We start from the raw sequence: 72,089 nt of genomic DNA, 5'->3' as shown, positions 1-72,089 counted from the left end.
CATCATAAAAAAAATAATAAGAAAAGAATAAAGAATAAATTGCATATTAAAATGTAAGTGAAAATGAGAATTTAAAAATTTATTTAACAAATCTGGTTAATTTAAAATTTGTATTCCTAGACCTACCAAAATAGGTTCTCTCCCAGATGGAAAAATATTTTATTAGTTCATCGTGTCATGCAAATAATAGGTAAGCCTACCTAATCCTATTTCATGGGTTAGCAAGAAACTATGCCTTTTCACCAAGTAAAGGATGGGGAAAATAAATTTTCCTTAGAAAATCTGCAATCACAAGCCCAACTTAATGTGCATACTAACATAAATTTAAATGTGGATGATTAAAGAAGCATCCAGTTATATATTTATTTAACTGAAATTTGTTTTGAAACGGAAATGTTCCCTCTTGCATTTGAAGCAATTGCAAAACTTTTTTGGAGGAATTCATCTTATGTTTGTTCTTAATGAATTAGAAAAAAATAATTTATAACCAAATTAAGTAGCTCAATGAAGAAAAATTTGGAAAAAAAATAATTTATAACCAAATTAAGTAGCTCAGCAAGTAAGAAAACATAGCACCATGAGCAATAACCAAGCAAAAATTTAAACATCAAAACTCATAAACAATTTAAATACTGTAATTATCAGACACAAAAGAGAAATGAACTCTTCTTATTGCTGGATAACCTGGGAAAGATCTACAGGAAGTATGAAACTAAAAAATTAACCACCTATTCTAAATTTTAAATAAAATCCTTTAATCATGAATGGTTATTGGATTTTATTAATTTTTTCCCTGCATATATTAAGGGGGTCATATGGTTTTCTCCTTTTTATTATATTCACTATCAAAGTTAAACCAAACTTGCATCAGTGGAATTAACCAAACTTGAGTTTGGTTTTCTTCTCTCTCCCTAAGAGCTATGGCTTCTTAGGCAGTTCCTTACGCTCAGTTGACTGAGGAAGAGAAAACTCAGCCTGATTTACAGATGGTTCTGCATGATATGCAGGTAACACCTGAAAGTGGATAGCTGCAGCTCTACAACCCCATTCAGGGATGTCCTTAAAGGATGGTGGTGAGAGAAAATCCCCCCAGTTGGCAGAACTTTGAGCAATTTACCTGTTTGTTCATTTTACTTGGAAGGAGAACTGGCCAGAGGTGTGTTTGTATACTGACTCATGGGCTGTTGCTAATGGTTAGGCTGGATCGTCAGGGATTTGGAAGGAGCATGAGTAGAAAATTGGTGACAAAGAGGTCTGGGGAAGAGGATAGACCTTTCTGAGTGGGCAAAAAACTAGAAGATGTTTGTGTCACATGTGAATGTTCACCAGAGGGTGACTTCAACAGAGGAAGGTATTTATAATCTAGCAGATAAGATGATCTGCCCTGGCCTTTTTGGTAGAGCCACGTGAAAGCCAGCAGCCATGTTCACTGTGTGCCCTTCCAGCTGAGAGAGAAACGTTTCATTGGTCTTCTTGAACCAAGGTTGGATTGTATGATGTGCAAATAAAACTGCTTAAAATGAAGAGAAATACAAGTGCTGGAGAAAATGTGGGGAAAGACATGCACCGATTCACTGTAGATAATGCTGCAGTGAGCAGGGTTGTACTCCCCAAAGGATCACCCTTTTAAAATATTTTTATTGAGAAATCTGATGGACTTCTGGAGAAGATGGCGGCTTAGTAAGACGCGCGGGTCTTAGTTCTTCCTCCAGAAAAGCAACTAAAGAAACAGAAACAATACGAAACAGCTCCCGGAGTCATGACAGAGACCAAAAAGACAGCGTACCCCATTCTGGAACGGCTGAACGGGCAGGGAGAATCCGCTGCGGTGAGATACCCGAGGGGCACACGTTTTCCCGGCCAGGGCGGCTGGCGACTGGGGTCCCCTCCACACACGTGGCTCCCCGGTCTGACTGGGAACATTGGTTAGCGGGGCCCTCCCGTCACGCTTGGCGTCTCGGGCCAGCTGGGCAATTTGGACCAGCACTCCCCCAAGCCATGGCCAGCGACCCCCGCCTCCATGCACGGTTTCCCGGCCCGACTGCCCCGCAGACAAACGACCGCCACAAGCGCCACCTACTGGGCAGGAAAAGAAAAACAGAGCCCAGAGATTCCACAGAAAAACCTTTCAACTAGCTGGGTTCCACACCCAGGGAAATCTGATCAAATGCCCAGACACCAGCAGAAAATAATGGATGATGCTCGGAAAATTGAAGATATGGCCCAGTCAAAGGAACAAACCAATAGTTCAAATGAGATACAGGAGCTGAGACAACTAATGCTGAATATACGAACAGAAATGGAAAAACTCTTCAAAAACCAAATCAGTAAATTGAGGGAGGACATGAAGAAAACATGGGCTGAACAAAAAGAAGAAATAGAAAATCTGAAAAAACAAATCACAGAACTTGTGGGAGTGAAGGACAAAGAAGAAAAAATGGAAAAAACAATGGATACCTACAATGGTAGATCTAAAGAGACAGAAGCTACAATTAGTGAACTGGAGGATGGAACATCTGAATTCCAAAAAGAAACAGAAACTATAGGGAAAAGAATGGAAAAACTTGAGCAGGGAATCAGGGAACTGAATGACAATATGAAGCGCACAAATATACGTGTTGTGGGTGTCCCAGAAGGAGAAGAGAAGGGAAAAGGAGGAGAAAAACTAATGGAAGAAATTATCACTGAAAATTTCCCAACTCTTATGAAAGACCTAAAATTACAGATCCAAGAAGTGCAGCACACCCCAAAGAGATTAGACCCAAATAGGCATTCTCCAAGAAAATTACTAGTTAGAATGTCAGAGGTCAAAGAGAAAGAGAGGATCTTGAAAGCAGCGAGAGAAAAACAATCTGTCACATACAAGGGAAACCCAATAAGACTATGTGTAGATTTCTCAGCAGAAACCATGGAACCTAGAAGACAGTGGGATGATATATTTAAATTACTAAAAGAGAAAAACTGCCAACCAAGACTCCTATATCCAGCAAAATTGTCCTTCAAAAATGAAAGAGAAATTAAAACATTTATAGACAAAAAGTCACTGAGAGAATTTGTGACCAAGAGACCAGCTCTGCAAGAAATACTAAAGGGAGCACTAGAGTCAGATACGAAAAGACAGAAGAGAGAGGTATGGAGTAAAGTGTAGAAAGAAGGAAAATCAGATATGGTATATATAATACAAAAGCCAAAATGGTAGAGGAAAATATTATCCAAAAAGTAATAACAATAAAAGTTAATAGACTGAATTTCCCAATCAAAAGACATAGAATGGCATAATGGATTACGACCCAGCAATACCACTGCTAGGTATCTACTCAAAGGACTTAAGGGCAAAGACACAGACGGACATTTGCACACCAGTGTTTATAGCAGCATTATCTACAATTGCAAAGAGATGGAAACAGCCAAAATGTCCATCAACAGACGAGTGGCTAAACAAACTGTGGCGTATACCTACAATGGAATATTATGCAGCTTTAAGACAGACTAAACTTATGAAGCATGTAATAGCATGGATGAACCTAGAGAACATTATGCTTAGTGAGTCTAGCCCAAAGCTAAAGGACAAATACTGTATGGTCCCACTGATGTGAACCGACATTCGAGAATCAGCTTGGAATATATCATTGGTAACAGAGACCAGCAGGAGTTAGAAACAGGGTAAGATAATGGGTAATTGGAGCTGAAGGGATACAGACTGTGCAACAGGACTAGATACAAAAACTCAAAAATGGACAGCACAATAATACCTAAGTGTAATATAACTAGGTTGGAACACTGAATGAAGCTGCACCTAAAATAAAAAAATAAAAAAAAAAAAAAGATGATCTGCCCTGTAGATACAAGTCATCCTCTTTCTCAGCCATTCCTGCCATGGCCCAATGGGCTCATGAACAAAGTGTGCATAGTGGTAGGGATGGAGGCTATTCGTGGGCTCAGCAGCATGACTTTCTACTCACCGAGGCTGACCTAACAATGACTACTGCTGAGTGTCCAATCTTCCAGCAGCAGAGACCCAAACTCAGTCTCTGATATGACACCATTCTCCAAGGTGATAAGCCAACTACATGGTGACAGGTTGATTGTATTGGATCACTTCCATCATGGAAGGAGCAGCAATTTGTTCAAACTATAACAGACACGTACTACAGATATGGGTTTGCATTCCCTGCATGCAATGCTTCTGCAAAAAACTACCATACAAGTACTTACAGAATGTGTTATCCACCATCATGGTATTCCACAGAGCATTGCCTCTTGCAAAGGAACCCATGTCACAGCCAATGCAGTACACGGATGGGTACATGCTCATGGAATTCTCTGGTTTTACCATGTTCCCCATTATACAGAGGAATGAGTTGGTTTGATAGAATGGTGGACTGGCCTTTTGAAGACCCAATTACAGTACCAACTAGGTGGCAGTACTTTTCAGGACTCGGGAAATGTTCTGCAGAAGGCTGTGTATGCTCTGAATCAGCATCCACTCCATGGTGCTGTTTCTCCCATAACCAGGATTCACAGGTCCAGCAATCAAGGAGTGGAAATGGGAGTGGCACCACTCACTATCACCCCTAGTGGTTCAATAGGAAAAGTGTTGCCTCCTGTCTCTGAAACCTTAAACTCTGTTGATTCAAATCAGGCCTTAGTTCCAAAAGGCCTCCTTCCAGGAAACACAACAATGATTCCATTGAACTGGAAATTAAAACTGCCACCTGGCCACTTTGGGCTTCTCATGCTGCTGAATCAACAGGCACAAAAGGGGATTACTCTTCTGTCTGGAGTGATTGATCCTGACTATCAAGGGGAAAAAGGACTTCAAGTACACAATGGTGGTAAAGAAGAGTTTTCCTGGAATACAGGAGCGAGCTCTTTTAGGGCTTCTCTTAATCTTATCATGACCTGTGATTAAAGTCAATGGAAAAATACAACAAACCAATCCAAACAAGACTACCAATAGCCCAAAAACTTCAGGAAGGAAGGTCTGGGTCACCCCACCTGGCAAAGAACCAGGGCCAGCTGAAATTCTTGCTGAGGGTAAAGGGAACATGGAATGGACAGCAGAAGAGGGCAGTGATAAATATGAACTATGACCACATCCATTACAGAAATGAGGACTGTGATTGTATGAATATTTCCTCCTTGTTGTGTTATGAGTATGTTTGCACTTGTACATAAGCAAATATCTCATTTTCCTCTTATCATATAACATAAGTTGTATTGTTCTTATTGTAGTAATTATGTTATAGAACATGAAGTTTAAAAGTGAATTTACCTAAGAACTTGCACCCTATTCTGGAGAGATAAAGTGTGTTTCCAGTTATACGCAGGACAGTTAAGTATTGTTAGGTAAAACACATGTCTATTATGTGTCTTAATTAAGCATGTTTCAAGGTGATGTGTATAGCTGCAAGTTTGACAAGGGGTGGACCGTGAAGGTTAGGTTCAGGTGTCGACTTGGTGAAATAACAATGCCCAGTTGTCTGGTCAGGCAAGCACTCACCTGACCATTGCTGTAAGGATATTTCACGGCTAATTGATAAACTGAAAGGCTGGTGTATTAATCTTCAGTCAGTTGATTGCATCTGTGGCTGATTACATCTGTGATCAGCTAAGGTGTGTCTCCCAATCAGTTGGCTTGTAAGGAAGAAGAGAGACACCTTTGCTGCTTCTTCAGCCAATGAGCTTCTTCTGGAGAATTCATCCATATCCTTCATTGCAGCTTCCAGCTTGACAGTCTACCCTACAGATTTTGGCCTCTTCCATTCCCACAGATATATGAGACCCCTTTATAAATCTCACATTTACAGATCTCTCCTGTTTGTTCTGCTTCTCTAGCAAACCCTGACTAACACAATGTATTATTCGTATTAATTATAATTTGATTTGAAAGTATTTTATTTAGGATTTCTGTCCATCTATAAAAATTTGGTTCTCTATACAATTCTAGGCTGATATATAAGCTTTTTGTGATGAGATTATTTTACTGTCTTCTGGAACATATTGTTATTGTTGAGAACTCTGCTTTCAGCAATAATTTATATTCATATTCTTAGTTTCTCTGATTATAATAAATTATCTAGACTTTCTATTAGATTTGCAATTACCATGTGAATATTTTTAATTTCTAGAAATTCTGTCTTTATTGCTATTGTTGTTCATCTTATATTTGCATGTATTTATATAGCTTCAGATTACAGGCTGATTTGCTTGATTGATCATTTTATTTTATCACTATTTCAAACATGTTTATTGTATATTCTGTTTCTGATTATTCTAATATCTGAACTAGCTGACAAATTATAATTACTAGCTTTTTTTTCTACAGACTCTTAGTCAACTGGACTTTGAAAAATATGCTTAATAACTTTTCTTTGAGTTAACATTGACTGAGCTTATCTGACAATCCTAGGCAGCCTGTTTGGATGCTTAGCAGCTCCAAAATGTTTACATGTAATTACAAGGTGATTGGTCATAATAAACCTTAAGAGACTTTAAATTTCTATGTCATGTTCATTATACATATTTGAATATTTTCATTGAATGAGAACAGGTTTATGGTAATAAATACTCAGGAAAAATTGCTAAAGCAAATGTTTTCCAATATTAAAATTTTAGTCCAAACTAATTTAATTTCTGCATCTTTCATCCAAGTCAGGGTTAGATTCATGGAAGGGAGTGCATCATTTCTTTTTTCTTTATTCCTCCTGTCTTTTACACACTTCTTTCATTCAGCATATTAATACTTTCTGCAAGATTAGGTTAAGGGGAAAGAAGACTGAAGAATAAGAAGTAAAATATTATTTTATTCAATGTTCTTTAATCTACCTAAAATTCCCCGTTTTCTAAATGCTGACTAATTTAAGAACAGTGAAGTGAGATGCCCCTTGTCACACAGTATGGGATTTTGAGTATGAACAGTTTAGCAAATCTCATTTCTGGGGAGAAAGAACCTTATTTGCATTTTTTCAGTCATGCTAAATCTTTATGAGTATTTCTCTTAAAAATCCTCTTGAATATTTCACACTTGGAAGAACATTTTCAACCTTTTCTCTATGGAGAAAAGACTAGCAAAGTCAAAGCACATTTCCTATAATACTATAAATTCCCCTCAAGGATTTTCTCAGTAAAACACAAACCTCTTCTATAGGTAGATGTGGGTAAGAGGAATCCATTGTTAAAGAACATAGCATAATATTAAGAGCAGTGACTTCACAAACAGCTGATCTTGGTTCCAATCTTAGCTCGCGCTTCTTCTATGTAACTTTGGTCACATTATATAATATCTATCTTTGTCAGTAAAGAAAACATCATAGTAGTACCTAGTTTATAAAGCTGTGAGAATAAAATGATAGAAAACATGTAAAATCATTTATCTTTGTATGTGTGTATAATAATGGCCCCATGCATTTCATCTATTATCTTATTATTATTATTATGTAAATAATAATATGTATGCCTGCTTGTTCATGGCATGTTCTTTTTCAAGCACAAGCAGAGCTGTATCATACACCAGAAGAATTTGGGTGACATGCATGAAATTGTTTAAAATTAATTGAATAGTCTATTTCTTATATATAATTATGACAATGAAAATAAAGCAAAAATATCAGAGAAGGCTTTCCATATTTTGGAATTGTATAAACTCCCATTTAAATTAGAAATAATGACAAATGTAAATGTTTCCCTAAATATAACTTGATTTACATCATATTTTATGTTTTAAATGTTTAGATACAATTTACAAACAGTTTTCATGGAGATATATTCAAATATTTAAATTAGTATGATCCATAACCTAGAAAATTTATTGCTATAATAAAAATATAAAAATACTTAAAAGCAAATTTATAAGAATTTATAAATATATAAATTCATAACTACATTTGAGGTTTATAAAGCCTCTTCTTTTATGTCAAATGAAAATAAATTTTGGAAAAAATATGCAAAAATTTCTTCCTGGATTACTGCAAGCCTTCATCTAATCTTCCTACCCCTTATCATTCTGGGCAGTTGCATCTAGGCTGCATGCCATGATTGTAGGACTCCTGAAATAGAAATGCTTTAGATTTTTAACAGTTTCTATTATAGTTGAAATAAACATTCACATGATAGAAGAACTAGTATTTTAGGTCTCTTTTTCTATATATTTTCACACGGTTGCCTTTCATTTCATTTAGGTCTCAATCAAAAGTTACCTCTTCATAAAGGCTTTTTTTGGCCAAAGAAGGTGATTAGAAATTCCATTAAATGTTAACTTTTTTAGCTTTCTCAATAGCATATAATTTAAACTGTTAATTTTTGGAATCCCCTGAAAAAAAAGATAAGCTTCTTGTAGGGAGAAATGTTTGGTTTTTCACATGATTTTTGTTCTCCTTTCACCTGCATTCCCAAGATGTTGGGTGTCTTATGGTTCAATTATCATGAGTTCAATTTCCACGGCTGCCTCACTCAGATGTTATTCATTCGTGCTGTCTCAGGGGTGGAGTCAGCACTTCTTGTGGCCATAGTACTGGATCAGTATGTGGCAATCTGCAATCCTTTAAGACTTTTATCCATTCTTACAAATGCTGTGGTGGGCCAAGTTGGCATAGTGGCATTTCTATGGGGTGCTGATAATTTCACATCCCTTCCTGGTAAGGAGATGACCATATTACCAGACCAGTATGATACTCCACTCATACTGTGAGCATATGACTGTGGTGATTTGACTTATGTTAATATTTCCATTAATTGTCTTTATAGTTTGGCCATCATTATTTTGATTGTTGAAACTGATGTGACATGCATCTTTCTGTCCTATGTACAGATATTCTGTACTATGTTCAGTTTTCCTTCTAAAGAGGCTAAGTTAAAGACCCTCAGCAGTTGTGGATCCCATGTTTGTGCCATCTTCACCTTCTTCATCCTTGCTCTTTTCTCTTTCCTCACTCAACATTTTAGTAGGCATATTCTACTCCACACCCACATCCTGCTTGTCAACATGTACTTTCTTATGCTGAATCCTATCATCTATGGAGTAAGGACCAAACAGATCCTTTGAATGTGTTATACAGTTACTCATGACTAAAGTCAGTTGAAAGTTTGGGACCCTGTCTTTCTAGTCCTCACCCTCTTAGAATGCTACAAAATAAATTTCTTAGATTTTTATGGTGAGCCAGACCTGGACTTAGTATCTCAATACTTCCAGTTATCAACACTGTCAGAGGTTGTTGTATACATTTTATTTACCCTATCTGAATATCTGTAAAATTGATATATAATGCATACATCACAGTTAATAATTGCAAGATGATTGTTCTAGTTTGCTAGCTGTCAGAATGCAATATGGCAGAAATGAATGGCTTTTAAAAAGAAGAATTTAATAAATTGCAAGTTTACAGTTTTTAGGCCATGGAAATGTCCCTATTAAAGTAAGTCTATAGAAATATCCGATCTAAGGCATCCAGGGAAAGATATCATGGTTTAAGTGGGCCAATGAGGTTCAAACTTTCTCTCTCGGCTAGAAGGGCACATGGTGAACATGCCAACAGACTGCTGGCTTTCTCTCCAGGTTTCCTGCTTCATGAAGCTCCCCAGGAAGTGTTTTCCTTCTTCATCTCCAAAAGTCACTGGCTAGTAGATTCTCTGCTTTGTGGTTCTGTGATGTTCTGAAGCTTTCTCCAAAATGCGTCTTCTTTTATTGGATTCCAGTAAAGTAATCAAGGCTCACAAAGAATGGGAGGAGACACATCTCCATCTAATCAAGTTTAATACCCACAATTTATTGAGTCACATCTCTGTGGAGATAACCTAATCAGGCTTCCAAACTATAGTACTGACTAAGGATTAGAAGAAACTGTTGCTCCCACAAGATTGATTAGGATTGAAACATGGCATTTTAGGGTATACACATCTTTTCAAACCAGCACAGTGGTTAACACTATTTCTAGCAATTTTAAGCATTTAAGATTAGATTATTTCAGTTTCATTTTATTCCCTGTGCTTATGGTTGTTAGTGTCTTTAGAAAACAGTTATTTTGTCTTCTAAAATAAACCAAATAAAAACATCTTTCTGAGAGTGGCTGTTTTAGTCAGAGATTTGGAAGTACCTATTCTTGATATTAATTGGAGTAATTCTATGATTGAGCTGTACCATCACCATAACCAGAAGGAAAATACTGATGAGAAGTAGAAGTGAAAAATTCATGGTAAACGATGTGGTTTTTATTTTACAACTGATAAGGAGGATATAATTTGGGTGCTACCTAAAGAAAGAATATGGGCTCTAAACTGAATTATTTACACTGTTGGTGCAAATATTGATTATCTTTCCAATTTGTGGAAAATTCCAAAGAATCAGAAATTATTATTTTTGAATATGAGTGAGTATATGTGGTAAATGTTGACATTAATTCATGAATTTACATATTAATTCAGTAACTATTTAGTAAGAAGATATTATATGCCATGAACTTATTTGAACATAAAAAGATAAATAACAATGAGCAAAACAAACTTACTTCCCATGTTGGTATTTAAACCAAGTAAGGAAAGATGGTAAGTAAACAAAAGTAATGCAATTATTGATTATTGATAATGTAATGCATATTTTTGATGATATAGTATTTTATAATTGTATTGACTGGTAAAACTGCATTTTAATAAATATTTTAGCTGCATTCCATGCATTTTGATTACTGTTTTTCTCTCTACTTCTTCTAATGGGTGCTAGAAGAAGAATGTCCTGGTGCATTCCACGTTGCATTAAATATCACATCCCTCAAATAAAAATAACTTTGACGAGGAAAAAGTTGAATTTTTAGACAGCTATATTAGGGAGATTCCTAAATATATTAACCTCACACTCTTGCATGTATACAAGCATACACACAAACACACTCAGGAAAAAATATTTAATTGAACATGACTCAAAATTCCACGATTAGAATTTTGTGAATTCAAGCTACTTTTATAGACAAGATTTTAATTCTTCAACACAAGTATCATTTTCAGGTATTTTCATTTCATTTTTCTCCAGGAAAATGAAGGTGCATGAAGCCAGAAAGAGAGGCACATGTTGAAGTCACATGGCAAATGTTGCCTAAAAGTTCTTTTGACAAATAAGGATAAAGTGCTGGAATAAGGACTGGAGACATTTTCGAAAACTTCCTGCAATGTTTCAGTGATGTCTTATGAGAAATAAGACACATTTAGATTTATAACAGAAAAAAATACTAATAACTCTATTTTACATTTGAATTTGTTTCCTTACTTCAGAGAAAACCTAAAATAGTTGCAATAAACTAATTTTGACCACCTGGAATATGATCCTATCTTCAAATATAAAGACTTAGAGATTTGCTTGATATCCACAATTAAAAACTAAACGTAATTCCAGTTGGATATCTCCCACTACTGTAACAGAGTCATACATTCAGAAGAATAAACACTCAACACCAAAAGGAGAGGAAACATGAGGATTTAAGACCTGAAAACATTCTCCAAAGCTTAGTCATCCAGGATCTTCAAGGTCCTTTTCTGAAGATGATTTAAGATAAAAAATATGAAGTAGAATTAAAGTTACCTTATTTAAGTTACATTCATAGCTACTAGAACTAAAGACAGAAGACCCTACTTTGAAGCAGAGATCACATGTTCATAAATCTGCTTAGTTCTCAGAATGTAGATAATGGAGTGAGGGCAGAGAAGATGACCACATTGTGGTTCACAATAAGAATGTGGACATAATGAGGGATTCTTTGGCCAAATAGGTAATGGAGAAGATAGAGAGGGTATAGTAAACACACATGACTCTAATATGTGACCTCTATGTGCTCAGAGATTTATCACAGGCCTCTTGAGTTAGGAGGCAGAAAATAGCACTAAGGATATAGGCATAGGAGATTCCAAACAATGCTACAACCGAAATAGGAAAGGGTGCCACGAAAAGTCAATTGTTGGCACCAAAGTAAATATTGGCACAGGCCAACTTGGTGTTGCACAGTGTGCTCACAGTAGGAGTGAACAATAATTCAAGCCTTACAGAAGAGCACTCAGTGATTAGGTAGAGAATGTGCAAAATGAGCAGGACTAGGCCCACTATAATACCTAATTCCTGCCAGCACCTGGTGTGTCAGAATGTTTCTATAGTGGAGTGGTCTGCAGATGGCTGCAATGGAGTAAAAGGCCATAGCTAGCAGAACAATTGATTCCATTCTTGTGAAGGTGTATAGCTGAAACTTCTGGGTCTCACAGGCCCCAAAACAAATTTCATGTGCATCAAACCAAAAGGTCCCCAACATCTGGGGCACTGAGAATGTGAAAAAGGCCAGATTTGTGGCTGATAAGATGGTCAGGATGTAGAACAGGGGAATCTCAAAGAGTTCATTCAGCTCAGACAATCAGCATCATTGTAGCACTGCCCACCAGAGACATGAGTAAACAAAACAACAAAGCCTAGAGATCCAACCTGAGAAAACTCAAGTCCCACAGCACTTGTAAGGAAAAAGGTGTCTGGGTAGAAAGTGGTTATTTTGGCATGGAACACCTTGCCGTTGATAAGAAGTGAAATAATTGACTACTTCTGGAAGGAGAAAACCCAATATGAGAAGAGTTATCAATGCTTATCCCAAAATTTTTCCCGTAGGCCAAATATTTGTATTTCTCTTGTAGAAAAGCTAAATGTAAAACTTCAGTTCAAAGTCAGCCAGATGTAAACATACACTTTAGGTGGAAGGGACATCAAATTTATGATGGGTCTCCCCCTGAAAATGTGGAAAATAATATAAATAATATCTTATAATCTTACATTCATTTGCTGTTATCAATACAAAACCTGGAATGAAATGAAAAAAAAAACATAAAGGGGATTTATGTTTTTATTGAAATTGTCTTTGAAAACAAAATACACCTTATTTAAAAACATTAGCACATAAAAAGACAGATGCACCTGGACACAGAACATGATGATATGTGCCAAAATATAAGTGTACTTAGGATACGGAATGATAGAAACTATAGAAAAATTTCTTAAGCTGATACATAGTTGGAATATCAGAATCAAAACTAAGAGTTGTCTTTTATTAATTCATTCTATTGACATTTATTCATAACCCACAAAAAAGACTCACTGCACTGAACCTCACATATGAAAATAATTGCACAAGCATGGAAAACACTAAAACTGGAAATCATTTCTTGGAGAGAAATATCCATCTCTTTGCTTGTACTATCAAGATAGAAGTTAAAGAATATCCAACTTTCTTCTGGTTGCCAGATTCCCAGGAATAATTCAGAATATCAGTTAATTCTATCTTTCCTTCCTTTCACGGAGGGGGAAGGAAGGACAGTGAGGAGGCTTATTGAAAGGAGAATATTTGAGAGAAGTAAAGAACTGTTTCCAAAGACAATGATGGTAGTGATAATTAAGCTGAATAAATTATGTTCCAGACTTATTGCATTACATCTATGATAGTTCTATCTTTCTTTTACATATGAAAGAATAAGAAAAGAGAAGATGGGATTAAAGAAGAAAGGAGCATAGGGAAATAGGGACAGAGAAGGAGAGACTAATAAAAAGAAGAGGAAGAAAGAAATGAAAGAGTGATGGAAGGAAAAGTCAGGCAGGCACATAAGCAGGATGGAGGAAAGGGAAAAGGGGATGGAAAGACAGTATGAAGAAAGGAAGGAAGGAAATGTCTTAGCTCTAAATGAGTCCAGAGAAAGTAAACCTCCAAAACGAAACTCTCGTTACTGATTCACATATAGATTTGGCAGTGGAAATTAAACTGAATGAGTGAGTCAGTTAATCTCTAGGAGTGTATTTTTGCCTCAGTCTCTAAGTAACAAATACAGCAGAAGATATTGCCACCTTTGGAGTTAATGATGTTGGACTTACCTCTCAGTTCCATTATTTCTGGCTGTGTGTCTTTTAGCAATTTAGTAAACTTTGGTAAATGGAATGTGTCAGGAGAGAGAGTTAAAAAAGGAAGAGGATAGAACAGAGGGATGTAAAGTAAGAAGAGAGCAGCAGAGAGAGTATCGGGGATGAACTGGAAGAGAAGAAAGTGTAAAATAACCTATGAGATAGTTTGGCGAATACAGAAAAGAGTATGGTATACTTAAATGTTTACTGACGTAATTAAAGTATATTTAAATATGCTTCAAATTTACTGATGTCAGTGTTCAAAAATCATATATAGAGTCTCCATTGTGCCCTCATTGACCATATGAAATGGATAATAAAGCTTCCATTTTCACTCCCTGAACTCATTTACATACTTAGAGACAGGAGTCAATATAAATAACTCCATCTGGCACATTCATGCCTACTTAATATAAGGGATTTTCCTGGCCAAAAGCTCCATCCATCTCATATGTATTAAGTGTTTTTCATTCTTCATTTCTTATTATTTAATACTATTATCTTCACATAGTCATAAATCTGCTTGGTTCTGACTCCACGTATGAGATGGTTGAGCACTCGTGGCACTGTGACATAAATTTTGGGCAGAAGTACGTGATCGTAGCAAGGGAACTTGTTGCCAAAGTCATGGGTGAGGAAAGAAATAGGGCTGGTGTTTCAAAGGTAAGAATTTCACAAACATGTAAACCACGTGTTCTTTGATATATTTAAATTACTATTCCAAGGATTTTGTGTATTAGTTCCAATATCTAAGCTTTCTCAGGTGTATTTTCTATTGACTTTTATTATTTTTTTCGATTCATGAACCATATTTTCTTGTCTTCCTGTTTCATATTTTGTTGTTGAAAACTGGATATTATAAACTATAATATGGCAATCCTAAAATTAAGTAACCACCTCATCTGCAGTTTTGTTGTGGTTTCTGCTTGTTTATTAACTTCTAAACAAAAGTTATTTTGTTCGTTAAATAGTTTTACCCTTTAAATTAAATAGTCTCTCTTATCTCCACTGAAGTCTCTGTTCCATTAGCTTAATGGTCATATACTTATTCAACTGAGATTTCTTTAAATGCCTGGGGTCAATTAATTTTCCATTCCTTGCTGATGGATTCTGTGTGTGTGTGTGTGTGTGTGTGTGTGTGTGTGTACGCCTATGTGTATTTCATCCCTACCTTTAACATTCAACAAGACAGTTTAGATATCTACTGTAGCTTTCACTTTCTGCTTCTACAGAATCTCAAACTTAGCCATAGGTGCAAGCATAAGGCCTGCTCCATCTTTTTCCTGAGCATGTACATAGCCACAAGCATGCATAAAATCCTACTCACTCATGATCTGCATGCTTTCTCGGAATATGTTGGAGCACTTCCAGGCCCCTACGGACACCTTCTCCAATTTTTAGTTCTGAACTTTATGTGTAAATAACATTGTTTGCCCTAAGTGTTATCAACCTCCCATATAGTTTCTAAATTGACCATTTATCTGTAATTGTTTTCTATCATTCCTTCTCCAAGGAAACATAGCTTTTGAACTGCAGGAGTTCTCTGATAGTTTAATACAGACAGTCTTGCCTATAGATGATTCCTGGGAGCCATCAGAGAGAATAACTGATGGCACTTCCTGGGAATATTGCTGTACAATTGCTCCAGTCTTATTCTTCTACCTCCATGTTTGTCAAATGATTGTTTGCCAAATACAATGAAGACCATTAATTATCAAGGGTTCACTGGAGCTGGAGATTCAGAGATTTCACTAGGGCAAGCTTAAATGTCATAAAGTTCATTCATTCTTTATACTGAGATTATTCAGGCATTTTTTTCTTGAATAAATCCACCCTGGGAAGCTGCAAGGCTTTAATTAATTTTCAGAGTTTTGAAATATTGATTCTGATACTTTTACCAGGGTTTTTTTCATCAATTTTTATGGATAGAAATTTCAGAGTTCCTCATATCACCATTTCTCAGATTTGTAACAATTAATTATGTATGTTGTATTTTAAGCCCTATTTAGAAAATATATCTGCATCATCTCTACATTAATATCCTTTGCACTGTTTCATTTTTGCATTAGTCTTTGGGCTTGGAAATTTTAATGTGATAAAATTCATACTCTACTATCAGTTTGAAAAACTCAGTGAAATTTACATTAGCTTTTCAAATGTGTTCAACCAGTGGTCCCACACAAATGTCAAATTGTTTGGCATATAACCCAAAGCATCATTATCTTCTCTTTGTTTCAGTCTTGTATAGTGTCTTCATCTTATTTTATATAATCAATCCACTTGAAAAATTAGACTGAGTACTTCTTTTTTCATATACTCATCATTTTCTGATGTGCCAAATCCAGTGGCTTGGGACATAATCATCTCCTAAAGTTATTAAATATTTGAATCTTAATCTTTTTTGTTTGTTTTTGAATTGCAATTTACAGTTGTAATATTTTGCCTTCTAAACAACTTCCAAAATGAATTTTTTTCCTTGTATTTAGTCTATTTGCCTTCTAAACAACTTCCAAAATTTCTACTACAGGCTTATAGATAAATGGTATCATTCAGTTGCTCACAAACTAAGTTCATACTTGAATGTATAGGCTTTGGAGTCTAAAAATAAATGGCTTTGCAATTTGCTCCAGCAAATTATCCAGCCGTTTTGAGTCTTCTTTCCCCATGAGTATAATAGGAGTAATAACATTTCCACTGAAGATTTTCTTGAAGCTTGAATTAAGTCATTTAACATATTTATTTGACATGTTTTCAGTACACCTTTGTAAATGCTAGATAAATGACAGCTATTAGTGTGTGCTTCAAATGAGGAACATTTACTATGGAATTCAAACTCTTAATTAAACTCCTAATCAGCTGTGACTCCTATCAATTTTATTTCAATTTTCTGAACTATACCCCATAACTATGTTGTTGAAACTGCCATACCTGCTCCTGAAATATTAATTATATGTACTGTAACCCAAAAAAAAGGTTGCCTTATTTAAATATCTAATTCGTATACTGATTAGCGATAAAATATCATCCTTTCCTTGTCATATGCTTCATCTGTATTTCCACCAGTTCTCATTTACTCAAATGTTAAATGTTTCATTGTAATATTTTGAGTGCTGTCTAGTTGCCTATGGATTTGTCCTTCAGGGATCCCTTTGCTCCATGTATTTGCAGACGACTATTTATTTATAATCCTTGAATTCCCATACTTAATATTGTCCACTACTCATCTCCATTATAGGAAAAACCCATTAAAAATGGCTAAAATAATGGCTGAATGGGCATTACCCAGTCTCACTGAAGCATACATTAGAGGTGTCTATGATGAAGATTAGTCATAATTTATCAACAACTGAGTATATTTAGGTTAGTCTTTCTTCAAAGATATTCTTGAACCCAGTTCCTAATCTATTTTGCCCTCATGCCATAAATAACCAGATTTAAACAAGAAGGAACAACTACAAACAGATTATCCAAGAGGATGTAAATGTAGCAGGGGATATTTCTACCAAACTAATGAGTCATAAAGGAGAAAAATACTGATGTGTAAAACTCTGTTGACACAGACATGTGAATCACATGTGCTAGGTGCTTTGAGCCTTGCATCCCTAGAAGGGAGTTGGAAAATAGCTTAAAGGATCTTAACAAAAAAAAAGAGCAATGAGGATCAAATCAAAGATGAGGGCAGCAATGATGAATAAGCCATAGATGATATTGACCCTTATACTAGCATAGGCAAGGCAGGTAATTCTCATGTGTTCACAGTAGATATGAGGGATAATCAATGGCCACAGGGGGCAACCACTTGAGAAGAGGGCAGAAGGGCATGACAAGGAGTACTGGCCTCCTCGCTATAACAGAGACCATGATGGCTACCACTTTGCTAGTGAGGACTGTAGTATATCTCAGAGGGTAGCATATGGCAACAACACAGTCAATTGCCATGGCCAGGAGCACAACAGATTCCATGCTAGTGTAGGTGCGGATGAAGAACATTTGGACGAGGCACCCTTCAAAGGGGATCTCCCATAGTTTGAGCTAGAATAGGCCCAGCATCTTGGGGATGGTGAAAGTAAAGAGACCTAGATCAACAAAAGATAGAAGAGCCAAAAAACAGAACATGGATTGATGCAGACTCTGCTCAGTCTTGACCACAAAAAGAATAGTGACATTTCCCACTAGTACTATAAGATAAACAGTAAAGAAAAGGAAGGCAATCCAGATGTGTAGAGCTTCCAGACCCAAGACCCCAGCAGCAGAATTCAGCAGGGCACGCAGCTGTGTCATTGGCAGAGAACACCTTGCTGAGAACTCTTGGAGGATACTGGTACTGTGATGTGGAGATTCATAATGTATTTTTATCATTTTACCATGAAAGACCTTATTTCTCCAATTCACATCAACTGAAAACTCTTCCATTAATCAAAAGTTTTGCAAGCATCATTATGTTTCCTTTCTTGCTGAACTGTGCAGGGTCTTAAAATTAAATTTCCCAAAATATTGTGAAATGGGAGTGATGAATTGATATGAGATGAAACTTTGAAATGATAGTCAAGACAGTATCTGCCTATGAGTTTCACTTGTCTTTGTGAGGACATTACTGCTCCTTTTATTCTTCTTTGTAAAATTTCATTGATCTCTGTCTGCAGTGTAACTTTGATTTAATGCTTGGACTAATAAATTTTCATTAGTATTTTTCTGCCATACCACTCAGAAAGCAACATAATTCACTAATTAAATAAGGCACAATATATGGGATTACCTTAACAGAGACAGGAAAGACATTTAATTAAATTCAGCACACATTTATGATAGTTTTAAAAATCAGCAAATTTAGGAAAAAGAGAGGATTGTTCCATTTGATAAAAGACATCTCTAAAAAACCTATAGCTAACATCATTCTGAAAGATAAAATCCTAAAACTTCCCCTTACTATTAAGAATAGTACAAAGCAATGAAGTCAGGAAAAGTAAATGAACTTATGTAGAAAATTCACCATGATTTCAATCTCTCAACTTAAAAAAAAATTCAATTATATTTCCTTCATAAACATAGATAAAAATGCTTAAACTCTAATGTTTTCAGCTTAATATATACAAAAGTGTTTTGAATAGGCATACTGAAGAACAATTCCTTTTCAAAATTGCATTTGCCATAACATTAATTGATTTAAGACTATTATATATAACTATATTAGTCTAAAAATGTATTTGAAAGGCACCAACTAGGAGGAAATAGCCATAGTACTTATTTCTCACAAAGGAGCAACGAAGAACACTTACTATTAAAAAGTAGGAGAAAAAAGTCAATGATGAAAGAAAGAAATAGACCTAAATGGACACTTCATAAATGAAAATATAGAAATGTAAATATTCACATAAAAATTATCAGTCATTAGCCATCAGGAAATGTAAATGTAAAGTCAGTGAAATACATCTTCCCATTCACTAGAATGTCTAAATTTTGTAAAATGACAAAACCAAAATCTGGCGAGAATGTAGGAAAACTCTGGGAAATTTACTAGTTTATTATATATTTCATCACGCCCTACAAAAACCATTGTGCACCAAAATTCAACCCCTTAGTATTTAGCAGCAAAAACATATGCCCCTACAAAAATTTGTACAAGATTGCTCATAGAAGCATTACGTAGAATGGCTTCAAGGTGGAAACAACCTAAATCTCCATGAACAGAAGAAAAGAAAAACAAAATTTTGGAATATTTACACTATCAATTTATATTCAACAATAACGATGAATCGGCTATTATCACATGCTACAATACAGATAAATATCAACACCATTTTGCTGATCTAATGATTGATTTTAGTTACAGAAGAGGACATACTATATACTTTTTTTTATTTGAAGCAATAGAATATGTAAAAATCTATGCTGAAAAGTATCAATTCAGTGATGTCTGGGAGTGTATTGGGAGCAGGGATTGACTGCAAAGGGCATAGAAGGATTTGTTGTAGTGATAGAAAAGCTCTGCATCTTGATAGGTGTGTGGGATATTTAGATTATCTATTTGTTAAAAATACATTTATATGGTAAGCCTAGAGAGAATGGCACTTACATGGAGAGACTCAAGAGAATGGTAGAATTTTTATTATAATCATTGAATTATGGATGTATCATTAGCTTGCAGGTATGTGTGAATGTGTGTGAATATTTGATAACTCCTATTACAAAGAGATTGCTTACAAAACTAGTCAAAATAAATGCCATATCTAACATATTTTAGTGAAACACAATTTCCTCTGATTTAAAAAATATTCAATCTGGTGGAGACAGAATATTTAATCTGAACAGAATTCTAATTTATCTCACTCACTTATTACAAAAAGCCAAAAATTCTAAAATCACCTATTTCATGATCACATTCAGAGAGAATAATATGAACAGTCTTTATAAAGGTAAAATATTCTGCAATGACTTTTGCTTTAAATGAGATTTAAATTTTATTCAGGATATATTTCTTGTTATAGATATTCATTCAGTGAAACGACAACTATGGTACATTCTTTATGATCACTTTATGATCATATGTTCATAGATAACTGGCATTCTCTAAATAATGTTGAATTGAATAGTAGCCACAGACAGATGGAATGCTGATGTATTAGTCTATAATGTGTCTCATCATCTCATTAAATTTTTAAATAACTTATCATTTATTTTATAAATATTAGAGTATTATGTGCCTCTAAGAATTTTCAAATATTATTCAATATGTTCAACCAAGTTCCATACTACTGCAATGTTAGAATCCAAAACTAATTTCAGTATTCTAAAGACCCTAACTGGAACAGATTCCATGATCCATTTTCTCTCTACTTGAGATCTGAACATTTCTGCTTCATTTGACTGATATTTATCCAAAGAAAAGAGTCTATGAGAGAAAATAATTATTTGCCAAGCTATTTTGGATTGCTACAGCTACCAGAATACATCATACAAGAGATGGATTGGTTTCTACAAAGGGGATTTATGATGTTACAACTTTAAATTTCTAAGGCCATAAAAGTGTTAAACTTAAGGCATCAACAAGTGTATACTTTCACTCTAGAATGGTCAATCACTTCTAGGGTTTCTCTGTCAAATGGGAAGACACATGGGGATGACTGCTGACCCTTTGCTCCCATTGTTTTCAGCCCCTTGTTTCAGTGGCCTCCTCTCTGAGATTCTGTGTGCCTCCACTTAGCTTCTCAGGGGCAAATTCTGGACTTCACCTCTTAGCTTAGCAAGTCCAAGTGTCTGTGTCTTTGATTCAATTCTCTGCTCTCTGTTGTTTCTCCAAGCATCTCCATACATCTGCATCTGAGCTCTCTCCAAAATGTTTCCTCTTACAGGACTGCAGTAAGCTCATTGAGACCCACCTTTAATGGGCAGATATGTATCTCCATGGAAAAAATCTAATCAAAAGGTCACACCCACAATTGGGAGTATCACAACTCCATGGAATCAATCTAATTAAAAGAACAAGCTTTTCTAAGGTGCATAACAATTTCAAACCAGCACACAAGGATATGCAATAATTGCTTCATATAAATACTCTCATTCAAATATTCTAACCACCTTATGATACAGATACAATTATTATATCACTTTTATAGACAAGAGAGACAAAGTTTAGTAAGCTTGCCTAAGGTATCTCATAAATTATACATGTAAAGCTGGAATTTTAAAATGGGTCTGTCTCTCTAGTTCCAACTCTCTTATCACTTTTGCAATAGTGTTTTTTCATAATTACATATCAAAACAGGTAGTATATCTAAGGTTAAACAGTGTATAGTGTATGTTTTCATCATTGCATGGTTTTTTAAAGTCTGTAGATCCATGAAAATTTTGGAAATAACTTTTTTATAATATGAAGACTTTAGTGTGTTCCATCTGCTTTCTTCCTATCTGATTTTCTGTAGTGTTCAGCAATCAATATCTTAAAATAAAAAAAGATTTGATGACTAACACACCAAGTATAGGAACTAGGAGGGTTGACTGTGAGATTATACATTGTATAAGGTAGAATTGGTGGGGTCTTGAGGTCATCTGAGGGTCAGTAGAAGGTGAGGACTTGCGTATGATTTGGCAACAAGAAAAAGGAAAGCAGGCTGATTTGGGGGGAACACACCAATGATATGGAAGTAGATTTTAGGCAGCTGTTTTTGGCTAATAAAGACTGTCTGCAGTTAAAATGTAGACAAATACATATAATATTTTCCAACACCAATTATCAACCCCCATTTCCCATTATGCTGATGTTACATCTAAGCGATTCCCCCTTAGAAACTCACAGGCATCACCACATGCATGTAAGAGAGAATTTTCAATACTATAAAATTTGAACTAAAAGGGTGCCAGAAATATAGAAGCATTACACTTTTGAGGCCCCCTGGTTAAACTTTGAACAGGTAATAAAAATTCTCTCTAACATCATGAGGGAATTCAGTCCTCTCCTGGTTTCTGCAACTCTACCAACCTGAGGAGACTATTATCCATTCCAGTATTTTCAGGATCGTAACTCTAGCTCTAATTCAAGATTTAAAACCCATTGATATACTTAGGAATAATAACTGATGTCAATAGTATTTTATTATATTATTTTTGTAAAAACCTAGCTAGAGTCAGAATCAGAACATTCTCAAACCAGTACTGCTGACAATCACTACTCACAATATAAGATAGTCTTCAAGGTAAACCAGCATTTTTTACCCTTTCTCATAAATTTTAAGGCTATGGATTTACTTGAAGGCCCCATAATTTGCATGGTTTTGGACTGTGATTAGTAGGTAGTGTCTCTTAATAGATGGGCTTGACAAAACAATGTCCATTCAGTGTCATACTCATACATGGATTCTTGTTTCTCCTGTCTTTTTCTATCTGCCTCTAGTGTTCCTTTAGTATTTCTTGCAGAACAGGTCTCCTGTTCTCAAACTCTCTCAGTAATTATGTGTCTGAAAGTATTTTAAAATATCCCTCATTTTTGAGGGACAGTTTTTCCAGATAAAGAATTGTTGGTTGAAAGTTTTTCTCTTCCTGTACGCTAAATATATCATACCACTGCCTTCTTGCCTCCATGGTTTCTGCTGAGAAATTCACATTTGCATGTGATGGATCACTTTTCTCTTGCTGCTTTTAGAATTTTCTCTCTCTTTGACATTTGACAATCTGATAAGTTAGTGTTTTGGAGTAGGTCTATATGGATCTATTCTATTTGGAGTACACTGTGCTTCCTGGATGTGTAATTTTTCTTTTATAAGAGATGGGAAATTTTCAGCAATTATTTCCTCCATTATTCTTTCTGCCCCTTTTCCCTTCTTTCCTTCTTCTGGGACACCCATAACATGTATGCTCAAGTGCTTCACGTTCTAATTCAATTCACTGAGGCCCTGCTCATGTGTTTTCATACATTTCCCCCTCTGTTCATTTTTATGTAATATTTCTGATGTGCTATCTTCTAGATCACTAATATTTTCTTCTGCTTCTTCAAATTTGCTGTTGTAAGTCTTCATTATGCCTTTCAATTATCATATTGTAGCTTTCATTCTCATAAATTCTTGCCATTGTTTTGAGTTCTTCTTTATGTCCTCCCAATTCTTTATATCCTGCATCCCTTTTGCTGTATCTTCCTTCAATTTGTTATTGAATTTGTTATTCAAGGAATTAGATTTTTCACGTGATTTTGCATGTCTGTTTGAACATCCTTAATTAGTTATTTTAGCCCTTGTATTTCATTTGCAATGTTAGCTTGCTCCTTTAACAAAAGCTTTGTTTTGTCTTCTTTTTTCCTAGTATGACTTGTAATTTTTTGCTGGTGTTTAGGCATGTGATATCCTTGATTGTTTATACTAGACGTCATTTTCACTCTTTTTACTGAGACTGAGGGTTTTCTTGTTAGTTGTCTTTGTTCTCTGTCTATTTTTGGTTTTCAATTAAAAAAGCATAGCTTCTTTTAACTGATCAGAATTTTTCAGCTCTTGCTTTCCTAGTTCTTGCATTTCCTATATGGAAAGTTTTTTGGTGAGGGTTTCAACAGATATGATCAACCTCATTCAGATTTTCTCAGATCAGAAAGGTCTGGATCTCAGGAGGAGGGTGTAATCAGTATCAAATTTCTCAGCAGGTGAGAGCCAGCAGGTTGTCAGACTTTTTTATGAAGTCTCTAGACTCTGTGCTTTGCCTATGCCATCCAGAACAGGGTACTTGTGACTCATTATTTTGTCTCTCAGACCTATCTTAACACAGCCCTTTTCTTTGTCTCCCTGACATCTGAAAATGCCTAAGGCTTTCTCTAATGAGCTACTTAGAATATTTTTAAAAGAAAAAGAAGAAATTTAAAAATAGGAAGATAAAAAAAAGAAAAAAATTCATTTTCTGGGCCAGTCTCTAGTCCCTAAATTTCAACTGTCAAGGCCGGATTTGGTACCTGGATCTATTTACTCCTCTTTTGGAGTACATCCCCTTTCCAGGATTCTGAGCATAGTGGGCTCCAAAACCTTCTGTCTTCTTCTTATTTATTTTATTTCATTTTATTTCTTTCCATTAGCCTCCTCTCTGCCAGGATTAAAATTGCAATTGCAATTTTACTGAACTTTCTCTCCTGGCTCCCAGTAGAGATTACTTAATGATATGGTCTTTAGGGAATTATCTCCTTCATCTAACTGGCTACTTTGTCTCTCAGACATACCTTACTTCCATCCTTGCCTGAGGCAGTGCTGAAGCCTAAGAATGCCTGCAGTTCTATCTAATGGACAATTAAGGGTTAAAGAATGAAAAAGAGAGAGAGAGATAAGAACATTCTTTCCAGAGTATGGCCACCCGCCCGGTAGGTTTGCCAATGAAGAGCAAGAGCAGCACCTATAGCTCTGTGTGTGCCTTTTCTTGGGACCCAGCCCATTTCCAGTGTTTTGAACTCATCCAATTTCAAAAGATCTTGTCTTTTTTTTCCCTCGTCTTTGCTGAGGTGAAACCCCCAGTCACCTTCTTGCTTGCTACAGGTTTATCTATGAGCAGTGCTTGTATTCAGCCATCCAAATTTGTTAATTATTTCTGCAATTGGAGCTTGGTTGAGTTACCTTCCTTGCTCCTAATAAAGAATGATTCTTTTTCCCTCGAGAAACCAACTCCAAGACAGCCTGCTGTGCCAGTGGGGGAGAGGCACCAGCCTGAACGGCTGAGGAGATTTAAATTCTTGCATGGGATATTCACTGTTCCACCTGTCCCAGCCTGGTATATGATGAGTGTCAGGTCACTGAAGTCCCAAAAGCCAGTCATTCCAAACAGTTCCTCGCTATTTACTACCTTCCCTAGAAGACTAATTAAATTCCACACTTCACTACACTGCCATCTTGCCCCTACTCCACTATTTTAGTTTTGTTTCTTTCTAGAGCTCTTCTCTTGCTCATAATCCCCCAACCCTACATTATATTTCTTTTTCTACAACTTTTTCTTAACAAACAATGGACTTTATTAATCTGTTAAGATTTTACTTAGTACATGCAATTTGCACAATTTTTTGTGGATCTCTAGCCCATCTAGGGAATAAAAAATCCTAACTTCAGTTAATTTTCTTAATTTCTGGAAGCTCTAAGGTCCTTTGTGTTGGGAAGAAAATGATATAAATTATTAGGTTTTGAAGCAAGCTATAACAATGTGTATATAGTTATAACTTCAATCAAGAATAATCAGAAATTCATCCCCAAATGTATGTCCAGGGTCACACTCTATATCCCACATGATGTTCTGGTTCCTTGAACCATAGTCTTGAGACTATGGCTCCCTCTTGGGGATCTGTTCACATTGATATTTCTCAAACTTTTCTTATTTGTGTTTACTCATACCTTGATCTTCCCTCCTCAGTATCCATCATATTTCCTCAGGCATAACCCTTCTGCTGCCTCCACGCCTCCTGCAAAAACTAGCAGTTAATGCTTTCATTTATTATCATTTTTTGCTTGTATAAATAGGAATCAGTTTATTCCTGTATTATTAAATTAATAAACTTTATATTTTAGAGCAGTTTTAGGTTTAGTGAAAAATTGAGCAGAATCTACAGAGCTCTTATATACCCCCACTACCCATCTCTACATGGTTACCTCTATTGATAACACCTTGCATTAATGTGATACATATGTAACAATTGAGGAACCAATATTGATATAATATTATCAGCTAAAATCCAGATTTGACATTATGATTCACTGTACAGTTCTATGGGTTTTGACAAATGCCAGATATCCATCATTATGGTATCATATAGAATAGTTTCCCCCACTAAAATTGCCCTGTATTCTACTTCACCCTGGAATCCTTAGCTATCACTGATCTTTTTACTTCTTCTATAGCTTTATCTTTTCCAGAATATCATGCAGTGGGACTCTGCATGATGCACATTATTTTCAGAATGGCTTTGTTTACTTAGCAATCTGCACTAAGTAAGCTACTTTCATGACTTTTTCTGGATTGATAGCTCTTTTTTATCATTGAATAATGTCCCAATATATAAATGTATTGCAGTTTATCCATTCACCTATGAAAAGTATCTTAATTACTTTCAATTTTGGTAATTATGAATAAACATGCCATCATCATTCATATAAAGTGTTTGTGTAGACACACATTTTCAACAATAGGTGAAAATTGCAAGGCATATTTTTACAGTGCTCCTAAACATTCACTGTCATCCACATGTGCTACCCTCAATGATTGTCTCTGGGATTTGTTGTCCAGAATATCCAAGATTAGAAAAGTACTTTTGCTAATAGAGAAACCACTAGGGACCAAGATTCACCAAAATAAATCTGCCTGGATTTCAGCAGACACTCCATATTACTCTGCACATCAACAGATCTTCCCTATACCACAAGTGAATGAATGCTTTTCTGATTACATCCCCATTGTGACAGGACTCACAGCCATCTGCAGGTACTGCTCCAAGGTCTGGAGAAAAAGAGGGAAGCAAGAGGCTAGAAAATGTGGGGATGCAAAAAAAACCTTGAGGGAAGAAGACAATACATGCAAATTCCACAGTCACTGTCTCTTGTTGAGGCCACAGTGAGGATCTTCAATCTTTAGAATATCCAGTGACATTCCTTAAAAAGAGATAAATAATTTTCCATGTTATGCCCTAATGAGTGGTGGCTTTCTTACAGTTAATTTTGATATATTTGTTGCTGACAATTGTTCCTGATAGCTCAGACAAAACCCAACCATGTTGCTTAAATCTTCTCTAATAGCCTTATAGTGCCATCACATACATGGGAAATTTCTATCTATACTATTTCAGTTTCTACCTGGAAAACCAACTGATAATGAGCTTCAGGTTTCATAAACTATCTTTTCTATTTGGGGAGCATTTCTTTGTGATGGAATATTTTCCTATATTGAACTAAAAGATACCTTTTGTATTTTTATTTGCATCTTCTGTTCGTCTAGATTTCTACTTCTGATGACACTAAATAAACATTGTAAGAACAAAAATACATCCCTTCTTGCAGTGTGAATTTGAGAATATTCATTATCCTAGTTCTCTCTAAGAAAGAAAGAAACAGACAAAAAATGAATATTGCATTTAATGCTTTGATGTTCATGGAAAAATGTGAAAATTTGCATCTGAGAGCATGAGTCTATTAAAATAATTATTCTAGGAACGTGGTAGTAGACAGTATTGGAATTTAGTGGAATATTCATTCTCTACTTAAAACCTTGCATGGTGTGCCTTGTCCCATTTTATATGATAAGAGTACTTAAACTCAAAGTCTTAAACTAACTTGGTCATTACTTACAAATGGTAGCCCAGTGTTACCTCCAAGCTTTTGTTATCGTCACGACGCTTGCTTACCTTCCAAGAAAAGCTCACTATCATTCATCTGTGTTGTGCCTTACACTAAATGCAGATGATATATGAAATACTTAGAATAGCTCAATTCATGATAAATAAATTCTAATGCAGTATTTTAGCAGATAAGCCCCCTTTTGGTGGACAAATGATATTTATAGAATATTAATGAGCAAAAGCTTCTTTTCATATTTTGTGAAATACAATCTTGAGTTTTTCTAAGACTGGATTTAAGCACTGAAATAAACATTTGTTTTCTTAGAAGAAACTGAAAAATGGTGCATTTGCAGTAAAGATAAATTATGAACACACTAGAAGGAACATAGAATTAAATTACTATACACACAAATACAAAGGCTAATAAAAGAAATTCATCAACAACTAAAGCAATAGAACATGACACAAGGTTAATATTGCTATACTTTTATTTCTAAAACAACTTTGTGTTATATTTTTCTATCCTTTTATTCCATCCTTATATGGAAAATATTTTTGGTTTGTATGATGTTTTTTTCAACATTATATATCACTCTTTATTACAAAATCTGGAATCAAAATCTTGAGCCATATAACAATAATATTAATTGTAAATTTGGTATTATTTCTATAGTCTTATTGTTTTCATTTATTATAGGTTACTTTATATTAAATGAAACTATCTTGTGCTGTATTTTTCTATATTTTTCTAAGTAGGAACTTGCATTGCATTGATGAAGAGTACTTTTTAATCCATGACCTACCTAACCCAAGTAGCTAAGGCCATTTTTTTTAAATGCAATTTATTGATATATATTCACATGCCATAGAAATCATCTGAATTATACGCATCAAATACACAATTACATGATGATAGTGTGAGTCAGTGATTGTATTTTGAGATCTTTTTTCTGATCAGTAGTTTGCATACTAATTCTCTTCAATTTTTGCATAATATACGTCATAATTATCCCCATAAATTACTACACTGCTCAGCATTTTGTAGGTGCAAATGATGAAGTAGTTTCAAAATGTACCTTGTTTCTTTCTCCATAGGAATACGATCTTGAGAAATTCAGGTGAGGCATGTCTTCTTGCAACAACTCTATTCCTCAGCCCTTGGTATTTGTCCTGGCTGGAATTCCTGGCCTGGAATCTTCCCATGGCTGGTTCTCTGTGCCTTTTTTCTTGGTGTTTGTGATATCAGTCGTTGGCAATCTCACCATCTTATGGATCATCTGGGTGGAGAAGAGCCTTCATGAACCCATGTTTCTCTTCCTGGCCATGTTGTCAATTGATGACTTATGTCTGGTCAGTGTCACTGTGCCCCGCATGCTGGGCATCTTTTGGATGGATGCCAAGGAAATTAGCTTCAGTGCCTGTCTCATGCAGATGTTCTTCATCCCTTTCTTTTATGTCATGGAGTCTGGAATTCTCCTGTCCATGGCTTTTGACAGGTTTGTGGCTATCTGGAAACCTCTGAGATATACAACCATCCTTGCTAACAACATGCTTGTGAAGATGGCACTGACTGTCCTGGCAAGGGCAGTGGCAGTGCTGACCCCGGCACCCATCCTTGCAAAAAGCCTGGAAAGCTTCCAATCCCACACCATTGCTTACTCCTACTGTGCCTACATGGCTGTGGTACAGATAGCCTGCGGAGATATCTCTGACCACATTGTCTATGGCATCATGGTTATTGTCACATCTGTGGGATTTGATCTGTTTTTTATCGTTCTCTCATATGGACTGATACTTCATACTGTGTTTTTGATACCATCTCGGGAGGCACGGGGCAAAGCTCTTAGCACCTGTGGCTCTCATCTCTGTGTCATTAGTCTTTTTTATTCTCCTGTTGTCTTTTCTGTCTTGGCTCAGAGTTTAGGCTACCATCTGGCTCCCCATCTTCAGATCATTATTGATAACCTCTACTTCCTGGTGCCTCCTATGATCAACCCCTTGATTTATGGGATCCGGACCAAGCAAATGCGAGAGCGGGTGCTGCAGATGTTCCACTGTCTTGAAGACTGAGATTAATACCTTAAGTGGACAGAAGATCTGAGAAGGTGGAACTGAAAACCATGGTGGGTTGGAGGCATAGAGCATGTCTGCCAAGCTTGGGGCTTCATGGAGAAAGGAATAATCAAGGCAAGAGAAGAACTTTCTAAATGTTGAATGTAGCATGGACATGTTCTTTCCATCAGCATGCAATTGTTATAAAGCTCTCATACTCAGAATTTTGCTCAAATGCTTTTCTAAGTATAAAATAATGAAATACATCATTACGGATTTTATTGTGTGCATAATTGTACTGCATCACTTAACTTGGAGACACAGTTCAAGTGAGGCAAAAATGCAACTTAGGTATACATATCAAGATTCATGAGGAAAAATAATTCTTTAAAAAATGTTGCTTATTTAATATTTTCTCTCCCTTATTACATATTGTTCTGACATTTCAATGCCCAAAATTACATATCATGGAAAAAAGTTATAATACTTTCATACTTTATAATACACTAATAAAACAAGGAATCTAAGTATGTAAATCATATCCATCCTCCAATCCCTTGATGTCCATATTTAGATATTACCACATTTACATCAAACACAAATATACAGATCATATATATCCACAGACATATATATATACACACATACACACATATATATGGAAATACATACATATATATAAATATATATATACATATATATGGAAATTTTCTTTCTTATGCATATTTGCAATCATTTTATTTACCCATAAAGATCTCTGTTTTCCTTTCTTTATCCCTCCATCTCTTCCTTTCTTTCTCCCACCTGCTACTATACTTACATTTATGCACATACATACACCTCAAATGAGATATATGTACATTCACAAGAACATGCGTATGCACATATATCTAATAGACATCTACAATTACATCAATAAGTGTGCCAACCATTATCAACCTCCTTACAGTTTGCCTGCACCAGTTTTCAGTGGCACAAATTTGCGAAGTACATTTATGATCCATCCTAGAATGCTTTCCTCACATGGTCTTTTTTCAACATTTAGGACACATTTAATGCAATACTTCCTTCTGTAATCCTTACTTAAAATCATTCCTCTCCCATTCCATCAGTCTATCCCAGGTTCCTTTTCAATGGCCTCTTATGTCACTCACTCCTTCCTCAATCATAACACGTATCATACAATATTATAATTGCATGCTTATATGACCCTTTTTGACACTAAGGTAATCATTTTGCCACCTCATCTTCCTAGTATCTAGTATTCCCATGGCATATGATATGAGTGTAAGAAATGTGTGTTAACAGATAAGTCTCTTTTCAAATAGCTGCTAGGGTGAAAGCACTAGGCTATAAAACAATGCTTAATTAGTCTTATACATTAAAGTCATTCAACTAAAAAAAAATAAAAATGAAGGCAGGTAGACAGGAAGGAAGGGAGAGTGAGAGAGAGAGAAGAAGATGGGAGGAAGGGAAGGAAGGAGGGATGGGGAGAAGTAAGGAAGTCAGGTAGGAAGGAAGGAAAAAACTAAATCACTTTGTTTTCCCCAGAAAACATTCCCTCCCATCTAAGATTCTTTCATACTGTTGTCTCTTCAACTCCATTTCTTAATATAATTTAGGGTTTGTTCTTTAACCTTCATTGGACAAATGTCTTCTCTTACATATATTCTCTCTTTTCGATTATTTTGGTTATCTTTTGCTGCATAACAAACAACCCTAAAATTTAGGGATTGAAAAAAGTTTATTACCTATCACAGTTGTAGGGTTGACTGGGCTCAGCTTAGTGGTACACAATCGAGGTCCCTCATGTGGTTGCATGAAAGAGACTGGGTGCGATGGAGTCCACTGAAGGTTAAACAAGAATAAACATCCAAAGTGGCTTCTTCCCTGACAAACGTCATGCCTCGGGGCTCTTCCACATGGTCACTCTCTCCATCAGATTAACCTGAGTTTTTTACATAATGTTTCAGGTCTTCAAGTGGAAGGGAGCAGAAGCTGATAAACCAAATATAGTCCCCATCTAGTACTGATACAGGATAGCCTCTGAAGTGTTCTGTTTCTCAAACAAGGCAAAGATTTGCCCAAATTCTAGGGATTTGGAAGTCAACTTCACCTCCCATGATTAAGTTGCTAAAAAAACATGTAGTTTGGAAGATATTGTTATAGTCATGTTTGAAAAATTCAATTCACCATAATTCTTGCTCTTGATCTGAACCCTGTCTTGCCCCATGAGAATTAATCTATATTTCTCTATCCTCTCTGAACTCTGTACTCTGTTGCATCCTTCATTTCATGTAAGATGCAGCTCAAGTTTTCAGCTCACATTTTTCAGCCTAAAGAAGATCACGACTGTTTTCTTTTTGAGCTCTGTCTTTTTCTATCCAACATGGAAGTGTGGTGTTTTCAAGGACTCTTAAAATGCATAGTTGCTTTCATCCAGAGCATAATAGTTGGTAATGTGTAGAGAAATAGTAAATGACAAGCAGTTTTGTGTTCGAACAAAACACAAAATCTTTTATAGTTTCTATGAATTTAGCTTGAAAAGCAAACACTTTTTTTAACCTCATCTCTCTCTATATATAACTTATCACATGTGTTACAGGTACCTTCTGTAACAGGTAGGCCTTCCCCTCTTTCTGGTTTAGCTGTGCTCTCTGTGGAAAATCCCCAAATCCCCTCTCCTTGCAGGTAAGTGAGATAAGGCACATTTCCTGGGATAGAAACCCCCTCCCCTAGCCTTCAGGAACTGGTGAAGATGCACGTAGGCAAGAGAAGACATTCCTGGGGTGGGGGCCCCTCAAGGGTTCAGCTCTGGGCCATTCTCAACTTAAATCAGCCAATTGTTTACCTTGTCTTTAACATGTCAAAAGAGTTATAAAAGCTAAGGTTGCCTTTTGTTAGGGGCTCAGACTTTCAGAGGTTACTCACTGAGCCCTATGGCCATAGCAAATAAAACTTGCTTCCTGAAACTATGAATCCTTAGTCTTAGCCTGTTCTAACTTCGCGGAACGTTCCTGGAGGCCTGCAGCCTCGTGCATGGTTTTCACGCTACACTTCAACAAGCTTCCTTTCTTAAATTCATCAGTTCATTAAATACATTCTCTAGTTTCCACCTTAATAAATGTGATGATGTTGTCAACAATTCCAACAAAAAAGCATATTCTCTGGCACACAATTCTGAATTCTGGTGGCTATTAATACACACACACACTCACGTCCCTTATAATTCTTCCTATATTTGAAGAAAATTTACTAGGGCCTTCAAACATTTTTTCCTAATGATGTGAATTCTAAGCGCTTTATTATCTTAGTCACTTTCAATAAAGGAAACAAAAATAAATTTAGTTTGTAGATGTAGCGCAAAGTTTTCCACCCCATAGGAAATGAAGAACATCAGCATATGTTTAGCAACTTTTATAGACAAGGCTCAATCATACCTTTTAACTATGACATCACACTTGCAAATTTTGGATTACTTCCTTTTTGTCAAATGAGGAAATTTAGCATAAAGCTTAAAACAACTGCCCAAGTTTACATATAATAAGTAGTCGAGGTCTGATTGTACCCAAGAGATGCTAAACTTCAGAACCTTGACCCTTTGTCTATGCCATTTGAGAATCCTACCCACATAATATTTAGCTATAGTGAGCCTTGTACCAAATACCACTGATTTTTAATGTCCCTTGGTCAGAATAGGGCTATCAATCAAGCACAATGTTGTATTAATGTTTAAGCATCTGAGAAACTTAAAATTTTACTCTTAAACAGTTTGAAAAGAAAAAGAAGAAAAAATATCAAAAAATGTCCAACATGGCTCTTGTTAAAAATGAGATTATGTGCTAAAATTTTAAAAATGTATCATTCCTTGGGAAAACTATAAAAATTTTGCACTGCAATTTAAAAATTGCATTGTACAGTTTTACTGACAATACAGAACTAAATTACCTTTTTTTAGTTGACATTGAAGCAGCTGTTTGAGCTAGATTAAATACAGATTAAATGGATTTTCTCTTTGGTTGGTCTTACTTTGACAATGGTATATGAAACTTTGACATATCATTTCAAAGGTAAAGGCATTCATTTGAATTGTCTACAAATTTTAACTTCAGTTTTTTTTACTTTAAATTAATTTAAACTAGAAAAAATGAATAGTGTTCATTGAGCATTTGTTTTATGATTTGTTTCAAATTTATTACTTCCTTTAAATAGGCATTCCTATTTCAAAGACAGGGCAAGTATCACACATTCTGAAATAGGAGAATCAATCTTTAACACACTCCATTTATTAATGACAAATTCAACCACAAATACACAGCTAATGCTACCCTCCTCCTCCTGTAGCCATCATAACAATTACCACATTGAATTTTATATCACTTATTTTTATTCCCCTTCTCATTATTCTTGTTAACAGTTTTACTAATGATAATAACTACCCTTTAAGCATTTTGTCATATGGTGTGTTTAAAATGCATTTAAAATATCGTGTTCATCCAAGTACTTTTGGATATGTGTTATCATTACATCCATTTTAAATATGAGGAAAACTAGGTTCAGGAAATTTAAATATTTTAAGCTATCTATTATGACACACAGCTAATAGATAGTAATGTTGAAACTGAAGTCTAGATCTCTCTGAACATATTATTTATGATCTTAATCTCTTCACAATATTATTTCCCTAGATACAATTTCTTGAGCAGAATTTCTTAAATGCAGGGGTTGCATGAAAATTGTTTTCATTTTTCAAGTTTTATATAACATGATACAAAATGGATTATGATATAAAATAAAGTGAATATATAGATAATGGGATAAATGCATGAATGGATATCATTATTTTCTATTGCTCTATGTGATCAGATAGTGACAGGATTAATGAAAGTGACACTGAACAAATTCGGGTTCACCACTAGATGGGCTTAATGACTGGTTTTGAGACACTGGCATTTCAAAGAGAGAAAGGGCTTTAGTTGCTGTGCCAACATAAGGAGAACAGGAGGTTAAAAATGTCAAATCTGTCTCCCAGAACTGCAGAAATGAATCGTTTTAGTTTTATGGTATTCTAACAAAGGCAGGCAGGCTTAGGGTATTAAGCAAGGTAGTTAATTCTGGGCTGACACATGTCTGTTTAATAACTATCAGGGGGTTACATGCAGGTGTAACAGACTTCGGACCTGTAAATTTAAGATAAGAGCTAACCATAAGTTAAGATGGTTAATGAGGTTTTATGATGTCATTATCCAAACATTCAGATGTCTGGGTTACAATTATTTGCTGCTTCAAAGGTTAACAGACACTGAGACAAGATAAAAGTATGCTGAGCTTGCTGTTCCAAATCTTTAAGAAGTGTTATATTTTTTCGAGAAGCTTACATTTACAGATAAGCTTTATATACATATATATATATATATGTATTTAATAAGGTGTTATTATTGAAACATCCAGCAATCTGGGTTGCAGTCCAGTGCATTACAGTAGTTTATAGGCTCTTATAACTTCAAAAGTTATAGGCTATAGTTCAGTGAAGCTTTTTTTTTATATTTTAAGTGCGTGCTTTCTGGCTATATCAAAGATTAGCATACTTTTGGATTACAGTTCATTTAGGGTTTAACTATTATACATATGTATATATAGAAAGGATATAATATGAATACAGCTATTTTTATAAAATAATTTATTTGCTAATAAAAGATAATATGTGATTGTGAGTTTGCTGGTTTCAGAAGTACCCCTATTGTTTTTGTGTCTCAACTAGTGTATTCCATTCTTTTGTTTGAGGAGAGTTATTTTATGGTATTTGCAAACCTGTCTTATTTGGTCCATCTGTTGTGTATCTTTCTCTTAAAAGGCTCTGGATGAAATTTGAATTCCACCAACATATATAGAATAATCTTATTTCAAAAGGACTTTTAGATGAGGATAAGAATTTGACCCAATTTATCTCAGTACTTTTGGCGAAAACAAGCAGTTTCATATTAAAAACAAAAAACAAATCAAAATGAAAAGCAATCCTGCTCTCTACCTTGTGTACCTGGAAAATCAAGGACTCACCCCATGTCCCGGTAGAAAGGGCTATAACCAAAGACAGCTTTCCTTGGAGCCAAGTGAGCTATATATGGAAGGCTGGTGATTCCCCTTTTTCTTTTACACTCATGGAATTTTTATTTAGAATTCTTGCCATAAAACCATAGACTGCTTGGTACCTGGTGATAATATTATTATTTTATCACAATGCTACTTTTACAAGGAATAGATATCATTTTCCTGAAACATAGCTCACAATGTGTTCAGCAATGCACTAGACCCTATTTGTCTCTCCTTGATATCATGAAGGAACTTTGAAGAATGTGTTCCTTCTTGACTATTCAGTTTTTCGTGTTTCCCCAACAAAACATTTTCTTTTTCTTTTTAGCTGTAATTCTAAAGCTTGCTGAAGTTTGCTTATATTGTTACTGTTCATGCCTATAGCTTCCAATGTATCATTGTCATAAGGTATTCTCTGGTTTGGGGAACACACTCCTGTCTGTTGGTGGAACATGGCATGAAGTTTGGGGAAGCTGATATTCCCATGGATATGATAGAATAGTAAGGAATGGGAATTTCTAGATAAGTATTTCAGGTTTTTAACCCATTGTTGGGACAATTTAGAGGTATGTTCTTCACAGATTTTCAAGGCTTCCCAATAGGAGATAGCTCTAGTAACCCACAGTAGTAACCTTCTCACTAAAACACACTTAATTAGCTTTCTTTCCTTCACATCTTACTTGCTCATTCCCTAATAAGTTTCTTCCAGGATCAACTCCCACATACAATAAATTACCCACATACAATAAAATTCCTACTTTGCTTTGCTTCTGAGAAAAGCCTACATAAGACAGCATTATATCATTATCACCCATTTATAGATTAAGACCACCAAAAGGTAAATGTTGTTCTTTCTTTCCCATTTTAAGAAGTAGAGTGAGGCTTTAGCATGACCATCAAGAGGAGGGAATGAAACCGCTGTAGGAAGTGGAAAGACTAGTTGAGTTGAGAGTATGACGGTCATGTGTGATGTTGGTATGTAAGTTTTCAAGTCATACAGGACCTGGAGGGGAGGAAATGCCATGGAAAGGAGCCTAAGGGTATATGGCTCTAATTCAATGTCTTGGCTTTTCTTCACTGCCTTGTATGTACTATTGAGTTAGTGATGTCAAGAAGAGAAGGAGAAAAAAGGTGGCTACATGGACTTCAGGATAACACATACCTCAATTAAATGATTAGATCTCAAAACATTTTGAAGTATCTTTCAGTGTCCTTTTGGGGGAAAAATAGATACATAGTGAACTGCAACACTTCATATACAGAGAATGGACTCTTTCCAAGGTCATCATAGTGGCATCAGTCAATGGAAGCTCTGGAAATTTGAAATGTCTACTTATACAGTAAAAGAGCTATATCTGTGCAATTTAAATTAAACCATGTGTTAGAGGTTTGGGGAATTAATACACTATCTCCTGCTGCAAAATGAATTGCATTTTCATCACTGAACGCATCAGAGATAAGCTGGCTTTTTTGTGAACTAGGTGATCACAGAAGTCACGTTCTCAAACATCTGCTCAGATGGGTCCTCTGTGAGACCATGGGTGCAATGCAGAACATTCCTACTGCATCAGAGGACTCTGACCTACCGTTTTCACAAAAATGTGCATCTTGGGCAACAGGACTCTCTTGTATTCAATAGTCTCTGGCTTTGGGATTCAAGGACTTTTCTCCTTTCATGACTATACATTAAACTTTTCTTGTTATTATTGACTTGATGTAGAGAATTCAATGAAAAATTGTCTCACTGAAGAAAATAATTGACATTCTAAAGTTTAATACCACACACCTTTACACATTAATACAAGTTCTGGTCATAGTGTTTTGAAAAATTGAATTGAAATTATGGTGACTAAAATTTCAACCTCTGAAATCAAATCTCATATTTGCCATGATTTCTTCTAAGACATCTTCTGTCATTTTTATATCTATATTAATTGCTACTCATGTGAAATTGTATACCTTGTTTGTATCTTATCATTGCCTAAATAACATTAAATTACATTTGCTGGTATTTTTTGTAACATTTCTAGAATATGACCCTTTGACCTCATGAGATGTGCCTTTTTTTCACTGCTGTGTATCCAAATTATAAACTATCTCTTGATAAAGTGGATGATACAATAAAGTTGTGAACAAAGACAGAAGGAAAATATAGGAAAGATAGAAGGAAATAAGGAATAAAAAATGAAAGGAGGAAGAAAAGAAGGAATGGTTGGAAGGAAAATGGGATTTATGAGGTACGGCTATACTTTTTAACCTAAGTGTATATCATGTTCTTACTGCTTTAGCTTTGAAATTTAAATTCTAGAGGGGATATCATGTGAAAAATCCCAACAAAGTGGTCACTTGTGATCCAAATATTTTAGACAGGTAAGTATATTTTTTCCTGTGATATACTGTGTTGGATCAGTGCTGGATACCAATCTTCAGAGTTAAAATCTGAATTACCCGCTTGCGGATCTCCTTGGTCTTCACACCATAGACAATGGGGTTAAGGGCAGGAGGCACAAGCAGATAGATGGTAGACAAGAGGATGTGGGCATAGGGCAACACATGGCCAAAACGATGACTGAAGAAGGAAAAAAAGGCAAGGATATAAAATTCAAGGAAAACAAAAATATGAGCTGTACAAGTGTTGAATGCTTTGAGCCGTGCTTCCTTTTGGGGAAGATGAAAGACAGCCTGGAATATCAGGATGTAGGAGGTAATGACACATATCACGTCAAAACCTAGGATTGCAAAAGCCACAAAAAGACCATATGATTTGTTAACATGGACGTCTTCTGCAGCCAGCTTGACCACAGCCATGTGCTCACAGTAAGAATGGACAATAACCACAGAGTGGAAAAGTTGCAGGCGTTTGAGTAGAATGGGTAGAACACCAACAAGCACTGTTGCCCGTATTGCCACCACTATCACCATCCATACCAGAACAGAAGGTGTGAGGATGACTGTGTACCTTAAAGGATCACATATAGCAATATAGCGGTCAAAAGCCATGACCAACAAAATGCCAGATTCCATGCCCTGCAAGGCATGGATGAAGAAGAGCTGGACAAGGCAGACATCAAAAGCCATGGAACAAAGGCCAAACCAGAAGATGGCCAACATCTTGGGAGCAATGGCTACACAAAGACCTAGGTCAGTGGCTGCGAGCACTGCCAGGAAGATGTACATGGGTTGGTGTAGGCTATGTTCTACAGGGATTACAATTAGCAAGAAGATGTTCCCCAGCAGAGCCACCAGGCACATGCAAAAGAAGGGAAACCCAATCCAAAACTGTATATGCTCTAGTCCAGGGATTCCCATCAGGATAACTGTCCTGGGAACCGTATATGACATGTTGGTGAGCCCCATGGTGATTGATGAATTCTTTCCTCACCACAGATTCTGATACCTACTCAGAGAGAAAACACGGATGTGAAAGTAGAAGGACACCCTTCTTATCATTCATATCAGAGTACAAACAACATGGATGGAAATGTGACATGAACATGAATCTTTGGACATCATTTTAGGATTCTATCAGAATAGAGCTTTTGTATTGTATTTTTTTTTCAAAGTCAATATGTGCCTTTATGGAAAAGGAAAGTGGTTCAGTGCTTATCATTAGACTTTATAGAAATAGAAACTATGATTCTAAGAGCAATGATCTTGCCAATCTTCTCAGTATTCTCAGATGGCAATGTTAACTCTCCTGCCCACATCCATTTCCAAACTTCTGGTCGATTTTATAGTATGTGATGTTTTCCTGTGACACTTGAGACCATGGTAGAGATCCTCAGTCCTATGAGGACTTATCTTAGTTAAGTCCTTAATTATCTCAAAGCTCAAAATCTTCAGGTAGTGACAGCTTCTCCCAGTCCCATTCTTCCTGGATTCAGTCATAAAAGAGTAAAATAGGAAGCAATAGGAAACATCTGTAAATATGACATTTTATGAAAGCATCTCATGCAACTGTGGAGATGCACGAGTGCAGATTCTATAGGGAATGGTGCAAACTCGGCAACTCTGATGAATGTTTTTGATCAGTTCCACAACAGATACTGGTTAGATAAAGAGGATAGATTTTCTCTTCTGACTTCTCCTTTAAAGACTTCAACTGATTAGATTGAACATCGCTCATTGCAGAAAGCACACCTCTTAGATAACTACAAATGTAATCAGCTATAGATGTAATTTTATTAAGCAGCCATGAAATAAAAAGCGTTGTAGGATTGGTCTAAGCCAGTGCTTGCTTGACTGACAACCGGGCACCATCACCTGGCCAAGTTGACACTGAACCTCATCATAACAGGTTATAACTAACCACAGTGTAGTAAAATTTAAAATATTTTAGTTATTGATGGAGAGTGGGAGAACTTGTAATATGAGCTAAGTAACCACAAGCATTAGAAGACTATGACCAAGACAGTAGAAAAAATATAGTTTATAGAAATTAAAAATTTGTAACAAAAATTTCCTTTGATATGCATAGATAATAAGGATTGGGGAAGTGCTGAAATTTGCAGAACTGATTGCTGAAAAATGTGAATATATCTTTCTAAAACAGCACAAGTTGTCAAAACCAGAATCTAAAGTAACTGCAAATATCAGTAGATCCTAGATAATTACCTATGCTTCCTAAAAATCTAAAGATTAAAATAAATGTTATCTCCATTCTCATAATAATACATCCATGATGCATTGATCAGGTTACTTTTTTTAAAGTAGTATAGTAGATAAAATAATAGAATATAGATTTAGAAACATATGTGTATTCTAATGCTGGCTCTATCTATTTACCTCATGTGGAATTTTGCCCAAGTTTCTTAAACTCACTCAGCTGAAAAGCAGGAACAATAATATCACTTACCTCATTGGATTATTGGGAGTACTAAATAGGGTTAATTATGAAGAACTTGGCACAAGCTGTGGAGGAAACTATGTATTTAATATAAATGAAAAGCATAGAAATGATGAAGCTTTCTGAAGAGCTTATTAAAAACTCCATGAAAAGATGCATTTTCTGGAGCCGACTTCCCTCTGTCAGATCTGCAAAACTGTGCATCCATTTGAGAAGGAACAAATAGCTACCATTCACAATAGAAAAGTACTCTCCAACCATGTACAGACCTTGTTGGAATCATAAATTTTGCTGTTTGAAGTTAATTTTGTCTCTTCAACTGAGAAATAATTATGTCTGGCTTTAAGGGGTAGTGGGCAGATTGAAAAGCATGAATGGGAACACCAATTTGCTAAAAGATTTTAAGTTAAAAAAAAATCTCCAGGACAGGAAAAGCATATATTTTATGCAACATTGTTTTCTGTGATACTTGGATCAGAAAACTATCATTCCTGGTCTGCAAGTAGAAGAGAAGAAGGAACAGGAGGAGATCTTGAGTGGAGACAAGAAAGTGTGCGAAACAGAGAAAAATATGTTGTTTAATGCCTGCAACATAAAGAAGATTGGATTTCAGAGAATGGGATTGGAGCTGTGGTATCCACTGCAATGAGTCAGTTACCAAAACTATTAAAAGCAGTGACCTGCTCACTCTGCCTTCCAAGCCCTCCTGCTCACACTACACAAACACACACATACGCAAGCACACACACACACACACAGAACTTCTCAAACTGCAAAGTATCTCTTCTCATTTTTTACAAACCAGCAATATTAGAATTACATTGTTTGATAAAAATGGGAAAAAGAGCCTGAAAACTTTTTTCTCACCTTATCCTGTCACTCATTAACTGGAATGGGTACATTCAGGTTTCCTTCTCAGGTCAGGCAATTAAGTATTAGATTATCTCCTAATCTCCTTTATCACTAAATAATATGAATCTAATTCATCTTTCATTTTGTTGATAAAGAATACTTGTTAAAAAGAAAGTAGGTGTCAGGGTGAAAGGGTAGTTCAGTGGTAGAATTCTTGCCTGCCATGTGGGAAACCTGATTTTGATTCTCAGCCCATGCACTTCCCAAACAAACAAACAACAAAGGAAAAAAAAATTCAACAAATGGTGCTGCAATAATGGGATACTTACGTGGAAAAAGAATGAAATGTGACCCTGCCATACAGGATACAAAAAAGAAAGTAGGTGTCACACCAAAGAACAATTTGTCACTAAGATCTTTTGATTTTCTGTTCTTACCACTTCTACTTAAACTATACTACAATTAAAGAATCTCAACCATACACAGGTCCCAATCCATGGGGATGAAACTCACCCAATCCATGGGGATGAAACTCACCCAGATAGCAGACTGGAATGTAAGGACAATGGATGGATTTGCTCTTTTAAGTCAGTCTTTTAATACCTTTTTGGATTTTGGAAAGGTAGTAATAAGTAAGCTTCATTCAACATCTGTCTTTAGCTTTTGCTTTTCTTGGCTTTTCTTGGCATCCAAGCTTATGCCAGGGTGATGCTACAGACCTGAACTCTAGAGATGTCATTACAATATTGCGACCCAGCCCTCTTTTGGCAAGAGAAATGTAGCCACTGCAGAAGACTCTTTGAAAGCATTTAGGTACCTAATGAGAAATTGTCTCCAAGGATTAGAACCAGCAAATCTCAAGGCAAGAACCACTTTTAGAGAGTGATGGATCAGGTGTGGGGAAGGAAAATCTGAGAAATGGAAAATTCTTAAACTAGAAAAATGGAAGACAGTCATTTCATCAACTTTGTGGCAAATGGCTGGATTCACAGCTAAAATTTTAAAATGTTGTACTATTTCTCTTTATAAATAATATATCCCTGCAGTTACAATTGCTGTAGCTACAACTACTACTATTGCTACTACTAGTGCAATTCTTAGAAACCATTGTAGCACTTTAAAGTTTCACTTCATAGTTAGCTTTTGTATCTCCATAGTGGCAAGATATTGCCTGAACCAATTTGAGAATTCATCATTTTCTTCTTTGTCCCATGGCACTAATTTGCACTCCCCTCACTGACAATAAAAATGACTACTTATATGATTCTAATATCAGAATAGTTAGCCCAAGATCTCAAGGTTATTACTTTCAAAGGACTTTAAAAAATATTTCCAATGTGAGTTTAGTATTCTGACCACAAATTTAACATAATATCGTTCTTTGACATAGGACATTAGTAATTGCATCCAATTTTAAGCTGTAAAGCCTTCTCTTTTTTTTTTCTTTTTTCCTTTCACTCCTAGATGTAGGCATTATGTTTTTGGTCAAAATGTGATGTTCAATAATTTAGGACATGTTACAATTATAGAATGTTAATTTTAATAAATTAAAAATTGGGGGGCAGTTCAGTGGTGGCGCAGTGGCAGAATTCTCCCCTGTCATGCTGGGGACCTGGGTTTGATCCCCAGTGCCTACCCATGTATTAAAAAAAAAACTGTTCAAAAAAATGTTTATTAATAAAACATTTTGCATGTATTTTGTCTTTTTTTCCTACCATAACTGTGGTCAAGTAAGTTTCTAAAATGTATCACAAAAATTTTCTAGTATCAACTAGGGTAAATGAACCAAAGGAATATGTGTGTGTGTGTGTGTGTGTGTGTGTAATTCAGTGGTGTTGATTACATTCTCAATGTTGTGTTACCATCATCACCATCTACTATCAAACTTTTCTATTACCCCTATATAAATTCTATACCAAATGAACATTAATTCTCCAGTTTTTACCTGCAACCCAGCCTTAGTAACCCGTATTCTAGTTTCTAGATTCTATGAGTTTGAAGAACAGTTTTGAATACCTGAGGATCTCGAGCTATGTTTCAGTGTAGGTATGCAGCTACATAAGACAAAAATATTGTAATAACTGAGAACACAGAATTCCTGCTTAGATAAAATCCTCATAAGAACGTAGCATCATTTATAATAGTGTGTCTGTTCTTGCTAGGTGATGAAACTGACCTAGGACTTTCTGGCCATCCTCTATGTTGCCTCTGTTTGAAAACTTAACAGAAGTTGCAATTTACAAGCAGAATTTGAGCTAAACATTTATTTAGGAGGATTTCCCCACCAGGATTCTAAGTAACCTAATTCTTTACAATCTACACATAGAGTTTACTTTCAAAAAAGCTGCATTTCATAAAGAAATTTAGAAATACAATAATTTCTATAACACTTCCAGCATTGAGCATACTCACAGACTGGTCTAGCATTGTGACTGGCTTAGTGAAACAGTAGATGAATGGAATCAGGGAAAGAAAATTCTAACTTGGTGAAAATTCAAGTTCTATTGAAACAGTACAAGGAAAAGAATAATGTTAACTATGTGCCTGAAGCAACTGACTTTGTGTATAGCATCAATGAGGATTTATTATAGAGTGAGGAATATTATCTACAGTCACAGAGGAGGACACTGCTATGGGATAGACATAATTTCAGGTATGAAAGCAAAGTAACTGACTAAGCTGCTGAGCTGGGGGAAACGGTGCAGGCACTGTTCACCTATTACTTAGTGGTTATTGACATATAAGAAGCCAAGTTCAGGGGAAGAATTAGGGAAGGTTAAAATGTAACTAAATTTGTCCTGAGGGACTTACTTTCTTCTGCCTCCAGTCACTTGGTGAGTTGCTCATTCTGTCTCTTCTGGCTTCCTACTTTAATGTCCAAGTTTCCTATTCTTAGAAGCACTTTTAAGAGTCGGAAGACTTTATCAAAACCTATGTGATCCTATTTTGCCTCATCCTGATAGGATCCTAGAAGATTGTGTTTAAAATGAGTCCACACCCATGGACTGGTGGTTAGAATATGACTCTGTCTTGCAGAGGCATGGTTAATTCCCAACAAAGATCAAAGTGAGTGTTTAGTCCATGATTCCCCATATTTGTACATGGTTCAGGGGCTGGAATTGCTGTTTTGGGTCTTAACCCTCTAGAGCTTGAATTCTTGAAGAATCACCGAGGAATGTCTGGGTGCCACTGAAGGTCTGGATGCTTCTCTACAGCTGTGAGACTTCAAGGCTGACTGCAGTAATGTCATTTGCTATTTTGTGTGCTCAAAATCAGTTGTCCTGTTCTCTAGTTCACTTTTTCTTACTTCTACCTCTTCAAATCTGCTGTTGTGTGTCTCCAGTATATATTTTTTATTTATTCTATAGCATCTTTAATCTCTTTGATATCTGCTATTTTTCTGTTTATTATTTCAAATTCTTCTTTATGCTTTTCTAGTGTCTTCTTGATCTCCCTTATACCCTTAGCCAACCCACTGATTTTATTTAGTAGAATTATATGAACCCCTCTGAACAGTTATCAAAGGTTTCTATCTCCTCTGGTGTTTTAATTTGGTCATTAGGCTGAGCTATATTTGCCTGCATCCTCATATGATTTGTGATCTTTTGTTGACTTTGATGCATGTAAATATCTTGATAGGGTTACTTTGGAAGTTGCTTTCTTTCAGTAGTCTAAAATTTAGCATTTGGGGCATGGCTGTGGAATAAGACATGGGGCATTGGGCAAGGCAAGACAGAGCTATAACGGGTTGTGGCACAAGTGGAGGCTTGGGTTGGAGATGCTACACTGGTGCCGTTGAGCATGGGCTGTGGGGCACAGTATTGTGGAGGTGCAGCGCTGGAGCCATGGGACAAGGTGCAGCTCCAGCAGGCCTTGGAGTGCAGAAGCAGAGTGCAGCATGGAGGACACAGTGTTAGGGCACAGGTGGAGGCAGATGTGAGGGCTTTGTGGTTGCATGGGCCTGGTGCACAGGGAGGATATGTGTGGCCATGTGGCGTGTGGTGGTTGTTTGTATCAGCATGTGTGGCATGTGACACAGAGGTCTGAGAGCAGAGAAGGCAGAGCGCCAGTGCATCCTTGCTCATGGGAGGGAAATCGGGGGGTGGGGGTGGGGCTGGGATGTGAATGCACTTGTATGCAGGTGTGCAGGTCACAGGGGTTGCAGTGCATGGTTAAGGGTGGGTATTTCAGGCTACGTGGGGCACTGGCACAGATGTAGGGGGGTGGGCAGTGGTGCACCTGTGCACAGGGTGGAGGCTGTGTGGAATAGATGCACATTTTAGCATGTGCGAGATGGGGAAGTGGGGTGCTTGTGCTAAGCGGCTAGCAAGGATGTGCACGTGCTCAGGGTAATAAAGTGTGCTGCATGGATTCTGGGGTGTCTGTAAAGTAGGATAGAACGTGGCTAGGGGCAGGGCAGTAGTGTGCATGTGCACAGAACTCAGGGGCGGTGCTGGGGGCGGGTATTGCCCAGAGCTGGGGGTGTGGTGGGGTAGAGGTGCATGTATGTGTGGGGCCAGGGTGAGGGGTGCAAGGGTCCAGGCAGCAGGGAACTGATGCCTGGGTGCGGAGGTGGGCAGGACGTGGGTGTTTAGGTGGGCCTGTGAGGGTCAGATGCTCACATGCCCCTGCGCAGAGCTTGGTGCTGGTGTTAGGGGGAAGATGCCAGGAAGAGTTACCGACTTTTGGGCTGTGGGTGGGTGTGGCCAGGATGCACAGGTGAGTGTCTGGAGGGGGCAAGGAAGGGAAGGTGAGGGATGAGGGATGGTCACAGGTTTGGGGGTCTTGGGAGGGGCACTTAAGAATGTGCACTTGTGCCAATGAAGTGGGTGGTGCTGGGACAGTAGTGCACCAGTGCACCGGGCAGGGGTGTGTGGCGGGAATGCACAGGTTGGGGTGTGGAGGCAGGGGTGCTTGGAGCCCTGTGGGGGAGCAGGTGGCAGATTTCATGTTCTTGGGGCATGGGGGTGTTGCGGGTCGCAAGGCAGGAACGGCGTGCGTGGGTGTAGCACTCTCAAGGAAGGGGTTTGACTTACTTCGTAGTCCCAGTCTCTGCGTCAGTGCACTGCTGAGGGCTCGGGCTTCGGTTTGGAAAGGGCGCATTAGGCTGTCTGCGCTATGGATGGTCTTCGGTTCTCTACAGCTCACTTCTTTTGCTTTTGCAGCCAGGGCCTCCCTCTGTGGCGTAGACGATCCTCCCAGGTCACTCACACCCTGGAATCACTATTCCAGGCATTTTACTGTCACTTCTCTAGCTGTTTCTTGGAGCATGGGTGAACTGACTGATCCTATTCTGCCATCTTCCTGGAACTCTGTAGTTACTTTCAGTTTTGAATGTGATTTAAATACTAACTTTTTCAGGGTGAACTTTCTCTATGCTTCCTGAGTTCATTAAGAAATGTGATCTTCACCGTCTTCTTTCTCACGATAGCAAATAGCACTAGATTTTCAGTAACAATGCTCATCTATATTATTCTATTAATCTACACAAAATCTCCAAAAGAAGAGTTTTATAGAATATTTACTACAATGAATTATTCCTCTCAACAATCTGGCAATATTTAAAATGCTAGCTACTTTTCTGATCACCGTAGTCTTAGTATTTCACTCATTTGCCAGTAATTCAGTGATGGTAATATGAAGCTCCCAGAATGCCCTCTTCCAGCGGTCTCCTAGGTAACTGAGTTTTAAATCATGATGACGAGAGCACCGAGGTGATTTCCATGTGTAAATGTTTTTTCTCTGAGTGTGGATTAGCTTATCACACTCATCATCTGATCTCTTGTGAGGCCATCATTGCTGGATTTATGTCCAGCGTATTAGTGTTTTGTGTCAGTCACTGTTGTTGGGAAAATATAATTGAAAACAAAATCTCCTTTCCTAGAAGTTCCTTCACAAAGGTGGATGTGAAAGAAAAATAATATTTTTCAGTAAGAATTAAACTGGAATATAATACATTGTAGGAAATTTGCAAAGAAATGGTAAGGACGGACAAAGAACTCACCATTTCCATTTATCTGTGCCTAAGTGGTTACAGCTCATTATTGAAATATTTTTAAGATATTTCTCATCTTTATGATTGAAGTTAGGTTTGCAACTTGTATCCAGGAGCCCTCTGGATGTCAAGCTAATCTCTTTCCAGAAAACGAGGGGAAAAAGGTGATATCCTCCTTGATATCATTTCGAAAAGACAAAGAACTTAAAATGACATGTTTTCTAAAGTAAATACTATGAAATAGGAAGGGGGAAGAAATCGCTTACATTCAACAGTGAGACTTGTGTTCTTAATTGTTTAATGTGTTGTTGTTGTTGATGTTTTGCCCTTACACTGTCCAACATCAGAATCATTTTTCCAGCCTAGGACACATACCCAATCAATGTGTTTTGTTGTGAGATGAATAAAATAATTTCATATACTCTGAGTTGTCTTCATTTATTTCTTTCCTCTTCCCTTTCACTTTCCTCACAAATTGCTTATAAGGCATGACATTTCTCCCTTTTTCCCATGTCATTGTCTGGCTTTCTTTTTTTCTATGCATCCATTGCTCTCTATTGGATAAATGCAAATGGACCCATACTGCAACATAATTTAATCAAACTGCTGAATGCCAAAGATAGAAAGATATTTCTGAAAGCCACTAGAGGAAAGTAACATGCCATGTTCAAGGGAACCTCAATAAAATTAAATGCCAATCTCTCATGGAAGCAAGAAAGCAGTGCGATGACATATTTAAAGTTCTAAAGGGAAAACAGTGACAAATAATTGTGTATCCAGCAAAAAAAAAAAAACTTTGCCATAAGTGAGCAAGAAAATAAGACATTCTCAGAGAGACAAAAGCTAAAGCAGCTTGTCACCACTAAATCAGTCTACAAGAGATGCTAAAGGGAGTTCTACAGTTTGAAAGGAAAGGATATTCCTATCTACGCTACATAAAAATCTAGATCTCCAGTAAAAGTAACTCCATGAGTGAATATAAGTGCAAACACTATTGTACTTTTGGTGCATAACTTCACTTTTTGCTTTCTACCAGAGCTAAAATCATGTACATAGAAAGTAATACTAAATCAACGGTTTTGACTCATATGTATAAATATGTAATTTGCAACAAGAACTATGTAAGGGGGGGTATGGAGGGTTGTAGAAAAATCACACACATAGTTGGTGTATGCTATTGAAGTTAAGTTGGTTTTAAACCAAATGAAATGGTCATTGAATAGGATATTAAATCTATGACATGTATACTACCATAAAGAAAATACTGGAGAATGTGCAGACCTTTAGAGACAGAAAGTAGAGGAAAAGTTACCAGCTTATGGAGCAGGGGAATGGGAAATTAATGCATACAGGGTATAAGATTTCTGTCTGAATCACTTGGATTTATATTTACTCACACAGCCAAAACAATTTTGAAAAAGAAAAAATTGTGGAACAATCCATACTTCCTGATTTCAAAACTTACTACAGACTTACAATAATAAAGACTGTGTGGCACTATCAAAATGACAAATATATAGATATAGAATATAATTAAGAGTCTTTAAAAAATTTTATATCCTTGGTCAAGCAATTTTTAACAACCATGTCGCATTCACTAGAGAAGGAACAGTCTTTTCAACAACAGTGCTAGGACAAAAGGATATTCACATGACAAAGAATGAATTTAGACTCCTTCCTCATATCACCTACAAAATCAACTCAGAAAAGGCTAAAAACCTAATGTAAAAAGCTAACACTATGAAACTATGGGGGGAAACATAGAAATACATTATATTGCGTAGACTTAGGCAATAGCTTCTTAGATATGATAGCAAAAACACAAGCAACCAAGGTAAAAAAAAAATTCAATACATTGAATTATGAGAAATCCACTTAATGAATGAAAAATTTTGACTAATGTCAAAAGTGAAGTACTGCAAAGACCTTGCTCTCTCCAACAAAATGTCTGGATTTTACAGGTGATGGAGCAACTTGCATGGAAAATTTCAAATCCACATTGATTAGGTGGATTTATCTCAAATTGTAATATATTATTATAATCTCCTTAAAACTCAAATCTATTGATATTCATAAATTAATGGATTTATTCATCTGCCATATATTTTTTGAGCACCTGAAATGTTCCAGTCATCATATTAGGCGATTGTGACAGGGACCCAGACCAAATGCTGCGATGAAGGGTTAGATGCTGGGTCAGTTTGAATCTATTATGTACCCCAGAAAAGTCATGTTTTAATCCTGACCCAATCTTATGGGAGTCACCATTTCTTTTAGTCCTATTTCAATATTGTAGCAGAAATTTTGATAAAATTGTCTCCACGGAGATGAGACATGCCCAATTGTGGGTGTGATCTTTTGATTAGATGGATAATTGACTCCACCCATCCCAGGTAGGTTTGATTAGTTTACTGGAATCCTTTAAAATAGGAAACATTTTTGATAAATGACAGAGTTGATAGGAAATTCAAAGCAGAGCTGACACAGATGCCGACACTTAGAAAACAGAGACAGAGACATTTGGAGATGTCTGGAGCCCAGCAGACATCTCCATGAGATGTTAAGCAAGCCAGAACCTGGAGAGAGTCAAGGGAAGCCAAGAGATGAAAGCCAGCTCTGGAGAAGAAAAGTGAGGAACCCCACAGGAACAGAGGCTGAAGGCAATGAAGCCCAGGAGCCAGGGACCAGCAGATGCCACCACATGACTACCCAGCTGACAGAAGTGTTCCTCACCCATTGACCTTCTTTGAGTTAAGGAATCTTTTCCTGGATACCTTAGTTTGGACAGTTTCATAGGCTTAGAAGTGTAAACCTGCAGCTTATTAAATTCCTCGTCTAAAAGCCATTCAGTTCTGGTATATTGCATTCTGGCAGCTTTCAAACTAACACAGATGTCATGTTTCATAGTGTGATAATTGTGAAAAATTAACAATGTCTTTTAATGGACAAAAGGTTATCTTTGGTGATGATGAAAATGCTTTGAAATTAATGTTTGTTTGCAATTCTCTGTAAAAAAGAAAGTAAAAATAATTGAATTTTCACTTAATACTGGTGAATTTTATGGTATAAAAATTATACTTTTGGGAAATTTTTAAAGAATATTTTGATAGCCATGCTTTCCATGTTCATTCTTGAAACTAGAACAGAGAAGATACTCAAAATATGTTTGTTGAATGAGCAAATGGATCATCCTCACATATTCAGCGAACTCCTGTCTAATCTATATTAGTCATCTGTCCCACTTTTCCCTTAATTCCGGGTCAAGTTTAATATTAATGACTGAACTCTACTATTTGTTTCAAGTTGCAATTAATTTTTAAAAAATGTTCTATTTTCAGTACCCTTTATGACTGGTCTGTTAAGTTGTATACAATTTAAATTGTATCAAACTACTGAAAGGTGGCTACAGCTGCAAGTACAATCAGAAGAAATGCACAGGAGAATCATTGGCCCTGAAATTTTGTACTTTGTAAATCATCAACAATTATACAAAACACTCCCTTTTCTCCCAGTGATTCCACAGGGACCTGTTTGGACATATGTTACTCCCACTTATCCTAGGAGATTATTACGCCAAAGCTCCTACAAGTAAAAACATGTTTCAGTTACTTTTCGGCTCTGAATCAATTTCAGGCATTGATTATTAGTGTTGTTAAGAAAGTGAAGGGATGGAGAAAAAGAGGCTAACCTCACTGATCAGGGTTTAAAAGCTCTACAGATCATCTTTTTAATTTCCAAATGACCTAGATTCAAGGAGGAGATGCAACAGTTAAATACAAGGAGTAAAATTTTTTCATTCACCATGGCTAGAATAATGGAAAAGCTAGATTTTATAAGGCAAAAAAAACAAACAAACTTTTAAATGTATCTCCAAGAAGAGAGTTTTTTTTATCATATTTCAGATTTTATAAATGCATGGAAGAAGCAGTAATATGGATACCTCCTGAGCTCATGACTCATATACAGGTTGGCATTTTCAGAGTGTATATATCTGTTGCTATCAATATTTATCAATTCTGCTCTTGCAATATTCTGCATTGTATGTATGCATCCAACGTTTATTTACTTGAGTAGCTAATGTATGATAGCTACCGTCTAGACTCTGGTTTTTAAAACTCCCTGTGGGTTGTGTGATTACTGGTGTATGTGTGGGGACCCTTGTTTATCTATAGTATCTTACATCACAGGAATCTCTTTTGTCCCAGTAATACTAGATTTTCATTCATTCTTCCATTGGAATATTCTTTATGCTATTTTCCTTTCAATTTGAAGATGATAGATAGAAACACAGATATACAAATACCATGGCCCAAAGGCACATATTCTTTAGATTCCAGTCTAAGTGCCACTTAAGAAGGCTTTCTTGATACTCTAAGCTTAATTTGAACCCTGCTATCATCTCTGTGGAACTCATTCTCCAATCTTCTCTACTTTACCCCTGTTTAATATCTGTCTTAAAAGCTAAATCATGGGGAAATATCAGTCCTGCTTTTTCACTAGGAGAAAGTCATTTACCTATGTAGAAACCTATAAAATATTTCCTCATCAATTATATTTGAAGATTTTAAGTGTGTTTATATTTAGTGGCAAGCATACATATGGATAACTAAATAGAAATTCTTATGGATGCACATTATATTCATAAAGATTAGTTTGACAATAAGGAGAACAGATTCTCCTTAAGAAGTTCTATCAGCACTACTCAAGATCCTCTGCACTGTCAGATGAAAGGGGAAAGCAAAACAGTAGTAATGGAAAGTTTCTCTGCAATCAAATGCCTTCTCGTAAATAAGAGGCTTTCTCTTCTTTAGCACTCCCATCCCTTGCCTCTTCTCTTTCTTAATCCAGGCTTGTCTTCCATGAAGCCTCTACTCTCTATTGGATATGTGATAAGGTATGCAAGAAATTGCTTTAAAGAGCAATTGATATCTCTGATGTCATTAAATCAGTTTACAAAAACAGTAAATGATCTGTTTGTATATGTCAGAATGTGAGTGTCGGGATAAACTAATCAAGAAGTGCAATAAAGCATATCTGCATAGTGAAATGATCTAAATCTGAAATACTGTATATAAGAAATTGGTGTTAAAATTAAGAAATATATTATCCTGAAAAACATATCTGTTCATTCAGAAGAACAGATAGTACATGCCTCTTTAAAGCATGTATAATAGAGTTAAATAAAGAATAGGAAAAAAAAAACGTCAAAAACTTTGCTTGTTATAATATTGGCATATTCAGCTTAGCAAATTAGAGTTGGAAGGTAGAAAATACATTAATTACATTTGAAAAACCACTACCAGGACTTCAAACATCACGTTCAGAAGCAGGAACACCCACACACCTCACACTCTTATTACATTCAGACCAGTAAAAGAATTCTTTGCCCAAAGTCTTATTTGCTTTGATTTTAGTTTCTTCTTCTTAAATGAGGAGAGAGAGAACATTTATTTTATTCCCAAAGCCATTTAGAGTGTGGGCTGTGCAATCTTCTACCTAAAGCAAGGGTCCTTTCACAGGCCTCTGTCAGAGTACTTCCAGTAACTGAAAACTCACTCACTTAACATAAATACTGACTGGGTGGGCCAATGGTGGCTCAGCAGGCAAAGTTCTCGCCTGCCACCTGCCATGCCAGAGACACCCAATGGGTGCCTGCCTATTCAAAAAAATAGATACTGACGGAGATTTAAAGGGAAATTACTCCAAAAGCCTTTCTCCATCCAAAATACTGTTTGATTATCACTGGATGAGAAAAATAAAAAACGAGGGAAGTTCAAATCCATGGTTTTATGGACAAGACTCCCGTATTCTAGGGAGTCTTTTTTTTTTTTTTGGCAGTTTCCAAGTAATTTTATTCAGAATTTTGTGTTTGTTTCCTGAATCAATAAATACTATACAAAGCAACGTAAAAATGGCTACCATTTTCTCTCCCCTGCTCCCCCCACCTGGAGACAATCCACCTTATTCAGGGGTTTTCCCCTGCAGATTTGATCCAGCAAATGAGGTTGAGTGACATATAGCCCCCTAAATCACTTTCTGAAGATTTTGGCTGGGGTTGGGGGAGAACCCCTGGAGAAGGATTTTGGGCATCATTTACCTTGAGGAATCTGAAGGATATTCTACTTAAGTGTCAACTTACTAGTGGAAACATATTCATGATTTCTCTATTTACTGTGCACCTCTCATATTTAACACTGGATTGGGCACTTACTGTAAAACAGTGTGTATATTAGGAATAGATCTTTCCTATAGCTACCATTTGGGTAAGAGCAGAAAGGAAAATACTATGAAATAAATGACATTATGAAGGGCTTGCAATAAGATTTAGATAAAAAATATATATAGCAAGATTTAGGATTATTATCTACAGCAGATTTTGCATCCATGTAATTGATGCAAAATTAGGTGTTTGTGAAGAAATCCTGCTTGAAGGAAATGTAACAGGGAAGATTTAAGATATATTCTGGATATTTTTTCATATAATGGAATTTTTTCTATACAGGCAGAAAAAGAAAGTGAAGTCATAATAAAGCTGTTAAGTTGGTGAAATTGACCACATCTCCTATGCCTTTATCCCGTGCTTACTAACTTTCAGGAACACTAATCCTCTCTGTTCGTAGTTGTTATTTCTTCGTAGCAATTTTTCTTCATAGCTTTAAGGCTTTGGCCACATGTACCTCCCATGTCTGTGTCATTCTTGTTTTCTACTCCACAGCTGGTTTTTCCATTTTCACCCACCATTTTGGGAAAAATGTGCCTGCACACATTCATATTTTAATTGCAAAGAAAGTATTTCTCAGGCTCCAAACATTTTAAATGCCATCATTCAGATATCAGGTTAAATGTGATGCTCTCACCACACAATACAAAGCTCACTATTACTTATATCATGATGTCTTAATTTTTCTGGTTGAGTATAACTTCCTGAGAAGAAAATCTGATCTATCCATTTCTGTATCACAATTTCATGACATATGGTCTGTTTCACAGTAACTGCTCAATAAATATTTATTGAATTATGCACAAGAAGGACTATAGACAGACCATTTTCAGCAATGGATAGACAAGATAACTGATATAGTAAAAATAATTTGAATTATTGTTTTTTTATTTTATTAATTTTGCCTGGAAAAACTAAAAGTAATTAAGAATTTGAATTGTTTATGACAAAAGAAAGAAAAGGATCTCCTGAATAAGATCTCCATGTTTTTCAGCATCTGATTTGCGCATATTGACCTAGCAACTTTACCTTCAGAATTACCAACACAAAGAAAAGGGATAAGCATGATGCCACCTCTCAACACTTCCCGACCCTCTCCTGCCACCTTCTCTCTGATGGGCATCCCAGGTCTGGAGCACCTGCATGTCTGGATCGGGATTCCCTTCTGCTCCATGTACGTGGTGGCTGTGGTGGGGAACGTGACCATCCTGGCTGTGGTGAGGGCAGAGCGCAGCCTCCACGAGCCCATGTTCCTCTTTCTGTGCATGCTGTCAGTCACTGACCTGGTCCTCTCCACGTCTACACTGCCCCGCATGCTGTGTCTTTTCTGGCTTGGAGCCCACGACATTGCCTTTGATGCTTGCCTGGCCCAAATGTTCTTCATTCACAGCTTTACTGCCATGGAATCAGGCTTCTTCCTGGCCATGGCCATTGATCGCTATGTGGCCATATGTTATCCCCTCCGCCATGCTACCATTCTAACCCACACTTGCATCAGCATAATGGGTATAATTGTGGTGGTTCGGGGTGTGGTCTTCTTTTCTCCGCATCCCATTCTGCTCAGACAGCTTCCCTACTGTAGCACACGAATCATTGCCCATACTTACTGTGAGTTCATGGCTGTGGTAAAGCTCGCATGTAGGGACACAGGGGCCACAAAGCGTTATAGCCTCAGTATGGCTTCCATCATTGGTTCATGTGATGCTGTTCTTATTGCTGTATCCTATACTTTCATTCTCCGCTCTGTATTCCACCTGCCATCCCGAGAAGCTAGCTTTAAGGCTTTGGGCACATGTACCTCCCATGTCTGTGTCATTCTTGTTTTCTACTCCACAGCTGGTTTTTCCATTTTCACCCACCGTTTTGGGAAAAATGTGCCTGCACACATTCATATTTTTATTGCGAATATGTATCTTTTGGTGCCTCCTTTCCTTAACCCCATTGTATATGGAGTTAGGACTAAGAAAATACGAGAACATGTTCTTAGGGCTATTAAGAGTTAAGGTTGTCTGAATTTAATTAGATAAATAAAATAAATGAAAATACAAGAGATGGGTTATAAGGAAAAATATCTTCTCTCACTCCCCATTGTTGAATTTCATTACCACTTGAAAATTCAGTAATTTATCATAGATCTATATATCTGAATTATAACTTAACTCATAGCTTCAGTTTTTTCATTTAGTATATCTTCTCTTTACAAACAGAAAGTGTATAGAAAGAGATGAAGGAAAAGGCTACCAAGTAGATAAAAACTAGAATTGTTTGAAGAACAAATGTTTAATAATATAGACTAGGCTCTTTGAAGTTTGCTGGATGCACATATGTAATTGGGATTTTATTGAACAGGTGGCAAATGCTGCTCTGTTTTTTAATTGAGTCATATTTTAGCCTTACTAATTATCATGTAATATGTATCTAGATTACATAAAGATGACAAAACAAAAACATAAATTAATGTGAATGCTCCAATGTTGGTGTTAGGAGCTCTCAAGTTTTTAGAGCAATTTTAATAGATGTGGGGTTTATTTGATAAAGAAGGGCAACATTCTGGATTCTACTCACTGACACTGAGGGCATGAATTTATTTTCATAACCAGTAGTAAAAGTTATCAAATTATCAAGCTGCTCTATACTTTGAGTCTCCCCCATTGACTAAGTGACAGGGAACTCAGTATCAAGACAGATGACCCCAAATCTTTTTAAGTCAAACTAGCCTCTTTTTATGGCCTTGATATCAAAAACTAGACTCCATCTTTAATTCCTTTTCTTCATTTGTCACTAGTTAACTTAATTATCCATTTCTCATATTGGTTTTGGAATATAATCTAAGATCTGTGAGCTATTTCTTTCAGTGGAAGAAGCCATCTGCCAAATGGGTCTTTGACGATTGTGCTATGTATATTCCCTCTCCTGGCTTACTTGTCCTGGAAACTCACACCTGCAATTCAGTACACAAAGATTAGCATCTCTGCAGTTACAGCTATGAAGTCCATCATTCAACAAGATGTGTGATGTTTTCTGTTTTGGAGAACTAGAGGCATTTGCCATTAGTCTCTTGACATAAAAAACTCAGGATCAGGAGCTATCATGAGGGGTATATTAGTGAGATTTATTTTGGTATGGCAGCTTTGAGATTCATGCAGGAAAATAAAGTGTTTAAGTCCTGTGGAAATAAGGTCTCAGATAAGGTCTGTTTTAGTGTCTTCAACATATAAGTAGGTGGGCAGGGAGGGAGGATTGTCAATTATAAGTGAACTCATTCAGGGGGCAATTGCATAAGGTAAGGAAGAATAAAGGGAAACTTAAAATGCTGGAATTGTTTCTACAATTTCCCACCCAGCTTATTTAATTGGATCATTAAAAATATTTTGGAACTGGAATTGAAGCTATGGCAAAACTCAGGCACTGCTTGAAAGGTCAGAAGGTCAGAATGTTCTCTTCCTGGTCAACCACATAACCTAATCAGCTTTCTCAAAACTGAGTTAAATTCCTTTCCCACTGCAGCTGTCCACTGGATTGTGGACATATGTCCTCAACGTATAGGGAATTTTATTACAAAAATATCCCCACATACCTCTTGAGCAAAGAGTAAAGACAGAATGCAGCAGTAGTGAAAAAATAGTTTATTTATAAGCTTATAAATGTTTATCTGAATCTCTTTCTATGTATGTGCACATATATTTAGGTATATGCATATATATTTATGTATATATGTTTATATATTTACATATATTCACTTGTATGGGGTCAGGGAAGATCAACCAGAGCCAGACTGGAGAAAGCATTTCACCTTAAGAAGCCACTGTGAAAGGAATTAAATGTGTTTTTTTTTTTTTTCGGTTGTTTTGAATTTTTATTAGAGTAATATTTACACAACCTAAATTTTCCCCCGTTTAAACACATTCATATATATCATTCAGTGCTGTTAATTGCGTTCATAATGTTGTTATGAACAACAACATTGTGTTTTTTTATGTGTTTTTATAGTACTAATAATTCAGCTATAACTTCCAAAGTGCTCAGGTATACATATTTATTAAATCAGGATTTCTGAAAGCTCTGCCTCTGTGTGCTGGGTTGAATTATGTACCAAAATTTATACATTTTCTTGGTAATGATCCACATTTCTGTGGAAGTTTACACATTATAAACACATCTCTTGAAAATGTCATTTTAGTTAAGGTGTGATCTAGCAGAATGAGGTTGGGATTTAATTCAGGTTTTTGGAGTCCCATATAAGAAGAAATTCAGACATGGATGAAGAAAGCCGCAGAAGAAGTAGGAATCCTAAAGTCACTGAAACCAGAAATCAAGAGAAACCAGAAGAGGACACATCCATGTGATAGAGGCACAGATGAAGACGAAGGAACCCCAAGGATTGCCAGCGAGTCAGAACCAGAATGTGACAGAATTTGGTGGAAAACATCACCTTGCTGACACCTGGAGCTTTGACTTCTCCTAGTCTCAAAACTGTGATCCATTAAATTCCTGTTGTTGAAGTGGCTCATCTCTGTCAGTCGGATGTCAATGATTCAAGTTTTATTCCAACAGCTTTTTGGCTATTACACTGATACATGTGTGTCTGTATACATATATATGTGTGTGTGTGTGTGTGTGTGTGTGTGTGTATTTTGTTTAAGTTTAATATAGTAAAATGAAGACGTTTATGTATAGTTTGTTAAGTTTGAACAAATATGTAGCTTGAGAAACCCTCATGCTAATCATGATAGAAGACACTTAACATCACTCACAGGAAGGCTCTTTCCTTTTCTCTCTTGAAAGTATACAAATGGGACAATGCATGTTTTGTGCAATGGGAGAAGCTGGTGTCTTATTTCATGAACTTATTCACAATTTCTGCTTCTTGATTTACCCAAAGTTAAGATTAAATATTATATAGTTTTATTTATGCCAATTTTATCTTCTTCCTCCAAAAAATGTTAGATACCTGCCTAGTGAGCCATTAATTAATTAATCTTTCTCCTTCCATTTTCTTTTGTTCACCTTCTTTTTTACTTTTTATCCTGCTTTTTTTGTCTTTAAATTTTATGTTTTCACCAATAGACAGTATTATTTAACTGGAAGGGTTATACTTTGTTTCTTTTGATAAGTCATTCCTCTTCCTGATTGCCTAAACCAAAAGCATTTTGCATTTTGTAGAAATTTAGCCTCCATGACATTTTTCTTGGTAGGTCCATAGTTTATTGTCTTAGGATCTGGCCTTTTGATTAGACTATCTGTGCTCAAATTCAGTAATCTTCCCTTGGAAAAATTTATGGTTATTTGATTTCTGATGTATAAAAATGAATAATAATCATATCTACCTCATATTGTTGTCTGAGAATTAAATAAGATATTTGAAAACATCAGTGTAATGGCAGAAAGAAGACACTCAATAAACATTCATTGTTTTTATCCTTTCTTTAGAACTATGACTTCCTATGTTACCTGTCCTTTGCTTTGTTAACAATGCTTTAAGATATGTCATCATATCTTATGATGAATTTAAACTCCATGATATTTTATGATTTTGTTATTTATATACATCTCAAAACAAGCATTTTTTCTACTGATCTTCAGCTTAATAGTATGGTACATGTTGATAACAAAATTAAAGTTCTGTGGAAGATACAATTATGTCATTGTAGTGAGATCAAATAGAGATAAGAAGGCAGTCACATCCTTTCATTTCTTCTACTGATACATACATTTATTAATCCATGTAACCATTTACAATATGCATCCAATATATTCATTTTAAATTGTGTAACCCCTTAATTTTATTCTTCAATCTTCACTAGATAAATATTTTCTCTTTTTTGGAAAGAATCTGCAAGAAGAGAACTTAAATAACTCTAATCCTTTAGCACCAGATGTATGTTCCTGTAAACACTGGGCTTCAACACCTTTTTTTATTTTTACTATGCAGGGCTTCCAAATTCCCTTGCTTGATTATGTGAACTACAGAAGTTTGCTTAAGTTAGAATGCTGTGGGCCAACAGATTGTGTGTGATGTCGCTTAAATACTACCAGACATGCTAAATTTTCTATGTGAAATACTTCTTACTGCCATAGTTTGCTGTAACACTCTTTCCAATATTCTTCATTTTTATCATACAGCTCAGTATCAATGAAAAGAATACTACCCTGACTCTTGGAGATAGTTTGGTTATACTCTTGATTAATATATATTTATATGTTAATAAAAATTACTTCAACTAATATCTATCTATAATGTTTATCTGTATATGTGGATTGGCCTAGATTATCAATATGACCTGTCATGTTTTAGCATTGGGACAGAATGTGACTAAAGGGCATTTTGCTGGTGCTCTCTTTTTTTTTTTTTTTCCCTTTCCAACCTTGAAAATGAGAATATATGGTCATATTTTCAAATCCTTATTCTGAAAGGCAACTGTGTAAATCAGAATCTAACTAGGAAACTGACTTTAATATTTACTACATGGGGTCTTCAACGCAATTAATTATTTATTCAAGATATAGAATTATTGGGGAGCCAAATTTTTGACAGTGAAGCCACCCAGAGATGTGAAACAGCAGGAAACCATGCCAACTTATGACAGTAAAACAGAGAGAGTTGCAAGGAGTTTCATCAAATATCAGAGATGTGAGTCACCCAGTGGTAGCTTGGACCATGTAAGTCCACTTTGGCAGAATCTGGAGCCATGGAGAAGATGTAGCTGGAGAGAGATAGAGATAGAGAGAGAGAGTGATAGATAGATAGTTAGATAGAGAGAGAGAGAGAGAGCAAGGGGGAGAATGATTTTCTTTTTCTCTTCCTTATTCTGCTAGAGACTTCCATTAATTAAACCCAGAAGGAAGTCAAGTAATCTGTGATCCGGAAACATAGTCTGCAAAGTCCTTCCTTTCTGCAATACATAGAAGAGGAGAGTGTGGAGGTACATATCAGAAGGAAAACAAACCTAAGTTTGGCATAACATCCCAACCAAATCACAAGTTATAATGCACCTATACATGGGATTAATGACACCCCCCCCCCACCACCAATCACACAAGGACGTATCAGGGGCTTCAAGAATAGGAGCCACCTCTCTTAACATTCCTTGTAAAGAAGCAATTACTCCATTGCACTTTCAAATACTTAAGCCCAATGGATGAAATGAATCACTTATTATAAGATGCCTGGAGTACAGAGGCCATCTCATCTTGCTTTCTAAGCACAGAGCTCAGGTGGCACAGTGCCAAACAGACTGAACCCATTCAAGAGACCAAAGTGTACTGGAGAGACTGTTAGAGATTAGAATGTTTATATCCTCATGAGAGACTGTACACAGGAATTTCCTTGCAGACCTCTGGTCTCCCAGGACAAGAAGTGCGAGGGGACCTGTTGCAGTTATAGTCAACCTTCAGATGAAGCTCACGATGGGCAGTAAAGGATCATTAACAAAGGTAGGAAAACCAGCTTATAGGCAGGAGTATTGTGCTTTAGGTGGTATGGATAGAGACTCTAGTTCAAATGCTTAGTAATGAAAGCTCAATCCTTGTCATTGCCTGAAAGTTGGTTCAATCTCTTGATTGTACAAAAAGTAAATGTAGAAAGGTAGTAGCTAAATGCTCAAAATAAAATTAACATTTTGTGCATAACCATTGCCATGTAAGCAAGACCCCAAGTTAAATCTTGGCACACAATGGTCAAAACTTTATTTTTTTCAGTATACCTAGATTATTTGCACAATAAGGATGCTTCATAAGACCTAAGCTCATTATACACTGAAATTTGAACACAAAATGATTCATAATTTCAAATCTAGTTTTGTTAGGATGTCTTTCCAGATGATCTCTTCACACATTCAAAGGTACATTTTTGATCACCTGATCTTTCTAAGCCACGATTTGCATACGAATGTTTGTATGGGAAGCAAAACTCAGACTTAATATAATGTTTGTCTTTGATAAATTTATTATGCCCCTTTTGAAAGATTCTGTTTAACCATTATAGAATAGCACAAATCTCTAATAACCTGTATATTCCTGTTTTCAAAATTTAGAGACTCCATTTGATTGCATTTTGTAGAATTGGTGATTTCTTGTCATTCAGTTTAGTTGACTTCAGGTAAATAATGGCTTTTTCTTTATCTCTGTTTCACATTCCAATATGCTCCCACCTTTCTTCATGGTGTTCTTTCAGTTAATTGGCTCGGCTGTTTGTTAGTTATTTCCCAAGTTTTCACATCGTATCTATAAGTTCTATCATTGAGAAGGAGCAAGAGCGGTTAAATACACACATGGCCAACCTTATCCATGAAGATTTGCTTTTAGATCTTTTACTTGCTCAGATGGTTGAAAATTATATCTACATATTCATAAATGTGCTAACTACTTCCTGTAGAATATTCTAAAATGCATCTAAATGTATCCATTCAACTGAGGAGCAAAACTTTCTGAAAAACAAAAGGGACTTTACTTAAATATGTAAAATTTTGTTACCATTTCAGGATACTTATGTATTAACTTTTCTTATATGAAAAAAGTGCAGCCTCGTGAATTTGATGCACTGAAAGAGGGTATTAGAAAGATAATTATTCAATAGCTGATGCTATGTTATTTGGTTGTGAATACCTCTTCTGACCCATAAATAATGTGGCACCTTTGGGATTCACATATTTGTGATTTTTGAATTTGGGCAGAATTATAGAATATCTGTTATTTGCATGATGCTGGCTTCCAACTGGACTGGTCTTCAACCTGCCATCTTCCTGTTGCTTGGCATTCCAGGGTTGGAGACTTTCCACATCTGGATATCCATCCCTTTCTGCCTTGTCTACCTGATGTCACTGATGGCAAATGTTGCCCTTTTATTAATAATCAAGACAGATCCAAAACTACATGAACCTATGTACCTCTTTTTATGCATGCTGTCTGTGACTGATTTGATGCTCACTTCTTCCACACTTCCCAAGATACTCAGCCTCTTCTGGTTCAATGATAGAGAGATCTATTTTGAAACCTGCCTCACTCAAATGTACCTCATTCATTCTCTGTCTACTATGGAATCTGGATTTATATTGGCCATGGCTTTTGACCGCTATGTGGCCATCTGCCATCCCTTAAGGCATTCCACTATCCTGACACCTGCAGTGATTTTGGGCTTTGGATTGGCCACTGTTTCCAGAGGAGCTGTACTCCTCAGTCCACATCCTTTCTTACTGAGGTGGCTTTCCTACTGCAGAACTAATGTCATCTCCCATACCTACTGTGAATTCATGGCCCTGATAAAGCTGGCTTGTGCTGAGACCAAGATTCGTAGAACCTACAGCCTAATTGTGGCCTTCCTGACAGGGGACTTGGACTTCATACTGATTATCTGTTCCTATGTCCTTATCCTTCTCACCGTCTTCAGTCTCCCATCCAAGGCTGCCCGCCTTAAGACTTTAAGCACCTGTGTCTCTCATGTATGGGTCATCTTGGTGTTTTATACACCAGCCTTTTTTTCCTTTCTCACCCACAGGTTTGGCCATCACATTGCTCCACGTATCCACATTTTTGTAGCCAATATATATCTTCTTATTCCACCCATGATGAATCCAATTATATATGGCGTTAAAACTAAAAGGATCAGGGAGGGACTCTTTAAATTCTTAACAATGAAATGTGTTTAAGTTGGCAAAATTGCTGATTACCCGGGTCATCCACAAAGAGAAGAGTTTTATTAAACCAGGAGAAATTTAAAATATATCAGCATTACCTTAGAGTAGCAAACTTCTTTTAAAATCCAAGAAAGCATGACATGTTGACCACTGTGAGCCATGGCATGTTCAGAAGATGCATAGGACTTAGAAGAAAATTAGAGAAACATGAAGGTACTAGTATTCATCTTTCTCAACCTAGTATTTAGTATTGACTTTGAAATTTATTAGACCATAATAGTTATATTGAGTGTGTAATCAGAATCATTCTTTTTTGACTGTATAGAATATGACTCCCAAATTCAGGAGCTTCAGAGGTAATATGTTAATTTATATATAAATGTTTCACCAAGACTTCATCTTTAAAATGCAGCATTTGTTTTCAAGTCAAAATCACTTAATGGTCAATGAAACAAGAGTCAAAGGTATTTGGAAATTAAAATATATTTATAAATTTTAAAAAGTAAAGTAATACTTGTAAGTGGGAAACTAATGTACATATATTACAACAAATTTAAAGGTAAATTTGTATGAAATGTGTTTAAGTTTGGCAAAATTACAATACAAATTTAAAGGTAAATTTGTATTATCTCCTACTCCACCCCATGAAATCCTCAGAAGTAAGCATCATTGATACATATTTACCATCCAACTTTTACAATATCTTTGAATTTCTATAATTTATTTTATAACTTTTTATGCATTATTTTATATTTTTATTATACAGTTATGATTATACTGCATTTTTGGTTCAGTAATTTATTTTTTAAATAATGATACATCTTGAGTTTTTTCATATTGGCTTATGCAGATCATCTCATGTCATAGAATGACTACAAAGACTATATTGTATTTTATTTTTAACACACTCTATTGTTTTAAATGTAAATAGTTTCCGATTTCTGATGTCAACAATGCTATGGGAAACATTCTATTGCATGTGTCTGGTGTATATTTCTGGAATGCAGATAAAATTCCTAGAAAAGGGGTTGCTGAGGCAAGAGGTAGATTTAATTTAATTACTAATATATTTTGCAAATCTGCTTCCAAATTATTAGAGCATTTGTATTCCCTCTGAAGGCAAATGGAATACCTGTCTTCATATAACTTTGCCAACAATGTATATTATTATACTTATTAACTTTTGCTAACCTGATAAATAAAAATTATAGTAATTATTTATCATTTGCTACATTTTGCTGTTTTCTTCCCAAGTAGTTAAATTGTGTTAATTTCATATGATCTGTGTAACAAGGAAGTAATCCTATGGTTTACTGAAAGTCTGTTTTTTTCATTTTATCATATAATTTAACCTGCGTTATTATATACTTTTAGAGTCGCAAAGTTTTGCCTTCATGTATCCAATCCTTTTTCCCTTTTCTATCATCTCCATTACATTATGGGCTAACATCCCTATGAAACATTTTCAAATGCTGCATAAACATACCAAAGACATACCCAAAAGAATAATAAGAAAATAATAAAGAATGAAAGAATTACATATGAAAATGTAATTGAAAATGAGAACTCAGAAAGTTATTAACAAGCTTGGTTAATTTAAAATTAGTATTCCTAGGCCTCCCAAAATAAGGTCTCTCTCAGATGGAAAAATCTTTTATTGGATCATCATGTGACGCAGATAGGTAAACCTACCTAATACCCAGCTCAGGGCTAGAAGGAGATGTGCCTTTACACTGAATAAAGAATGGGGAAAATAAAGTTTTCCTTAAAAGTTGTTAATCACAAACCCAACTTATTGTGAATTCCAACATAGATTTACAAGTGGATGATTGAAGGTGCATCAGGTTGTAAATTTAGCAGAAATATGTTCTGGATTAAAAAAATGTTCCTACCTGTGATTAAAACAATTTCAAAGCTTCTTTGGAGGAATTCTTCTTATGTGTGTTCTTAATGAATTACCAAAAATAATTTATAACAAACTTAAGTAGTTCATAGACAAAAATAACTCAGCAAATAAGAAAACATGACACCATGAACAATAACCAGGCAAAAACTGAAACATCAATGTTCACAAGCAATTTAAACACTGTAATTATCAGACACAGAAGAGAAATACACTCTGCTTACTATTACATAAGCTTTTAAATATCTGCAGGAAGTAAGAAACTAAAAAAATAACTACCCATGCCAAGATTTTTTAAAAATCTGGTATTGGTTATTAGATTTTATTAAAACTTTGTCCTGCATACATTAAGGTGAAAATCTGGTTTTCTTGTTTCTATTGTGTTCATTATCAATGTTAAACTGAACTTGCATCTTTGGAATAAACCAAACTTGGATTTAATGCATTATTCATATTATTAATAATTAGTTTGATAATATTTGTTTAGGATTTCAACCTATCAATGAAAATTTGTTTCTGTGCACAATTCTAGGTTGATATTATATGTTACTGCCTTGCAATGATAATTTTTACAGTCTTCTGGAACATGTTAATGTTGAGAATTCTTCTTTCAGCAATAATTAATCTTCTTATTTTGGTAAGCCATTTATTTATCATCTCTACTAATATACTCTCTGTGAGTTCTGTTCTGGAACTCCATTAGGTAGTTATTGCAAGTTTTCAGTCCATAATTTTTCATTTTTTCTGATTATAATACATTGCTTAGCCCTTCTATTAGATTTTTAATTACCATGTGAATATTTTTAATTTCTAGAAATTCTGTCTTAATTGTCATTGTATCCACTTTATACCTGTGTACATTTATATAGCTTCTGCTCACAGGCTGATTTTCTTGATTCTTCATTTTATTTTCATTAATATTTCAAACATGGCTATTTTATATTCAGTTTCTGAGGATTCCAACATCTGAACTATATGACAAATTATAATTATTAGTTTTTGTTTCTATAGAGTATAACTACTCACATGTATTTTTAAAAATATGCTTAATAACTTTTCCTTGAGTTAATATTGACTGAGCTTATCTGGCAATCCTAGGCAGCCTGTCGTGCTGCTTATCTCCTCCAAAGTGTTGATCTGTCCTCTGCAAGGTGATTGGTCATAACATACCATAAGAACTCAGAATTTCTATATCATGTTCAGTATATATTTAAATACTTTCATTGAATGAGAATGTTCATGATGATAAATTCTCATGAAAATATACAAATGCCAAAATTTTTCAATATTAAAATTGTAGTCAAAACTAAATTAATATCTGCACTTTACATCCAACTCCGTGGTCAGATTCATGGAAGGGAGTGCATTTCTTATTTCTTAAATTCCTCCTGTCTTTACACACTTCTTTCACTCAGCCTATTAATATTTCCTGCAAGATTAAGTTAATAAGGAGGAAGATTGAACAAAAGAAATAAAATATTATTGATTCAGTGCTCTTTAATCTACCCCAAATTCCCCATTTTCCAAATGCTGAAAAATTTATGAACAGTAAAGTGAGATGTCTCTTGTCACAGCAGTATGGGACTTTGAGTATGAGCAGTTTAGCAAATCTTATGTTTGGGGAGAAAGAACCTCTTTTATAATTGCTAAGTCTCACTAAAGCTTTATGAGCATTTCTTTTAAACATCCTTTCCAGAATAAGTTGTACTCAGGAGAACATTTTCAACCTTTTCTCCATGGAGAAGAGACTAATAAAGTCTAAGAATATTTCTTCTAATCCTGTAAATTCCCTTCAAGGATTTTTCTCAGTAAAACACAAACCTTCCCTTCCATAGGTAGATATGAGTAAGAGAAATTCATAGTTAAAGAACATAGCATAATATTAAGAGCAGTAACTTCAGATACAGCAGATCTTGGTTCAAAGCTTGGATCCTGCTCTTTCTAACTGTGCAACTTTTCGTCACATTATGTAATATCTATCTTTTGTAAGTAAAGAAGAGATCATGGCAGTACCTAATGTATAATGCTGTGAGAATAAAATGATAGAATACATGTAAATCTTTTATCATTCTATGGGTATATAATAATGGCCCCATACATTTCACCTTTTAAATTTATTCTTGTTTTATTTTTGTTTTTATATAAATTAATATATCTATGATAACCTTGTTCATGCCATGTGTTTGTTCAAGAGCAAATAGAGCTGTATGGTGCCCTAAAATAATTTGGGTGATGTATATGGAATTGTTTAAAATTAATTAAATATTCTATTTCTTATATGTAATTATGGCAATGAAAATAGAGTAAAAATATCAGTGAAGCCCTTCCATATTGAATATATATATAAACTTCCAATTAAAGTCGATAATAATGAGAAACTTTTGAGCGTTTCCATAATCATAACTGGTTTTACAGCACATTTTATGTTTTAAATGCTTATATACAATTTGAAACACAGTTTTCATGGAGATATATTCAAATACTGAATTTGTATGGTCCACAGTCCATGAAGTTTATCACTATAAAACAAATATAAAAATATTTAAAACCACATTAAGGAGAATTTATAAAGATATAAATTCATAATTGCAACTGAAGTTTGTAAAAGCTATTCTTTTATGTTAAGTAAAAAATACTTTTTTGAAAATATGCAAAAATGAAGGACATTTTTTCCTGGGTCTGTGCTTTCTGAGGGTCTTCATCTCATCTTTCTATTCCATTATCATTTGGAAAGTAGCATCTAGGCTACTAGTCATAATTGTTGGACTCCTGAAATAGAAAATGCTTTAGATTTTTAACAGTCCCTGGTTGAAGTAAACATTTACATGATAGAAGAACTCTTAGCTGTGATCAGCTTGTCTTGATGGACCTTGAGTACCATTTCCTCAAGATAGTAACAACATTCTCTTCACTCTCAATGTTTTCTTGTTGCATAATAAATCATATGGTCAGTCTAACCAGAAAGCATTCCATTAGATACAATTCATGACATGAAAGCAACGAGCCCAGTTTCTGCCACCTCAAGCTCTGCACCTCTACTTGAAGAAAAAGGGATTAAAATTATCTGATAACTTCATGTCCCATTTAAAGCATATAGAATTTTATGTGTATTTATTCTTTTTAGAGTGTGAGGGGATTTATCAAATATTGTCCCTTATTTCGCTGTCTTGTACTTTATTGCTGTGTTGCCTTCTCGGCTAAGTCTCCTTCTTAACTGCACTTGTATTTTTAACTGAATTAGTATGGTCATCAGAGCCATGGAATTTGAAGAAATAAATTGTTTATTTCAAAAGCTCCTTCAGTGAATCTCAAGCTAAATTTCATCACCACCTTACAGCATGAGATTCAGAAACTTCTTATTCCTTCAGACATCTCCCACAATTCCCAGAAGGTGAAGGAATAACTCTAGCAGAGATTACTACTCTGAGACTGCCCAAATGGAGCTGTGAAAACTTCTACGATCCCATAATGCAGAGAATGATTAAAATCTGGATTTCCTGGCTTTTATTGAACACAACTGAATTAATCTGGAAGCAAGAATAGTTAGTTCCTATATATATGCTCACGGCTATAGAGTGAGGAAGGCATTGATGAGAGGACTGCAGCAGTTTGGGATATGGAGGAGGTTCCTAAAAATGAGGGATAAATATTCAGAATATGCTGTGAATTTGTGATACTCAGCTGTGCTGGAATTAGACTGAGAGCATGTGAAAGAAGCAGAAAATCTGCTTCTTCTGAAGGTAAGGAATTCCATGGTTGACCTCAGTGCTAAAGATAAAAAATAGTGTATTCCCACCACATGAATCAAACCACTTCTGAAGCCAGATCAGACAGTTCCTGAGGTATTGCTCACCCATTCTTTTTTTCAGTTGTCCAGTTAATTCTCACCATCTTTAGAAAAGGAATGATGTGCTGGTATATGGGCCCAACAGAAGAATGAGTGAGTGATAAATCACATTACAACTACTAGTTACATAATGAATAGTTTGGCACCGATTATAGTAGATAGAAATTATAGCTATATTACTCGATAAAACCTCATTTATAAAAGAATACATATATATATGTATATATATATATATATATGTATATATATATATATGTATATATACATATATATATATGTATATATATATATATATATAATCACCATTTGCCTCTGAGTGCTCCTGTGAGATTCAGTCAGAACATCTGGGAAACTTTATGACATGATTTTTATCTTCCAATTGTATTCTGTAATGAACAAAGATGGTGATTTAGAGCGAACCAGGGTTTGTCTTCTCCTTCTGGCATATGCTTGCTGTGTAGCCTTGAATTAATATTTAGTCTGTGTAAAGTGTAAGTTATTTTATAATTTAAGAATAATAATTGTGACCTTGACAGAATTTACACAAATCAGCAATTGGTGCTTGCCGATGCTCTTTAGCATTTTTTTTCTGGTATGTATAACATCTAAAAAATTACTATTGTAACTATTTTGAAAATTGATGAATGATTGATTTAGAGTTCACCAGTCTTTCAATCCCAAGGTGTAACCTGTATTCTTAGGACTGGCAAGAAGCTCGTGCACCTTAACGACCATCTCAATTTCAATTCAAACAAAGAAAAATTAATGGCTACTCCTTTTGAATAGATCTATACCTATACTGACATATACATATTTTAATATATTATACATATATAATTATATATTATATTTATATATAATATATGCAGACAATATTATGAAAATTTGTCAAAATCACATTTTTGCAGAGATATGAGAACAACCAGGAAGCATATTTCTTTCAATATGGGTGTCAAGGGCTTTGTGTTTCTGCTGAGACTATTATACACTTAAATAGTAAGTCCTGTGTATGGGTTTTTTGGTTGTTGTTTTGTTTTGTTTTTTTAATGCCCCCAAAATTATCATGGGGGCAAAATTCTAAGGTACTATAATTTAAAGGGCAAAGAAATCTGAATAACTTATTATTCCTTTACATATTGCTTTAAAGTATATATGTTGAGGGCTTGCTTAATGTAATAAGTCTCCAAAATCATAAATGATTTGGAGTAGTAGCTCTCAGAGAAAGTAATATTGTAGATTTTCCCGTATTGTTTTATTAGGATGTGATTAACCTCTGCTATTTATCGGGATATCTAGAATCAGGCAGAATACTCTAGAGTTTATTAACATAAAGCAAAATTGTTAGCAGTGAAGATATTCTTCTCTCTATCTAGTCCTTAATTATATTACCAGCAGGAACTGAGGTATGCAATTTCATGAAGGAAGGCTCAAAACACTAGAAACTCTGGTTGTGTTTTAACACTGAGTAATTCTGTTGCAGATTTATTAGGCTCTGTGCACATTGACTTTGTTCTGAAATATTACAAGAGCAAATGAGAGAAAGAGAACAAGACAGTCTGTGTATAATAATGCTTGACTTCAAATTCTCTGCATTGGCCAATCCCAGCAGCTCCATTCTGACAGGCATTCCTGGTCTAGCAGACTTGTACATTTGGATATCCTACTCTTTCTGCTCAATGTATGCTGTTGCCTTCACTGCTAACTCAGTCATCCTTTTCATCATCAAAACAGAAACTGTCCTCCTTGAACCCATGTTTTATTTTCTTTCCATGTTAGTCATCACAGACCCCATCTTGTCAACTTCTAAACTTTCCAAGATGTTGGGTATCTTCTGGTTCAATTATCATGAGATCAATTTTCACGCCTGCCTCACTCAGAGGTTTTTCATTCATGTTTTCTCCGGGGGGAAATCAGGGTTTCTTGTGGCCATAGCACAGGATCTGTATGTGGCAATCTGCAATTGCTATTCTTACAAATGCTGTGTTGGGCAAGTTGGGATGGTGGCACTTCTATGCAGGTTAGTACTGCTGATACTACATCCCTTCCTTGTTAGGAGATGACTATATTGCCAGAACAATGCGCTACCCCACACATACTTTGAGCATATGGCTGTAGTGAAAATTGCTTGCACAGATGTCTTTATAGTTTGGCCATCATTATTTTGATTGTCGGGACTGATGTGAAATGCATCTTTCTGTCCTATATAGATACTCCGAACCGTGTTCAGTCTCCCTTCTAAAGAGGCTAGACTGAAGACCCTCAGCACTTGTGGATCCCATTTTTTTGTCATTCTCACCTTTTACATCCCTGATCTTTTCTCTTTCCTGACTCACCGTTTTAGTAGACATATTTCACTCCATACCCACATCATGCTTGTCAGCATGTACATACACTATGCAGAATCCTATCATCTATGGAGTAGGACTAAACAGATATGAGAATGTGCTATGTAATTATTCATGACTAACATCGGCCTAAAATTTGGGGCCCTGTCTCTCTTGTTCTCACTCTTCTAGGCTACTACAATAGAAATTTCTTGGATTATAGAATCAGCCAGACCTGGACTTAGTATTTGTATTTTTCTAAGTATTACCACGCATTTATATACAATTTATTTAACCTGTTTGAGCAACTATTAAACTGTTATTTAATGAATAAATCATAAATTAATGATTGCAAGCTGTTTAACACTGTTTCTAGCACATTTAAGCATTTAAGATTAGATTAGTTCAATTTCATTTCTTCCTTGTACATGTAATTGTTTAGTGTTTTTAGAAAAAATTTAGTATTTTATCTCATATAATTAACAAAATAAAAACACTTCTGAGAGTGGCTGTTTTATGCAGGAATTTGGAGATAGCTAAATTTTTTTTTAGTGTACTTTTATTGAGATACATTACCCTCATCCAAAGTATAGTCCATCCAAAGTATACAATCAATAATTCACAATATCTTCTGAGTCATTCATTACTATG

General features: G+C 35.8%; 4 protein-coding genes and 1 pseudogene across 4 annotated transcripts; 3 read left to right on the top strand and 2 right to left on the bottom strand.

Annotated features, from left to right (window-relative positions):
* Window positions 1–17,262: 17,262 nt before the first annotated feature.
* On the bottom strand, window positions 17,263–21,048 carry LOC143645162 (olfactory receptor 52E4-like; annotated as a pseudogene).
* Window positions 21,049–28,802: 7,754 nt separating this feature from the next.
* LOC143643538 (olfactory receptor 52K2-like) lies at window positions 28,803–29,747 on the top strand. Its single transcript, XM_077112155.1, has one exon. The coding sequence runs from the start codon at window positions 28,803–28,805 to the stop codon at window positions 29,745–29,747; it is 945 nt and encodes a 314-aa protein (XP_076968270.1).
* An 8,478-nt stretch (window positions 29,748–38,225) lies between these two features.
* Window positions 38,226–39,176, bottom strand: LOC143645161 (olfactory receptor 52A1-like). Its single transcript, XM_077114735.1, has one exon. The coding sequence runs from the start codon at window positions 39,174–39,176 to the stop codon at window positions 38,226–38,228; it is 951 nt and encodes a 316-aa protein (XP_076970850.1).
* Window positions 39,177–54,799: 15,623 nt separating this feature from the next.
* Window positions 54,800–55,735, top strand: LOC143643537 (olfactory receptor 52M1-like). Its single transcript, XM_077112154.1, has one exon. The coding sequence runs from the start codon at window positions 54,800–54,802 to the stop codon at window positions 55,733–55,735; it is 936 nt and encodes a 311-aa protein (XP_076968269.1).
* A 6,696-nt stretch (window positions 55,736–62,431) lies between these two features.
* LOC143643535 (olfactory receptor 52K2-like) lies at window positions 62,432–63,376 on the top strand. Its single transcript, XM_077112153.1, has one exon. The coding sequence runs from the start codon at window positions 62,432–62,434 to the stop codon at window positions 63,374–63,376; it is 945 nt and encodes a 314-aa protein (XP_076968268.1).
* The last annotated feature ends 8,713 nt before the right edge of the window (window positions 63,377–72,089 follow it).

This window comes from Tamandua tetradactyla, chromosome 8 (assembly GCF_023851605.1).
Source record: "Tamandua tetradactyla isolate mTamTet1 chromosome 8, mTamTet1.pri, whole genome shotgun sequence".
NCBI lineage: Eukaryota > Metazoa > Chordata > Mammalia > Pilosa > Myrmecophagidae > Tamandua > Tamandua tetradactyla.
Note: the sequence above shows the minus strand (reverse complement) of the source record. Positions and strands in the feature narration are given on the sequence as shown.

What these genes read in the sequence shown, in the direction of transcription:
- LOC143645161 (XM_077114735.1), bottom strand. Translation starts at nt 39,176, where the DNA reads ATGGGGCTCACCAACATGTCATATACGGTTCCCAGGACAGTTATCCTG.
- LOC143643535 (XM_077112153.1), top strand. Translation starts at nt 62,432, where the DNA reads ATGCTGGCTTCCAACTGGACTGGTCTTCAACCTGCCATCTTCCTGTTG.
- LOC143643538 (XM_077112155.1), top strand. Translation starts at nt 28,803, where the DNA reads ATGTCTTCTTGCAACAACTCTATTCCTCAGCCCTTGGTATTTGTCCTG.
- LOC143643537 (XM_077112154.1), top strand. Translation starts at nt 54,800, where the DNA reads ATGCCACCTCTCAACACTTCCCGACCCTCTCCTGCCACCTTCTCTCTG.